Genomic DNA, 72,089 nt, shown 5'->3' on the forward strand with positions numbered 1-72,089 from the left:
GGGATATCTCTTTAAAAATATTATTGAGTCTACTTTCCAACACAACTTTAATTTTTCAATTTGGAGTTCATTTTCCCTGTCAAATGTCAAATCGCCCAAGACTGGTCAAAATGTGCAAAATGAGGCTGCCTAAAGGCAAAGTGCTGTTGCAGTCAACTTTTTAAGGTCTTTGTCAACCCCAAATTGAGCTCATGATAGCGTATTGGAAAGATATTTGTGTCTAGTTAGCATTTTACTCATCATGCAAGTCATTTTTCGAACCAAGCTAGGCGAAATCTTGATTTTCCAGAGGTGCATCAATTCTCCTGGGGCAACTGTATTTTTGACATTTCTCTAAAACCATGATACTTGTGTAAAAGGTGAAGAAGGTTTTTCTTCCTTGGTCTATTGTGGACAAAAACCTCTCTCATGTTTCCCAAATTCATCTTTTCTTGCTTAGAAACATCATTGGAGTAATACCTATCTCGATGTGTGGAACAGGGGATTTGTCGAAATGAAATGAAATGAAGGGGATAAGGGGATTCTAAATTCTTGAGAAAATTTTAGGAAGTAGGGAGGGATGTTAGGAAGCAAGGGATAGTGGAATTTCAAATATTGAGTGAGGGGAAGGGGTCCAAAAGGGCAAAACACAGGCCTAGCCTAGAAAATTGTGAAATTATAGCAAGAAATTAGCGTTTGTGCGAAAATGAGGAATTTAAGGGATATCAGTGATGGGAAGTGTTTAATAAAGTACATTAAGGATAGGGAAAGGTGTATGAACATCAAGATACAAGTTTTGCTGATGATTGACCATCCAAGAGAAATTACCTTCAAAACCCTAGGAGAGAGAAATGAACCTTACCTAGGCACAACTGAAGCATGAAAAAGGTGTAAAATGACCCATTGGAACCTGACATGATGATGAAAACCATATGAATGATGGTACACTCAGATGAATGGTGACATGGAATGACATTTGGACAACTTTGACAGGAGTAAAAGCAAACCCTAGACCTAATACCTAGTTGTTATAGACATTTTTGTGCCTTACAGCTATAAGCATGAAATGTCCATAATCCAAGGGATCCAAAGTCCCTAAACATGCTGTTCCTACCCCTAGAGGAACAAGGCCAGCAAACCACAACAATTCACAGAAGTTCTCCACCAGAAACTGCTCAAAAACAGGTCAAATCAGGATCATTTCAGTGGCTACACTGGCCACCTGCGTTGCAAAGCACCCCAGTACACTAGCTAGGTGCATTGCAACGCACCCAAATGCACTACTAGGGTGCGTTGAGCGGGAAATGACAAATGGCAGGGTCCTTTGTGCGAGGTGTAAAGACTGTGGAAGCTTCCAGAATCTTCCTCCATGACATTTGCCTTGCTGAGTTCGACTAAGTGATGAGTAAGAGGCTCTTAGTCTCCAAGTGGAAGCAAGAACTGACAGAGAGAGAGGACACTAGTCAGATCTCAAGCTGACTCATCCTCTCTCCAAACATCTATATATGGATCTCTCCTCCATGAGATCTAGAGGCTGGAATTTAGATATTGCAAAGAATTGCTGTTGGTTTGAGATTGGAATCATTGGGTGCTTTATGCTTTGAAGGGAGGTGAAGAAAGGATTTCATTCACTGGGAGGTAGATGCTGGATTAGAACTCTCTTGGTTGTATCTCCTCCTGAACCTTGTTATTTCATCAATAAAGCTATTTGAGTTTCTCCTACATGCTGATGTGTCTTTGATGTATGATTGCATTAGTATGTTTAGTTTATTTCTAATCCTGAACTAGTTATGAATATGAATCTATGTCTTTGTGTAGTGTTCCCTTCTTGTGATCTTGCAGGAACTTGGTGAAGCTGGGTGAGCGAGAAGGCAAGTAGCTGGGAGCTCTCAAAGAGAAGAGAAACCGGATCGAGGGACAAACGGAAGACACCGGTTAGTCCATCCATCTCTCTTCATTCTTAATTCATAAAGGAAGAATACTAGAATAGTTGTTTCTGTTTGTTGCTAAGGCACTGTCACACCTTAGGTGGATAGGATCGTCCTGCATAGGCATTTTTCCCCACAACAAATTGGCGACTCCACTGGGGAGATCTGTTTAGTCATTTTATTTGTGTTTCTATCATTGTTTGTTTCATAGACTCAAGAGCAGCAATCGAACTGCATCTGCTATTTTCAGATGCAAAGTAGACAGCTGCTGCTTTGATCCAATCACTGGATTTGTCTATGATCTGAACAATGGACTCACAAATGATTTGATGATCCTTTGTGATAGATCTTAGCCCTCCTTCAAATCATCCCTTTGATTGTACCTTGCTTGTTGCTTTTATTTGGCCTGAAACTGTAGATTAAATTGCAAACCGTGACCCAGAACCCGGAGAGAACTCTCGTTTCTACTCCAGCGCAGGCTCTGTGAAGAGACTCTGCATTTCAACGCAGGTCCCGAGAGGGCTACCTGCGCTGCAATTCAGTTTCTCTGTTATACAGGTGCGCTGATCCAGCTTATGCCTTGTGCAGCTGGGGTTCTTTGCTCTGTTTTGCCTTGTTTTGATCTCTGATTTTTGCAGCCTGTAACCAGCATAGGTACCTGTCTGATAACCCCTTTTCTCTGCCTCAATTCCGCACCCTTTGTACAAAAAGACTGTGAGTGTTTTTATGTGTTTGTGGCGTCATTTACAGTTTTCCATTGCATGAGTGAAATAGTCATACTGTAGCCTTTGATTCAGATCTGTTGATTGTGGTCTTAGGAGAGAGTTCATTGGCTGTTTACAGTTGGTTATACATTTACTTTTGCTTTTGGTTTGAGTTTGTCTCTTTTAAGTGTCGAAACAAGTGTTTATTTCGAAAATCGTAAAGTTTTGTAATCTCTTCTACCCTTTGTGATTTCGAAAAAGTAAACTTGTTTGTAGTTGTAATTTAAAAGCAAATTCAAAGTTGTGCAAAAACTTTCTTTTTAGGCATCAATATTAAGAAAGCGGAAAATAAACACTTGCATTGTGCATTTGCATGTTGATAGTTTGTATGCTTGATTTAGGAAAAGTGCATTTAGAGTGTGCTGATTTCTCTTTGAGAAAAGATGGTGTCTTTCTTTTCCCTTTGTAGCTAGGATTTTCATTGTTGAAAAAGAGATAAAGATTTGCTTATCATCTTTTAGATTGCATTTAGGAGTTGTATCTACATCTCGTGGTGAACCTCAAAAGGCAAACTTCTAAAAAGATCAACTTAAAATAAACTGAATGAACTTAATAACGCTTTGTAACATAACGCACAACATAGAGGTCTAGGCTAGAGACGTGTTCCGGCGTCGTAAAACCTGGTATCTGTTGGCCTCGCTGATGGTTGGGTGATTCCTCCTGAGGGACCAAAAGTGCCAGTACGGATTGTGCTCCCACGTACCGTCGCGTATATATTGGGAGACCCCTATAGGCTTAAAACCTTTATCCTTAGGAAGCCGTGTCGACTGCCCTACTGATCGCAATGCACTGAACACAACATTCAGGAAGATTGACTGCCGTACCGTAAAACGTATTCTGCAGTTTTGTGATTGGTTTGGCACACCCTCTACCTAGATCTCTAGAGCAGTTCCTTTTGGCATTTTTCAGACTCTATAACGGAAAAAGTCCATCTGAGCATTTGTCACTTCGGGCTCGTTAAAACATCGAAGGTGACTAGAGTCATCTTTTGTTTTTTCTCGACTCTTTAAAATTGAAAAAACAAGTTGTGTCTAAAAGCGTCTAAAATTCATTCAAATCGGAAACATACTTCCCCTTTTTATTTTAGTTGATCGAGTAATCCGCAATCATGGAAGAAAGTCAATTGAAACCCCGTCATTCACGGAGGCTTACGAGTCAACCGTCTTTGTCTCCGGAATCGAAACCAGTACGGAAAAAGCGAACTCGTTTAACCGGTTCCAAATCTCCTCTTAAAGTTAAAACAAGTGTTCCGACGACATCGGAGGTTCCGGTTACTCCAAACATTTCTGGAATCCCTACCTCTTCAGAAGAAATTCAACAGCCACAGAGGGACAGTGATACTGATCCTAGTTTGAGAGTAAACACTTGCATTACCGAACCAGTTCCATTAGTAACCGGTCTGGAGAGTCGTGCTCTTCAAACATCTGTCGCTGTCGATTCCACCCCTTCTTCGGCACCAGAAATATTTTACGGACCTGACGGTCTTCCTATTCCACCTGGTCTGATTGCAATTGAAGAAATTGTAGAAGACCCTCCAACAAGTACTCCAACTCACTTTGGAGTCGGGGTCACTCTATATCCTTCTTCAGAAGTTAGTCTATCACCAGCGGAAGTTCCTGTAGAATCGCTAGGGAATCTCTTGGATAGACTAAAAATGTCTGAACAACCGTCAACATCTAGGACTGTGGCACCTGACACAGCGACAGCAAAACTCCCTACCGTCACTCCGACAATGTTCGTCGGCATACCATCTGTCCCGACTAGCTCTCAATCGCTAGAAGGAGCCCACTCGGGGGCTATTACGACAGTATGGTCTGTTCCTGTTTGTTCCTCCTGAATAATACTCGGCAACTCTTATGTTGAGAATCAACAAATTGATCCATTTGGAGGTCAATTTGGGCAATCCGGTCCCCAAGGGCAAATAATCCCCTTCAGTTCCGGATCACCACCGTATGGGGGGCAGTATGCCCTTTCATTACCCCCTCCGGAAGGTTATCCATACGGGAGTTTACAACAAAGTTCAGGTTACACTGGAATTACTTCAAGTGGTTGGGTACCTATGCTACCTCAAGAACCAAGGGTTGTGTCTTCAATGCAACAGTGTGTACCTATGTCGAACATCCCAACTACACCGGCCATTGTGACGGTGTCGCAAGTTCAAACGCTGCCTGTTGTATGCCAACCTCAGATTTCTCAGGTTGTAATGCAACAGCCCCTTGACCCTGCGACTCAACCACAATCGCCAACTAGTGGGGCGACACAGGTCCAAACGGGTACAATTACCCCACACCTTGGTCCAACGGTTAGTATAGCGCAACAACACATGGCTTCTCAACCATGGCTGGTGCAATACCAACAACCACAATTCCAACAAGTATACCAAGGTTCTGAGCAGCAGATCTTTGCAAACAGTGGACAACCGTACATTCAAAACGGTCAAAATCAACCATTTTACAATGGTCTTGTCCACCAACCTTACCAGTCATACCAGCATCAAATGCATTATGCTGGCATGCAAAGACCAACTGCTCAGGCGATTCCATCATATCCTGGGTATGCTTCACCTAACCTGAATCAACAGTTACCATTCGTGGCAACTCTAGAGTTACCTGATTTACACCAGTTAACAAACGATCCAATTGTTTACGCCCCTTGGTGGCCAGCCATTCCACACAAACTTCCATCAGATATTCCTAAGTTTAATGGAAATCCGGGTGAAGATCCATCGAATCACGTGATGAAATTTCATCTATGGTGTTCGTCAAACACCTTAAATGATAATTCGATAATGCTTCACCTCTTTCTGAGGACGTTAACGGGTCCAGCGGCTAAATGGTATATTGAATTACCTAGAGCTTCGTTCGACAACTTCAGTACCTTAGCCACAACCTTTTTAACCCATTTTCAATTACCAATAAGGTATGAAACGGGAATGGAAATCCTTACCAACTTCAAACAGACAACGGCCACTCACATATCTGATCATATACATGAGTGGCGACGTTGTTGTAGGATGGTAAAAACATGCGTCCCCGATCAGCTATTAGCTGAATGGTTTATCAAGTCATTACTTCCAGCCATCACGGAAGATGTGGCCAAAGGGGGAGTCATAACAGAAGAGCAAGTTATCGCTCGTGCGCAATATCTGGACTTAGTCTAATCTCAGTCTGGCACGCTCTACGACAAAATACCTGACGCCCCTAGACCAGAATTCTCAATTCCTCCTCCTCCTAAATCAAACAATGACTCTCACGCCGACGATGGCGTGATTGGCACGACAAATGCGAAATCGACAAAGGCTACATCCAAGAAGGCCCGTAAGATTTCAGATCAAAATGCAAAAGAAGAAATTCTTGCTTCGGAAGTAAATGCCGTATCGACAGATAAGGGCAAAGAATCCAAACAACCAGGAAGCAAGAAGAAACAAAACAAAGGGAAGAAGAAGAAACAGGATGAGTCATCACCTAAAAAACCTTCTTCAAACCCTCCTGGAAATAGGAAAAAAAGATATCCATGTCAGATATGTGATGAGGATCATCAGACAACAGATTGTCCATTCAAAGCTGAGCTTAAGAAATTCTTTAAGAGTTCGAAAACCTCAGCAGTGTTAACTGATCCGTTTCCAAATCCAGGAACAAATCTGGTTGATAGTGGAGATGCTTCCCCGTCTCAAGTGCTAATGTTTTCGGTTTCAAAACAGCAGAATGATGCTTTGATCTCGACAAGGAACAAAGATTACGGGAATCCGCAGCTGTCGAACAACAAGGACAAAGATCAATCGAGTAGTTCGACAACAACTTCGACAGAAGTTGTAACACCACCAATAATACCTGAATTAACAATAAAACTGCCAAAGGGAGTAGTACACAAGTCGACATTTAATCCTCGCGCTAGAGCAGTGCAGCATTATAACATAGTGGAAGATTTGGCCCAATCGACATCCGCTATGTCGACTCTTGAAGTACTACAGAATTGCCCATCCCAAAGGCAGGTTTTGTTATCAGCTATCGGTGGAGTTGACCCAAAGGATTCCAATCTTGTATCCTTCGATCATAAAGGATACAATCCTCAGTTACCAGCTCAATTAGCTTTCCTTATTCAAGTGAAAGCCCTCAACAAAACCGTTCATCGAATGATTATTGATGAGGGGGCATCCACATGTATTATGTCGATGAGTTGCTGGAAAACTTTAGGATCTCCAACCTTGTCGCGATCTTCGACAACATTAAAAGCATTTGATGGCCGATCGTATACCCCATATGGTATCCTAAATAACTTGAAAGTTGAACTAGGAGGGAAAACGGTAGAAATAGATGTCAAAGTCATTGATGGGAACCTTGACTACAACATCCTACTAGGAAGACCATGGATCTATGCCATGGCAGCTGTCGTGTCGACCTATTTTAGAAAGATTGCATTCCCTTTCCAAGGAGGGATTACAATCGTCGACCAGCAGAACTTCCTCCCTAACGGTTCTCAAGTTACGGGAAGCATTCCAATGATCCATGAAAGCACCCATTCGCTTCAAAATATCGGAGTAGGCCTACTGAAAGACCCCACATTAATGGGAACTTTCGCACTTCCACCTCCAATTTATATAAGAGAAGTAGCGTTGGTAGGAACCTGCAACATGATATCTTCAGCGCAAAAGATTTCAGAAGACGATATTGACATGGATCATGCAATGGTTTTGCCCCTAGGCCCAACGGAAATATTGTAGCAATCAATGTTCCTAGCTTGGGAGGCAAACCCAAATCAACGGTCATCGTGCGTTTGGGTAGATAGGTCTAGAGAATATGGTACCCCATTAGATCCTTGGTCGCTAGTGCATGAAACCGACGAAGGAATCATACAATCAATGTTGATTGAGGGGGCACCATGGAATGATAGCCACCATCGTTCCCTTCTTCCGGATTGTGAAGAAGATACTCAAGATGACCTCTATCATCCTGCAGTCTTTGAATTCCTATCAAATACTGTAAATACGGTGGATTCCGAGCGAAACCTATCCAATATTGAAGAGACTATAGCCATAAATATCTCGACCATAACAGATGTTGTAGAGAATATTTATGTTGGCAAATGTTGTTCTCCTTCAGAACTGGAAATATATAACGCTCTTTTTCGCGAATTTAGAGATGTCTTTGCTTGGTCATATGATGAAATTCCAGGCATCGACTCGAGTATCGTTGAACACGAAATTAAGATGTATCCTGATGTCAAACCGGTAAGACAACGGCTACGCCAGGTGCACCCCAAGAAAGTCGCTGCCATTAAGGCGGAAGTCGAAAAACTTCTCCATGCTGGTTTCATCTACCCGGTTCCTCTAACCGATTGGGTATCGAATATTGTCCCTGTTATGAAAAAGCAAGGAACAATTAGAGTGTGCGTTGATTATGAGGATGTAAATAAAGCTTGTCCAAAGGACAACTACCCTACGCCCTTTATCGACCAGATAATTGATGAATGCGCCGAATGTGAAATCTTTTCATTTATGGATGGATTCTCCGGGTATAATCAAATAAATATCTGCCCACAAGACCAGTCAAAGACTGCATTCATTTGTCCGTGGGGCACATTTGCATATCGAAAATTACCCTTTGGTTTAAAGAACGTTGGGGCAACGTTTCAAAGGGCAATGAATTATGCCTTCCATGACATCAAGAACATCGTTCAACCATACCTTGACGACCTTCCGGCTCATTCGCGAAAGCGGACTGATCATCCGCAGCATTTGAGAGCGATATTTCTACGTTGCCGACACTACAAGATACGACTCAATCCACACAAATGTGTATTTTGCGTAAGTTCTGGTCGTTTACTTGGCTTTGTAGTCTCCAAGGACGGGATTCGTCTCGGCCCTTGTAAGGTTCAGGCAATCATAAATTTGCCTCCACCTTCAAATTTGCTTCAGATTCAGAAACTCCAAGGGAAAGCAAACTTTCTGAGGAGGTTCATTCCAAATTACGCAGAACTTGCTAAAGGTTATACCCATCTTTTGAAAAAGTACCTTTCGTCTGGGATCAGGTTGTGCAAGCTTCCTTTGATGCTTTGAAAGATTCCCTAGTAAAAGCATCATTAATGTATGCCCCTGACTATCAAAGAGACTTTAACCTGTATCTGGCTGCAGCGGATACGACCATTGCAATGGTTTTAGTTCAAGAAGTCGATGGAATAGAACATCCTATATATTATTTAAGTAAAAACTTAAATGATACAGAAAGAAAATATTCTTACGTTGAAAAGCTAGCACTCGCTGTTGTTCAAGCGATACAGAGATTTCGACATTATGTCCTCTTTCGGAAAACTACCATTCTATCAGATTGCAATCCCATGACTTATATATTGTCGCGACAGTTGCTGGGGGACAAATATTCAAAATGGATAGCAATCCTTCAAGAGTTTGATCTGGAATTTGTAAAATCCAAATCGAAGAAAGCTCTAGTTTTTGCAGAATTATTATGCGATCTCCCATCGTCGTTCAACGATGAAACATCCCAAGAATCAATTGAGGACGAAAGTTTGTTTCTGATATCCACAAGCGATGAGTGGTATGGAGATATAATTGTTTATCTCCAAACCCAAAGATTTCGGCCAAACACCTCCCACTCAGAACAAAAACGTATTCGATACCAAGCAAAAGACTACATGATCGTCGGTGATACACTTTACCGTCGTGGTGTCAATACGGTTCTGAGAAGGTGCCTCACCCATGAGGAAGCCGAAAAATCCCTGAATGAGTGTCATTCAGGCGCCTGTGGGGGGCACCAATTTGGATATGCTACAGCACAAAAAATCTTATGAGCAGGATACTTCTGGCCAACCATGTTCAAAGATTGCATAACCACAGTCAAAAGTTTCCATGCTTGTCAAATTTTTGATAGCAAAACCAGAAGACCACCCGCTCCGCTACAGCCAATAGTAGCTGTGGGGCCTTTCGCCAAATGGGGCATCGATTTCATGACATGTAACCCCACCTCGACCGGGGGGCATGGGTATATCATAGTCGCGGTTGACTATTTTACCAGATGGGCCGAGGCGATGCCTACATTAGATAATACTGGTGAAACAGCTACCCTATTCGTTTTCAATCATGTAGTCGCCAGATTTGGCATACCATAGGCCGTAGTCACAGATCATGGATCGCATTTTCGCAATCACATGATGTTCGAATTAGCTGCCAAACTAGGGTTGTCTCACGACAGCTCTACCCCATATATCCGCAAGCCAACGGACAGGTTGAAGCAATCAACAAAGTCCTGAAGCGCATGCTGCAAAGGATGATTGGGGTTCACAAAAGAAGATGGCACCTAATCCTGTACTCAGCTTTGTGGGCCTACCAAACATCGGTAAGGAATGCGACTGGATTCACACCTTTCCAACTGGTGTATGGCCTGGAAGCAGTCCTACCAATCCAGTGTGAAATCTCGTCTCTTAAAATCACAATTGATCTCCTCCCTGGAACTTGAGAAGAAGAGGCTCATTTCTTGGAGTTAATCCAATTGGATGAAACCCATCATGATGCCGCTTTGGCTAACGAAGCCCATAAGAAACGAGTCAAGGCGTAGTTCGACAAAAATGTCAAACCCCGTGTCTTCTCAGAAGGTGACTTGGTCCTGCTTTACGACCAAGAATCCGATAAATTGGGAGCTGGTAAATTTAAGTCTTTATGGATGGGCCCCTATATTGTTAAAAGGGTATTAGCAAAAGGAGCCTACGATTTAATGGATTATGACGGAATTCCACTGGCGCAACCTCGTAACGGGTTGTCCCTCAAGCATTACTATGCCTAATAGTAACCTGTATGCTTTTGTTATATTTTTTGTTTTCGCTAAAGTGTTTATTTTGGTTAAGTAATCCACTTTTTACATTTATTGCAGATGTCAAATCCATTGGAACCGTGTGTTGGATATGCCGAAGGAGCGAGTCGTAGTTCGCGGAACCTATCCTCCACGGCCTGGGCCATTTTTGATCCAAGTGGCAAGTTAGTAAGTTTCAGAGGTGTATGTATTGGTCAATCAACGAATAACATCGCTGAGTATAGTGCGTTGATAGAACTACTCTCTGATGCCATCACCCATGGTATACGTCGACTAATCGTCAGGCTAGACTCACAACTCGTAATACTGCAACTCACTGGTATCTACTCTGTCCGAAATCCAGCTATTTATCGCATGTTCCTAAGGGTTAAGATTTTGGAAAGACAATTTGATCTTATTCAATATCAACACATTTCCAGAAACTTAAACACATTAACCGACTCATTAGCAAACTATGTGTTAGATAGACATTTGCAAAATTTATAAAAAAAAAAATCATTATCAATGTTTCACATGTGGATCACATAAACCAAAATAAAACTCCGAAAATCAAAATGTATATAGTTGTTTATAGTTTACATATAATGTTCTGTAACCAAGACAAAATTGGTCATATGACCCAAAAACTCAAAATGCTAGGGGGCACCCTAGTCTAATGATGCTCGTGATAGCAAGTCACGGCCTGTGCGATCATGCGTAAGAGACGAGTCCATCGTCTGGGCACACCAGTAGTATGCCGCTGTAGCTGCAACGGCAACTCGTCAATCCTCACATCTGGAATATCGAGAGTTAGGCTCTCAACCTGCTCCTGCACAGCTGAAAGAGTCTCAGCCACATCGAGATCGTGAAGAATAACTCTCCCGGTAGCCTCTCCTGCTGGGGCGACAGCTAGCGCTCTCGAACGGGCTACTGGGCCAACAGGACCAACATCTGCATGTACACATGAGTTTGATTAAAGTCTTGATAGAATAAAGCACAAGAACATTATAAGCAAAAACAATAAACAGTGATATGGTCAGAGATTTTACCAATAGCACCCCACTGCTCGCCAGCCGGCAGTACTAAATCTGGGTCACCCCGGAAATCCATGCCAGCATATGGATACTCAGCATAAGCCATCTCCTGATGATCGAACCACCTGAAGAAGGTAACAGAAAACGAAATCTGAGACTCGCTGGCATGCCTAGACATGTGGTCAACCCATCTCTGCATACGGGGTTCAGTAGGAGAAGGCAAGTCAAGTGCAATGTACTGAGGCTGCATCAGTGGTATCTTCTCCAAGGCAAAAGCGGTCAAAATAGAACCAAACCCAAAGTTCTTCAATCTTTCGGTCTTTACCTTGGTCAACTGTTCTTTCATCACCAGAAGTACTGCATCACACCAGTTGAACAATTTCGGTTGGAGGCATTCCAAGGCATGCTGCATATAGGACCTGTTGGCTACATGAAGGGACGCGCTACCGGCCATCCTACCAAAAGTAAACAAGATATCCCTGAGGGGCCTGTCGGTGACATCGCGGATGATGATCTTGCCGTCTTTACTCGGCTGAGATCCTTCCCTACAATACTTGCGGACATAATCTCTCACAGAATCGCTCCCCCGGACCGAACCTGACAAAGAGATGGGGGCACCTCGCCTCGACAAACCAATCAAGAAATAGATGTCCACTGCTGTCAAGGGGATAGATTTGCCCCTAATCTGGAAAACTTGGTGGTCGGAATCCCAAGCATCGAGCAAATATTGCAGTAGGTTGATCTGCTGTCTCATGTTAGAGATGCGGAAGAACTTCAGCAACCCACAGTTCCTCAACACGTTCATTGTAACTGGATCATGTAGGGCAATCATGTCCTCTTCTTCATGCTCTCGTTCTCACCATGTAAGGGTCATTTTGCTCAAAGATCCCTGCAAAACAAACAAGAGAAGGAGTAAGATCCTGATTTTGATGAAAAACAGGCAAAATTTTCATCAAAAACTGTGCAACAAGTTCCTCTTTTTCACCCAACGCACCTGCAGGAGTGCTCCACCTGCATTGAATGCCAAACTGCCTTCATAATGGCATACATTCAGCGCAGGTTTCGATAGCCACAGGGTGCGTTGATGGAAGAACGAGCCCATCAAACCCCAGGGGCTCAGAAAAACAGGAAAAAAGGCACAGAATGCAAAAAGGAAACCATGAAATGAAAGAGCTCGGGTTTAGCTCCTACTTGGTCCAGACGGCGCCGAGAATCGTCCACAAAATCTCCCGAAATCAGCTGATGAAAATCAAAGGGAAAGAGGCACCTCCAAAGCTCCAACAAACCAAGTGCAAATGAAATGGTAAAATGAGAGGTAAAAACATTTTTTGAATGCTTTTCACGTAGTTCAAAGTAAAATATTAGTGTTTTAATCTCATTTTCAAGCAAATATTGTTTATTTCTAACTTGTTTGATGAAGCAGTCAAAGATACAGTACTATCTTTTGAAAGAACAAAGCTATCTATGGTGAAAATCAAAACGAGACCATCTATCGAGCAATTTTAGCACACAATTCATGCTCGTTAAAAAATAAACGCAAGATCCGAGCAGTTTTAGCACATAGTTCATGCTCATTAAAAAATAAACATAAGATCGAGCAAATGTTTCCACCCGCGTCTAAGCTCGTTAGAAAATGAACTATTCCGGTAAATAACCACCGTGAATGTAGCATCATCAGCCATTAAAGCCTTGGTCGTGTTTTCCCATCACCTCCACTTTTCCATTGGCTGATCATTCACCTCCATATGATTGTTTACCCATTTTGAGGAATAGCTGCGAAGAGTGATTTCACTAGCCATCCTTGTGACACTGCCATGATTTGGAAATTCCAATCCTTCCCTGGAATCAACTGCTACCCATTTTATCACTCGTTCCTCAAAAGACGAGTCTTCTTTAAGCTCTTTTCATCTGACTCGTAAAATATGAAAAGATTGCTGAGTTTTGGCCTTCCAGCTCGTTAAAGTGACCGAAAGAGCTATCCCTCCTCTAGATTTTAATCTTTTTGGACCTGAGGGATTATTGCACAAAAAGATCGAGCGCTTGTTTTATTCGGCTCGTTAAAGATATCGAAAATTCATCCCTGCTGTATTGTTTTATACTTTTTCGGACTTAAGGGATTAGATGATGAAAAAGGAATTTTGGAGTTAACTTTATGTACCTTTTCAGACTCTCTAAAAATGAAAAGGACCGAGTTATCCTTGTCGTTAGACTCGTTAAATGCATGAAATAGCGACAAACTTGTCTTTAGACGAGAACGAGTTTCACTATCGCTAGGCTCGTTAAAACATAGCGATGGGTTTGCCCGAAGGGCAAATCATAGAACAAGCATATGTTATCCTCCTCAAGCTTGACAAAAATAAAGAGGTACTGGTCAGCAATGACTGGGAAAAATTGGGAGAAACTCAAAGAAACTTTGATGGTAGCAAGTCGCTCTTGAACATGACACTTTTCCTCCATACCACAATCGGGTTGGGTTGTTCCATTCACTGGTCACATCACCATGGTCTCGCCATACCATCTATATATGGGGTAAATGCTACCAATCCATCGCATAAGTGTCGCCATATGTTTAAGAGAAGTCGTTCAGAGAAGTCACCTGTGTCCCATCCACTACCATACATTATACTCTTTCATGACCGCCACCCTGAATCATATGTCATCAGATCATTTTCACCTCCATCAAAATCATTAGCTCCATTCCATGTCATTGATGTGGGATTCATCAAGGCCCTCCTTTGACGGATCGCTTCTTGTCGACATCAGCTCATTATCCAAGAAGTTGATCTAGGAACAACCCCTTCAGTACTTTGAAGCTTGCATGCCTCAATGGCAAGTTTCTCACTTCCGGCGACAGGTATACATCAATGACCTTCGACCGAAAGATTTTGCGTGGTGTTCGACGCCAAGTCCTCTATTCACACCACGTGAATTGTACTGTAGTACCTTGAGGGTCATCATCATTATCGGTGATTCCTCTCGCGCTTGTTAACAGTTTACATCATTGACTGGTAATCAAGCGATGTCTTTCCATGTTCGACTTCAGAGCAATTCTCACATGGATCGACTTGTACTTAGAGTGAAGATCGAACGAGATTGAAGACCTCGGATCTAGTTTCATCCATCCGGGCTGCGATATATATTCAGAAAATAAAGACATGGAAATGTACAGCTTTGCAGCACAGATAATCATCCTACCAAAAGGATGATGGCTCTATCAGAATCATCAGTCTATCATCAGACGATTGTCTATCCTATGTACATGAAAATGAATTTATAAAGCTGAGCATGGGAATGCCCGCCTCAGCTAGATCATGAAAACAATATGAAAATAATGTATTGTATTGTATTGTATTACAGGTCTCCTCCCAGCATTGAAAGAACTTCGGATCCTCCTAATAAAGCATTTCACCCGATAAATGGCCTCATACTTTAGGGGGCAACTGTTATAGACATTTTTGTGCCTTATAGCTATAAGCATGAAATGTCCATAATCCAAGGGATCCAAAGTCCCTAAACATGTTGTTCCTACCCCTAGAGGAACAAGGCCAGCAAACCACAGCAATTCACAGAAGTTCTCCACCAGAAACTGCTCAAAAACAGGTCAAATCAGGATCATTTCAGTGGCTACACTGGCCACCTGCGTTTCAAAGCACCCCAGTACACTATCTAGGTGCGTTGCGACGCACCCAAATGCACTACCAGGTTGCGTTGAGCGGGAAATGACAAATGGCAGGGTCCTTTGTGCGAGGTGTAAAGACTGTGGAAGCTTCCAGAATCTTCCTCCATGACACTTGCCTTGCTGAGTTCGACTAAGTGATGAGTAAGAGGCTCTTAGTCTCCAAGTGGAAGAAAGAACTGACAGAGAGAGAGGACACTAGTCAGATCTCAAGCTGACTCATCCTCTCTCCAAACATCTATATATGGATCTCTCCTCCATGAGATCTAGAGGCTGGAATTTAGATATTGCAAAGAATTATTGTTGGTTTGAGATTGGAATCATTGGGTGCTTTATGCTTTGAAGGGAGGTGAAGAAAGGATTTCATTCGTTGGGAGGTAGATGCTGGATTGGAACTCTCTTGGTTGTATCTCCTCCTGAACCTTGTTATTTCATCAATAAAGCTATTTGAGTTTCTCCTACATGTTGATGTGTCTTTGATGTATGATTGCATTAGTATGTTTAGTTTATTTCTAATCCTGAACTAGTTATGAATATGAATCTATGTCTTTGTGTAGTGTTCCCTTCTTGTGATCTTGCAGGAACTTGGTGAAGCTGGGCGAGCGAGAAGGCAAGTAGCTGGGAGCTCTCAAAGAGAAGAGAAACCGGATCGAGGGACAAACGGAAGACACCGGTTAGTCCATCCATCTCTCTTCATTCTTAATTCATAAAGGAAGAATACTAGAATAGTTGTTTCTATTTGTTGCTAAGGCACTGTCACACCTTAGGTGGATAGGATCGTCCTGCATAGGCATTTTTCCCCACAACACTAGTGACAAAAATTTACTTGAAGACTCATTGAAATGACAAAATTTGACCTTCACACCTTAAAATCACTTTGTAAGAGCATGTTTGATCACTTGAGGAAGGCTGCAAACACTGAAACTAACATTGGCTCCAATGGGGATGGTAGCTCCTTGGAGGTGCCAAGAACGACAGATCTTTGGGAGAGCAGACCAGTGCCTTATCCATTGGGCAATGGAGTCAAAAACTCAAGCTGAAATGCATGACTGAAAATTGACGACTTGGGGACACAAAATGACTCTCACTCAACTAAAAACTGACTTGATACTTAAACACAACTAACAAACTAGAAATGGTGCTCAAAGTAGAGCTTATTCATCAAAACCTACTCTAATAGTTTCATTCATCACCTGATCAAGTGAAATGAAACAACCAATGCAACCAAGTAAGTATTCCGGCTACTGTTTGAATTCTCCGCAAGTGCTTTCTTATGAACAACAAGAGAGAACTACTGAAAGGCAACTCCCATGAAAACTTGTGAACAGATTTGTTGAATACTATGGATTCTCTATCTGCCTCCAGAAACACCGCATAAGGATCTCGAAATTCATGCACACTGGGACGTAGCTCATCCACTGGATTAGTTCTCTTCTCTTCATACCATGAATGTAAACTTTGATCTGAGCTTTGTGACGAGACTCCTACTGAAACTGACAAAGAAATTGGCTATCAGATCAAGTTTGTATCGGCTTAGCTTGATTTGCCTTAGTTTGTATGATTTGCCAAGTTCCTGCAAGATCACAAGAAGATTTGCCTTAGCTTCACCAAGTTCCTGCAACTAAGGCAAATCATCAGTATAAAACACATCATCAAGCATACATGTCATATCAACAGATCTCTCTCCTCCAAGATGATCTATAAAACAATCATTATTAGATCTATGAAAACTGGGATAAGAAAGAATAGTTTTTGGATCAGCAACTTGTTCTTCTTCAATCAGTGAGCGATGGGCTTGAACACTATACTCATTCCTTGTGGTGATCCTTTGCATCATCTCTTCCACTGCACTTGCCAAAATGTCAAGCTTTACCTCTAGAGATGTCGATTCCTCCGAATCTATGCTTTTCATCTCTTCTTCCTTCAACTTTGCCCTTCAGATTAGCAAATGAGCCTCTACATCTACTGCACTGTACTGCATATCTTCATGTGTTGCAAGATTCCTTTCTCTTAGCTAAAACTCCATTTCTGGATCAAAGGCACCCAGGCAGTCCAAGAGAGCGGATCCAAGAGGAGGTATTATATTAACTAGCATCGAAAAATAGACTTGGTTAAACCTGTCAGAAAACTATTGTATTGTCTCCCCTGGAAATCTTTTCAACTGGTTATACTCTTCTATAATCAAGAAAGGGTTTTGTTTGATCATCCACCTATCGAGAAAAACTTTGACGAACTGCTAGAAATCTGAGATGCTCACATCAGGCAAGGTTTTGAACCAACTCTTGACTTTGCCTTGCAAAGAAAGAGAAAAAAGCCTAATACTGACATCTTCTTCATCAACTTCAAAAAGGTCAAGAAAGGACTCAAAATTCAATACATGTCTTAGTAGTGATGTTGTCGTGTTCACCATCAAATCTTAGTAGATATAGGTCATGATTTTTAGGGAAAGCATGGGATATAGGAGGTAAAATCAGAGGCTTGTATCGATCTGGAATTTTACAAGGTGTAGGAGAAAATACAAAAGCTGTAGAATCAATCTTAGTCTCTTGAGGTTCACCAGTTTGAATACAGTCATCACAAGATTCAGAAAAAGGGACATGATCAAGCTCAAAGGCATGCAAATCTTTGGTATTCACAATCTTCAAAGGGAAGGAATCAAATGCAGGTCGAGGATCTTTTCTCAAATACGATATACTTTGCAAAGCCTTCTTGACATTCTCAGGAAAAGAGAAGCAATAATTTAGAACAAAGAACAAAATTTCTTGGATGAAATTCCAACTTGAATACCTGATCTTTCCATATTGTCCTTTCATGTTTCTGTTGGTCAGGTTCACCCTCCAGTGGAGTCCTTGGATCTGATCTCGAAACTAATTTAGAGTTTCCAGGTGAATGATTTCAGCCTTCTGGTGTCTGATCGTTGTCCACCATCAACAATCAAATCTGAACTTGATTACATTTTGCTGAGGAAACCAGATGTTTAGTTCATAAACTAAACTGAATATTGACTGAAGCAGCATTCATCTAATATGCACTTGCAGAGCAAGAGCAGTTGGAAGGCTACCTGGATAACTTCAGGCTCCATTTGTAGTTTATAAAGCAAATAACAGACTTTTTGTCTCCCCAGTATGGTTGCCACTATGTTATGGCCTAAATCTACCTCAGGTTGAGAAAGGCAGGATCTAGGGTAACATCAAACCACGCTTAACTTGGTAGCTAGCCCTACCAGGTCAGGAGAGGGCTATCTCCTTGTCAATCTCAGAAAATATGGCTAATGAAGCTTGAGATGACTGATGTAATGACTAATTTTAGGCTAGGTATGTGTACAGAGGTGTTTGATTGAATTTAAGATGGGTTTGCTGGCTCAATTGTGAAAGGCGGATTTGGGTGTGGGGAATGGACACAATCTTGCAGAGATCTCTATGGGGCGAGGCAGGAAAATGGTTTAGCACTTCAAATTGAATGAGATGGAGAGCTTTTAGACTGGTGAGGAGTTGGAGAGGGCATGAAAGACTCATGGATCCACTTCAAACATTTGAAAACATAAATAAATAAACCCTAGGAGAGCAATGAAACATCAATGAATTCTACCTTTATCCTTGATTCATTTAGTTAAGTTGAACAGAAAGAGATGATGGCATACATAAACACATGTAAACTTGCATTACAGAAGTAAAAACAATACCAAATCAAGTTGCCACAAGAATCCCACAAAGTGCTGCAAACCTTGGTCTATTCCTTTGCCAAACTACAGAGATGAATGTACAATAATGCTCAAAGCATTCACAAGAGTCCAACCTTCTCAAATGATTGAAAAACTACTAGATATATTCATCAAACAACTCATGCTAGGCTTTATGGGTTGAATTCATGAATTTAGGAGCTATTTCAACAAGATCTAAACTAAGAACTGAAAAGTAGGCAGTGGAACAGCATGCCTCTAAAACCTAGGAAACTGATTCATTCAGTTGCAAACTACTTTTCCATGATGAATCTACCTCTATGAGTGAAAATTTAGCATAATTACATCAAAATCCATCAATTCACATTAAATTACATCACGATTTTTACTATTAGAAAGAGAAAAGTCAAACTGTGAAGAAATTAGGCGAAAAACAAAGTTTTTTGGCCAAAATGAGCAAATTTCATCCTATGCGCCACGCTGATTTTCCTATGCATAGTGCCTTTTTGTAGCTGATTTTGGAGGCCGTCCTGTGCACCACATTTGATCCAAGTGGTATTTTTGGAAATTTCTATATATCTACTTTCTAGAACAAGTGGAATTTATGAATTTTGTCTTCATTTTCCCCTCCAAAATTGTGTTCTCCCAACACTGCTTCCTATGTGTTCAAAAAGGGGCAGAAACGTCATTTTTGAGGTGTTTTTGACCTTTTTGGAAGCTCAAAACTTGTCAAAATTTATTGGCCATGTGAGGGAATTCATACTTTTCCATGAAAAATCCAAAAATGCTGAGTTTTCCTCAAAAGGAGGTCTCTAGCAAAAGCGCACGCCAAGTGGCACAGCGCATCAGGTAGAAAAACCTGTTTTTTAGGCCAAAAATTTCAAAATTGCAAAAATTTTCCCAAATTTCTTGAAATTTGGGCTGAGAATTCCTCATCGAGTGCTGTGTTGGGCTAAGGAATCCTCAACCAAGATCTAGATTCTATTTTTCTCTTTTCTCTTCCTCATGGCTTTCTTCAATTTGGCTTTCAAATTCCTAATTCTTGCTTTGCACACCATATTTATTGACAAGTAGTGGTATGCCATGTTCCTCAACATGTTTTTATCATTTTTTTCCTTATCTAGGATCCTCTCCAAGTGTATGTTTGTCATCTCGAGCCAAGATTCACGATCAGCTTGAATTTCTTGTTCAACTATAGTCAATTTGGTTTTCCTCCTCTTCGCAGCTTGCCGGTTTTTCTTTATGTTTTTGAGCTCCATGGATGAGTGGGACTGATGAGGGGAGGATTTGATGCTAATTATAGAGTTTTGGGGAATGAAAGGGTTTATGTAATAACATTTATGGATTAGGGATATTTGATTAGGGTTTGGGATAGTGGGATTAGGGATTTAGGGTTGGTAGTTTAGGGATATGGGGAATATGGAAGGGTAAATATAAATGAAAATGGAGGGAGAAAATGAAGTGAGGGGGTGAGGGAATGAGTGAGTGAGAATGATGGGAGTGGGATTTAGCAGCAAAAAATTCAATTTATGAACCCTATGCAATGGCTTTTCATCAAACTGCAACGAACTAGGGTTTCAATATTTCCCTATTAAATCACCAAGAGGACTGAGACAAACTCATGCATTGAGCATATTGGAGTGTGAACTTACTTGGGAAATGAGGAATTTACAATTTTGGGAGCTTTGGAGGAATATTTGAATGATTTCAGGCCTTGAAGTCCTGTGCGCCGCGCTGCCTCAATGTGTCGCGCCCGTTATAAAAATACACTGTAAATCACTGCCCAATGCGTCGCGCTGGCTCAATGTGTCATGCCTTTTGCAGGAGACTTTTGGAGGCCTTCCCAGTGTCTAAATTGGGTGTGGGATAGCTTTTTTGAAATATTATTGAGTCTAATTTCCAGAAAAACTTGAATTTTTCAATTTGGAGTTCATTTGCCCTGTCAAAAGTCAAATCTCCCAAGACTGGTCAAAATGCGCAAAATGAGGCTTCCTAAAGGCAGAGTGCTATTGTAGTCAACTTGTGAAGGTCTTCCTCAACCCCAAATTGAGCTCATGATAGCTCATTGGAAATATCTTTGTGTCTAGTTATCATTTGACTCATCAAGCAAGTCATTTGGCCAACCAACCTAGGAGAAAGCTTAACATTCCCAAGGTCACTTCAGAGGTGCATCAATTCTCCCGAGGCAACTGTATTTTTGACATTTCTCTAAAACCTTGACACCTGTGTAAAAAGTAAAGGTCGTTTTTCTTCCTTGCCCTATTTTGGAAAAAAAACTCTCTCATTTTTCCCAAATACATCTTTTCTTGCTCAGAAACATCGTTGGAGTAAAACCTATCCCGATGTGTGGAACAAGGGATTTGTCGAAATGAAGTGAAATGAAGGGGATAAGGGGCTTCTAATTTTTTGAGAAAATTTTGAGAAGTAGGGAGGGATGTTAGGAAGCAAGGGAAAGTTTAATTTCAAAGATTGAGTGAGGGGAAGGGGTCCAAAAGGGAAAAACACGGGCCTAGCCTAGAAAATTGTCAAATTGTAGCAAGAAACTAGGGTTTGTGCGAAAATGAGGAATTTGAGGGATATCAGTGATGGGAAGTGTTTAATAAGGTAAATTAAGGATAGGGGAAGGTGTATGAACATCAGGATACAAGTTTTGCTAATTATTTGACCATCCAAGAGAAATTACCTTCAAAACCCTAGGAGAGATAAATGAACCTTACCTAGGCACAATTGAAGCATGAACAAGGTGTAAAATGACCCATTGGAACTTGACATGATGATGAAAACCCTCTGAATGATGGTACACTCATATGAATGGTGACATGGACTGGCATTTAGACAACTTTGACAGGAGTAAAAGAAAACCCTAGACCTAATACCTAGTGACCAAATTTTACTTGAAGACTCACTGAAATGATGAAATTTGACCTTGACACCTTAAAATCACTTTGTAAGAGCATGTTTGATCACTGGAGGAAGGCTGCAAAGACTGACACTAACATATCCAATCAGAAATCCATCTTTTCATAGGTCATGAGACCTTCCAAACAGCCATTATGAATTTCACGATCCAATCACTCAATGGTTGGAACAATCTTACTTTTCGAGCCATGTTGCAGGAAACAAGCTTCAATCCTTCCTCACACTGTCTAAGAAGCTCGTTGCATATGCACACACACTCGCAAGAGGCTTTTGAGGTTTGTTGAATAACAATATCCATCGAAAAGGTAAGCATGTGTATTAGGTGGTTGTGACATATTTTTCTACCCACAGGACGAACCTTCCTTTCCGTGTGCAATATTTTCAAGATTTTGTATTTTATGTTGCATACTATTTGTTATATGTTTTAAGCACTTGTATCTTTGTGGTTGTTGGTCAGGAACGACTATGGTGGCTTCACTAGAAATTTCATGTCATGTAATCCCGATTGTCTAGCTATTAGGATAGGGGTAGGATTAGTTGCATCTTAGTTTTCCTTCCTTGCATTCGTCTTTCACTCATAGTCCCTCATGGTTTTCTTATTTTCATTATCTTTTCTTTAGCCATTTTTATGTCATGTCTTTTGGTTTTGTTTACTTGTTGTGTACTCATTTTCTTGTCTTGTGTTGGGATGGGGTCCCCAAGGGCAGAATGAAATTAATTAGTCATTTTTTGTAGCAAATTTTTTAAAAGATGTAAAAACTCCACAATTTGTGGATGCAGAGCGTGTTGATAAATAAGAGTTGAATGGGGCTTAGCCCCTTGTTTTAAGTAAATTTTTCAGTTAGTTTTGAGATTCACCCATGGTTTGCAGACCATGGAATTGTATGGAAAAGTGTATAAATACTCGAGTCTTAGTAAAATAAAGAGGTAACTTAGATAGAGAATTGGGTTCATTGAAGACTCTTGAGCAGGAGCTAAGGCATGAAGGCTCTGCTTCTTGCGCTTAGGTAGAGAAGGGAAGGCTTTGCAGCTGAGTGCGTGGAGGCCAAGGTAGAGTCCGCAACTGAGTGCACGGACCCCTGCAGCTATGTGTGTAGGGTAGTTTTGAGTCTGTAATCAGTGAATTGAAGATCAATAAAGACAGTTTTCTGAAGAGTTACTAAGTATTTCTGTTTATATCTGTTAATGTTATATGCGGCTAATGAATGTCATGTTTTATGAATTACTTATTGAATGCTACGCAATTATCTTGAATCTATCTTAATAATGTATGCAATGAATGTGTAGCCCCTTCTGTGAAGTTTCTAGTGATTTATCTTATATTTTCTGATGAATTAAGTAGATCCATGCGACTTCCAGTTTAGAATTGCTTTCTAATGCATGCAAGTGGGTAAATCAACTGTTAAAGGTACGCAAGGACTAATTGTGGGCCTTCATGAAGGTTTGAAGGCTACTTTAAGTGAATTGCAGTAATGAGCTCTAGAAGTTTATCAATCTACACAGAGGTAGATCCAAGGTGCTGGAAGACATCAAACTAGTCCCTAGATGTAGAAACTTGGTTCTTGCATCTCCCCATACTGCTTCGAGTGAGACTGCAGCCTACGCTACACGGGTTGTTTCTGAAAGGGCCAGTAGTGTAGGGTTTTGTTGGTTGGCATAACTAACTCTAAACCTGGGTCAAGACCCCCTAAGCCAATAAATGGTTTCGCTTCCAGGACCCGGATCTCCTTAAAGAGGTGTGATGCTGCATACCCGACCAAGAAAGAAATTGAAAAGTGGTTGGATTTTCATGAGTTCGTGGCTCAGGAGAATAGTAATTTGTGCTTGTAAAAGGAAGATTGGTTGAATATATATTTGTCTACAAAGATACACGAGATCTTCTTCTGCAACTTCCCAATTGAGCTATACGAGTGGTTAGCTAAGTTGATAGATAGTCAAGGAAGGTGGAGGCTCGATAGTCTTATAGGGTGGACTCCAAAATTAGTGCGATCACTAGAAGCCTCTGAAAACAAGATTGTGCAAGCTCTCGATCATTGGCTTGATCGAATTCTCAAAGTATTTGTTACAAAATTTACAGTTGATACCTAAGTCATCTATAGCAAAGTAGAGTGATTATTCTTCAAAGGACTGCGAGGTAAGTATTTAATATCATTGGATACTTGGATTAAAATGCTATTATGTGAAAAATGGGTAATGCCATTACCTTGATGTTTGGAACTACACAAACTAGAAGACTCTTTAGAGATCATGAGAAATTAGGTCCTGAATATAACCCATTGATTGGACCTCTTTCAAGTGATGATGAAGGGGCGGTGCAGATTTTTCTGCGAAGTGTTGTTCAGTTGATAACGCAGGGTTTTCCTCGAACACATCATCCATCCACTCCACCTCCACCTCCACCTCCACCGCATACACCTTTTCCCACACCTCCACCTCCACCTCCACCATTCAACATGGAAAAAGTAATGAAGGTGTTGATCTTCAAAGGAATTGAAAGTGAAGATCGAGAGAAATTCTAGTTTGTTATGAACGCTGTATGGAAAGCAAAATGGATTACTGATGACAATATAAAGAAGGAAAAGTTGGTTAATTCCTTGCATGACCATGCACTAACCTGGTATATTAAGTATTTTTCTGATAATACTCAGGCATCGCTAGCACAGACTCAAGTACCCTTGAACAAAGAATTTAGTAAGCCCAAATATGAGGTGCAGTCGGTGATTGAATGTAAGGGGATCTTAACGAGAGTTGATAAGACATCGTGGGAATTTGATTAGAGGTTGAAGTGCTAGATCAAGTAGGGTAACATGAAAATCTTAGATGCTTAGCATCGCGATTGGTTTATTGCCTCGTTATTGTCACACTTAAGAATACCTTTGTTCATGCAAAAGATAGAAACACAAGAAGAGGCCTTGGAAATCATGATGACGCTACACGTATCACCTATTCAGGACACAAACTTAGGGGTGCAGTAGATCCACTCACAATTAGCAAGCCTACACCTAGAATTATAGAGTTTTAAGAAAGACAAGGAGACTAAGCTTGACATGAACACAGAATTTTGGTGTTTGAAGTGCAAGGGCCACAGACAAGATAAGGATCATTGTCCCATGTTCACAAATTATCTTACAGGGGGAGGCAATCCCCCTGAGGCCAAAAGCCCCAGCAGGGACAAGCAGGGGTGTTACAGGGAAAAGTGTCTACACAGAACTGCTTATCCCACTAAGGTGTGATAGCTACCTTAGAAACAAATGAAGTAAAGCTACTTTCATTTTCCTTTATGAAGTATAGATGAGAGAAGGACAAAGAAGACCAACCTTTGTCTTGTGCTAATCTCCTAGTTCGATTCCTCTCTCTCTTGATAGTCTTTCGCTACTTGTTCCCTTTCACGCCCAGCTTCACAAAGTACCTGTAAGATCACAGTAGCATAGCACTATACAAGAACATGGATCTATAATCATAAACAATCTAGGATCAGATGTAAATTGACCATACAAATGCAGCAAACATGAATGACACAAGAGTATGGAGGAAAAATTGAATAGCTTTTATTGATAAACAAGAAATAGCCAAGGGGAGTTACAACCAGTTGTTCTAACCCAGCATCATCCTCTCAACAAGGAAGCCCCTCTTCACCTCATACAAAGCTTAGATCACCCAACAATCTGATGTTGTCTCAAGAAACCAACAGCAATTCCTTACAATATGCAAAATTCCAGCCTCTGGATCTCTGGGATGAGGGATCCATATATAGATATCTGTAAGGGAGATGAGTTAGTTTGTGATTTGATTAGTGTCTTCCCTCTTTTAGTTCTTTCTTCCACTTGGAGATTGATGATCTCTTACTCATCCTTGGTCAAATTCAGAGAGGCAAGTGTCACAGGAGAAGTTTCTGGAAGTTTCCATGCCTCTCCACCTTGCGGAATGACACTGCCATTTGTCACTTCTCACCCATCGCACCCCATAGTAGGGCTTTTTGAAATGCAACGCACCCACACAGTGTGTTTAGGTGAGATGCAATGCACTTTGCCTATGGAGCAGCTAAAATGATCCTGTTTTAACCAGTTCTGAGCAGTTTTTCATGGAGAACTTCTGGGAGAAGCTGTAATCAGTTGACCTTGTTCCTTTAGGGGTTAGAACAACACTTTTAGGGACTTAGGAGCCCTTGGTTTATGGACATTTCATGCTTGGGGTTGTAGTGCCCAAAAATGTCTATAACAGTTGCCCCCTAAAGCATTAGGTCGTTAATCTTTTGATGTCGGGTGAAATGATTTATTATGAGGATCCGAAGTTCTTTCAAGCTGGGAGGAGACCTGTAATAAGATACAATACAATACATTATCTTCATAATATTTTCATGATCTAGCTGAGGTGGGCATTCCCATGCTTAGCTTTATAGATTCATTTTCATGTACATAGGACAGACAATCATCTGAGTGTAGACTGATGATTCTGGTAGAGCCATCATCCCTTTGATTGGATGATTATCTGTGCAACAATGATGTACATTTGATGTCTTTATTTCCCTGAATATATATCGCAGCCCGGATGGATGAAACTAGATCCAGGGTCTTCATTCTCATTCGATCTTCACTCGAACTACAAGTCTATCCATATGAGAGATGTTCTGGAGTCGAACATGGAAAGACATCGCCTGATTACCAGCCAATGATGTAAGCTGTTAACAGGCACAAGAGGAATCACCGATAATGATAATGACCCTCAAGGTACTGCAGTACAATTCACATGGTGTGAATAAAGGACTTGGCGTCGAACACCATGCAAAATCTTTCGGTCGAAGGCCATTGATGTAAACCTGTCGGCGGAAGTGAGAAACTTGCCATTCAGCCATGCAAGCTTCAAAGTACTGAACGGGGTGTTCCTAGATCGACTTCTTGGATAATGAGCTGATGTCGACAAGAACCGATCCATCATAGGAGGGCCTTAATGAATCCCACATCAATGACATGGAATGGAGCAAATGATTTTAATGGAGGTGAAAATGATCTGATGACATATGGTTCAGGGTGGCGGTCATGAAAGAATGGAGTATGAATGTATTGTAGCGGGTGAGACACAGGTAAATTCTCTGAATGACTTCTCTTGAACATATCGGTGACACTGACATGATGGATTGGTAGCATTACCCCAAATGTGGATGGTGTGATGGGACCATGGCGATGTGACCAGTGAATGAAACAACCCAACCCGACTTGGATGTGGAGTGAAAGTGTCATGTTCAAGAGCGACTTGCTACCAACAAAGTTTCTTCAAGTTTTCTTCCCAATTTTCCCGAGTCATTGCTGACTAGTACCTCTTTAATTTTGTCAAGCTTGAGGAGGATAACATATGCTTGTTCTATAATTTTCCCTTCGGGCAAACCCATCGCTATGTTTTAACGAGCCTAGCGATAGTGAAACTCGTTCTTGTCTGCTATGGACAAGTTTGTCGCTATTAAGTTTTAACGAGTTTAACGACAAAGATAACTCGGTCCTTTTCAATTTTAGAGAGTCTAAAAAGGAACGTAAAGGAAACTCCAAAATTCCTTTTTCATCATCTAATCCCTTAAGTCCGAAAAGGTATAAAACAATACAGAAGGGATGAATTTTCGATACTTTTAACGAACCGAACAAAACAAGCGCTCGATCCTTTTGTGTAATAATCGCTCAGGTCCAAAAAGATTAAAATCTGAAGGAGGGATAGCACCTCTGGTCCCTTTAACGAGCTAGAGAGGCCAATGGCTCAGCAATCTTTTCATATTTTATGAGTCAGTTGAAAAGAGCTTAAAGGAGACTCGTCTTTTGAGGAACGAGTGATAAAATTGGGTAGCAGCTGATTCCAGGTAAGGTTTGGAATGTTCCAATCACGGCAGTGTTACAAGGATGGCTAGTGAGATCACTCTTCGCAGCTGTTCCTCAAAAGGGGCAAACAATCAAATGGAGGTGAATGATCGACCAATACAGAGTGGAGGTGATGATGAGAACACAACCAAGGCTTTTAAAGGCTGAAGTACTACATTCACGATGGTTACTTACTAGGAAATAGTTCATTTTTTAATGAGCTTAAACGCGGGGGGAAACATTTGCTCATGGCTTATGTTTATTTTTTAACGAGGTTGAACTATGCACTAAAACTGCTCGATACAACGGTCACTTCTTGACTTTACCATAAATAGCTTTGTTCTTTCAAAGATTGTACTGCGTTTTCAATTGCTTCATCAAACTAGTCAGAAATGAACAATATATGTTTGAAAAATGAGTTAGAACACTAATATTTTACTTCGAACTACGTAAAAAGTAATGTACAAGTGCTTTTACCTCTCATTTTACCATTTCGTTTGAATTTTGGTTTGTTGGAGCTTTGGAGGTGCTTTCCCCCTTTGATTTTCATCAGCTAATTTCGAGAGATTATGTGGACGATTCTCGGCGCCGTCTGGACCAGGTAGGAGCTAAACTTGAGCTCTTTCATTTCATGATTTCCATTTTGCATTCTGAGCTTGATTCCTGGTTTTTCTGAGCCTCTGGGGTTTGAAAAACTCGCCCTGTCTTTAGCGCACCCTTTGTGTATCGAAAGGTGCATTGGATGTTGGCCTGTCTACTGGCCATATGACATGCAACGCACCCAGAGCACTACTGTAGGTGCGATGGGTGCAAAGAAGGAATTTTATGCATAGTTTTTGATGGAAATTTTCCCTGTTTCTTACCAAAATCTGGATCTAACTCTTCTCTTGTTTGTTTTCAGAGATATTTGGAGCAAGATGACTATTACATGGCGAGAAAGTGAGCATGAAGAAGAGGAAATGCTTGCTTTAGATGATCTGGTTACAGTAAAGGCACTGCGGAACTGTGGCTTGCTGAAGTTTTTCCGCATTTCTAGCATGAGGCAACAGATCAACTTGCTGCAGTATTTGCTCGATGCTTGGGATCCTACCAACCAGGTGTTCCAGATTAGAAGCAAATCCATCCCCTTGACTGTAGTGGACATCTATTTCTTGACTGGCTTGTCGAGGCGGGGTGCCCCCATCTCTTTATCAGGTTCGGCCCGAGGAGGTGAATCTGTGAGAGATTATGTTCGCCGGTATTGCAGAGAGGGATCTTAGCCGAGTAAAGACAGCAAGATCATCATCCGTGATGTCACTGAAAGGTCCCTTATGACTATTCTGTTCACTTTTGGTAGGATGGCTAGTGGTGCGGCTCTTCATGTAGCCAACTGATCTTATATGCAGTATGCCTTGGAATGTCTCCAACCAAAAGTGTTCAACTGGTGCGACGCACTACTTCTTGTGATGAAAGAATAGTTGACCAAGGTGAAGAGTGGGAGGTTGAAGAACTTTGGGTATGGTTCTATTTTGACCGCCTTTTCCTTGGAAAAGATACCACTGATGCAGCCACAGTATATTGCACTCGATTTACCTTCACTGACTGAACCACGTATGCAGAGATGGGTCGACCATATGTCTAGGCATGCTGGTCAGTCTCAGATTTCCTTTTCTGATACCTTCTTCAGGTGGTTTGACCGTCAGGAGATGGTTTATTCCGAGTACCCATATGCTGGTATGGAGTTCTGGGCTGACCTAGATTTAGTACTACCGGCTGGCGAACAGTCGGGTGCTATTGGTAAATTCTTTGACCATATTCTTGTTTATCGTTTTTCTTTTATAATCTCCTTGTGCTTTATTCTATCAAGACTTAATCAAACTCATGTGTTCATGCAGATGTTGGTCCCGTTCAGCCAGTAGTACGCCTGAGAGTGCCAGTTGCCGCCCCAGTAGGAGAGGCTGTTGGAAGGGCTATCCTTCGCAACCTCGATGTGGCCGAGACTCTCATAGCATTACAGGAACAGGTTGAAGGCCTCACTCTTGGTATTCAAGATGTGAGGACTGACGAGCTGCCCTTGAGGCTGTAGTGGCATACTACTGGTGTGCCAAGACGATGGAATCGGCTCTTACGCATGATCGCACAGGCTGTGACTTGCTATCACGAGCATCATTAGACTAGGGTGCCCCCTAGTGTTTTGAGTTTTTGGTCATTTGACCAATTTTGTCTTGGTTACAGAACATTATGTGTAAACCATAAACAGTTGTATATATATTTTTGATTTTCGAAGCTTTATTTTGGTTAAGTTACATGATCCAAATGAAAATATTGATGGTATGCTTCTTTTTATAAATGCTACAAATGTCTATCTAACACATAATTTTCCAATGAGTCAGTCAATGTGTTTAAGGTTCTGGAAATATGTTGATATTGAATAAAATCAAATTGTCTTTCCAAAATCTTAACCTTTAGGAACATGCAATAAATAGCTGGATTTCAGACAGAGTAGATACCAGTGAGTTGTAGTATGACGAGTTGTGAGTCTAGCATGACAATCAGTCGGCGTATACCATGTGTGATGGCATCAGAGAGAATTTCTATCAATGCGCTATATTCATCGATGTTATTCATTGATCGACCAATACATACCCCTCTGAAACTTACTAACTCGTCGCTTGGATCAAAAATGGCCCAGGCCGTGGAAGATAGGTTCCGTGAACTACGACTCGCTCCGTCGGCATATCCAACACATGACTCCAATAGGTTTGACATCTGCAATAAATGTAAAAAGTGGATTACTTGACCAAAACAAACACTTTAGCGAAAACAAAAGCATATAGGTTACTATACTGAATCACGCATAGTAACGCTTGAGGTACAACTCATTACGAGGTTGTGCCAGTGGAATTCCGTCATAATCCATTAACTCGTAGGATCCTTTTGCTAACACTCGCTTAACAATATAGGGGCCCATCCATAAAGACTTGAATTTACCTGCCCCCAATTTATCGGATTCTTGGTCATAAAGCAAGACCAAGTCACCTTCTGAGAAGACACGGGGTTTGACATTCTTGTCGAACTGCGCTTTGACTCGTTTCTTATGGGCTTCGTTAGCCAAAGCGGCATCACGAAGGGTTTCATCCAATTGGATTAGTTCTAAAAAACGAGCCTCCTCTTCTGAAGTTCCGGGGATAAGGTCAATTTCGAGTTTGAGGGATGAGATTTCACACTGGATTGGTAAGACTGCTTCCAGGCCATATACCAGTTGGAACGGTGTAAACCCGGTCGCATTCCTTACCGATGTTCGGTAAGCCCACAAGGCTGAGTACAGGATTAGGTGCCAACTTCTTTTGTGAACTCCAATCATCCTTTGCAGCATGTGCTTCAGGACCTTGTTGATTGCTTCAACTTGTCCATTGGCTTGCGGGTAATATGGAGTAGAGCTGTCGTGAGACAACCCTAGTTTGGCAGCTAATTCGGCCATCCTGTGATTGTGAAAATGTGATCCATGATCTGTGACTATAGCTTGTGGGACGACGAATCTAGCGACTACATGATTGGAAAAGAAGAGGGCAGCTGTTTCACCAGTATTATCTAATGTAGGCATTGCCTCGGCCCATTTGGTAAAATAGTCAACTGCGACTATGATATACCCATGCCCCCTGGTCGAGGTGGGGTTACATGTCATGAAATCGATGCCCCATTTGGTGAATGGCCCGACAGCAACTATTGGCTGCAGAGGTGCGGGTGGTCTTCTAGTTTTTCTATCAAAAATTTGACAAGCATGGCAACTTCTGACTGTGGTTATGCAATCTTTGAACATTGTTGGCCAGAAGTATCCTGCTCGTAAAATTTTTTGCGTCGTAGCATAACCGGATTGATGCCCCCCACACGCGCCTGAATGGCAATCATTCAGGACTTTTTCAGCCTCCTCATGGGTGAGGCACCTTCTCAGAACCGTATCGATACCACGACAGTAAAGTGTGTCACCGACGATCATGTAGTCTTTTGCTTGGTATAGAATACGTTTTTGTTCGGAGCGAGAGGTATTTGGCCTATATTTTTGGGTTTGGAGATAAATGATTATATCCCCATACCACAGATTTCTTGAAGATATCAGAAACAAATTTTCGTCCACGATTGTTTCTTCGGATGTTTCATCGTTGGACGATGATGGGAGATCGCATAATAATTCCGCGAAAACCAGAGCTTTCTTTGACTCGGATTTTACAAATTCCAGATCAAACTCTTGTAGAATTTCTATCCATTTTGAATATTTGCCCCCCAGCAACTGTCGCGACAATATATAAGTCATGGTGTTGCAATCTGACAGAATGGTAGTTTTTCGAAAGAGGACATAGTGTCGAAATCTTTGTATCGCTTGAACAGCTGCGAGCGCTAGCTTTTCAACATAAGAATATCTGCTTTCTGTATCATTTAAGTTCTTACTTAAATAATATATAGGATGTTCAATTCCGTTGTCTTATTAAACTAAAACCATTGCGATGGTTGTATCCGCTGCAGCCAGATACAGGTTAAAGTCTTTTTGATAATCAGGAGCGTACATTAATGATGCTTTCATTAGGGATTATTTTAAAGCATCAAAGGAAGCTTGTGCAACCTGATCCCAGACAAAGGGTACTTCCTTTTTCAAAAGACGCATATAACCTTTAGCAAGTTAGGCGTAATTTGGAATGAACCTCCTCAGAAAGTTTGCTTTCCCTTGAAGTTTCTGAATCTAAAACAAATTTGAAGGTGGAGGCAAATTTATGATTGCCTGAACCTTACATGGGTCGAGACGAATCCCATCTTTCGAGACTACAAAGCCAAATAAACGACCAGAACTGACACAAAATACACATTTGTGTGGATTGAGTTGTATTTTGTAGTGTCAGCAACGTAGAAATATCGCTCTTAAATGTTGCGGATGATCAGTCCGCTTTCACGAATGAGCCGGAAGGTCGTCGAGGTATGGTTGAACGATGTTTTTGATGTCATGGAAGGCATAATTCATTGCCCTCTGAAAATTTTGTTGAAAATAATACTGAGAGGGGGGGGTGAATCAGTATTATCAATTTCTTTTAACAAATCTTCCTTATTTACACTTTGAATTATTTTTGCATATCAGTACCATAAAATAATGAGCATGAACAAGAAAAACAGATAGTCACACCAAAGAACACCAGATATAAGGTGGAAACCCAATGTGGGTGAAAACCACCTGCTGTGATATGTCTCTATCTTCTTTCAAATTAGAAACTCCTGTTACAATGATTTTGTACTGGTGCAGTCCTTTACCAGTACGCAGGCTGCAACCTGCAGAGAGCTACAACTCTCTCTCGTTTTCCAGTCTCTCCTGGAAGGGAGCTACAACCCCCTACTTTTTTTCTTTCAAGGACTACTTTTCAAACTGGATCCAACAACAACATTGAAGCTCATAATCAAACAACCTTCTGAATCACCCAATCATCAGATCCATAATGATATTATGAGAGTTATCAACCAGATCTAGTACATAAAGATAAGTCATTAATCATGCTGTTATCTAAACTCAATACCAATAACCAAACATCAGTTATGCACCCAAAACCCTCCGCACCTACGCCTTCTGTGGTGCCGCAACCACCGCACCTGCGCCTTCTGTGGCACCTTCGCACTGCGCCTTCTGTGGCGCCTCTACATTGCGCCTTCTGTGGCACCTCCGCACTGCGCCTTCTATGGTGCCTCCGCACTGCGCCTTGAGTGGCGCCTCTGTGGTGTCTCCGCACTGCGCCTTCTGTGGCGCCTCCGCACTGCGCCTTCAGTGGCGCCTCTGTGGCGTCTTCGCACTGCTTCTTCTGTGGTGCCTCCACACTGCGCCTTCTGTGGCGCCTCTGTGGCGTCTCAACACTGCGCCTTCTATGGTACCTCCGCACTGTGCCTTCTGTGGCGCCTCCGCACTGCGCCTTCTGTGGCGCCTCTGTGGCGTCTCCGAACTGCGCCTTCTGTGGCGCCTTTATGGCGTCTCCGCACTGCGCCTTCTGTGGCGCCTCCGCACTGCGTCTTCTGTGGTGCCTCCGCACTGCGCCTTCTGTGGCGTCTCCGCACTGCGCCTTCTGTGGCGCCTCCGCACTGCGCCTTCTGTGGCGCCTCCGCACTTCCACAGCTGCAGCACTCGAGAGATCACCCTTCACAGATTCGCTTTCAACTTCACTTTCATAGATCAAACTTTTAAAACAATAACCCAATATTTCAGATCTTAAGATATTCGATTTGCAAGGATGATTTAGCCAAGTGATCTCCTTTGCTTTATATAGCAAGCTTCTTCCTAAAATCATGGATCAATACCATAGATATCCAATACAAGGGCCCCAAAAACATGGGGCTCAATAATACCAAGGACTAACCACCATGGACCAAAGGTAAGTTCTCCAACATATACACACTTTTGACGAGGTACCATGGTCCAAAACCATAGGTTCAAATACCAAGGACTAACTACCATGGACCAAAGGTAAGTTCTCCAACATGAAAGTGCGTGAACTTTTTCTCTACATGAAATAAACTTTTCTCTACATGAAATAAACTTTTCTCTGCATAAAAGTGCGTGAACTTTTCTCTACATGAAATAAACTTTTCTCTGCATATAAGTGCATGAACTTTTCTCTACATGAGATGAGTGGGTTGCCATCAAGTACAACATATGTATCATAAAGCCATACCAGAATCATAATCCAACAATCTCCCCCTTTGGACTTGATGGCAACCTCAAAATCTTCAGCATCATTCTCCCCCTTTGACATCAAGGGCAAAGGGTTATGCTCCCCCTAAGAACATGCTCCCCCTAAATATGAACCAGATCTGCAAAGAAGAACCATAATCCACTAAACACCATAAATGACCATGAAAGAGATAGAGACATATTGCAGCTATATTCAAACCAGCATCCATGAACTCCTTATGTACATCCTCCATAATGCCAACAATGCATTATATGCTCCCCCTGAACCTGTGCCATTCAATCTTCAACCAATCCGCAACCCAGCACATGTACGCATATACCCCAGATGAACCATACGTACAACCATCAATCAGAAGAGTTTCAACAATAAGATGATGCATCAACTACCCCCAGCTTTTGCCTGAGGTATTCAAAAGTCTCCCTGGGCAATGGTTTGGTGAGAATATCAACAACTTGTTCCTTAGAAGGAACATACTCCAACTTGACCTTCTGTTCAAGCACTTGTTCCCGGAGAAAATGATACTTGATTGGTATGTGCTTGGTTTTTGAATGCATGACTGGCTTCTTTGAGATGCTTATTGCACTTGTGTTATCACTTAGGATGGGAATAGGTGGAGTACAAGTGATTTGAAAATCCTGCAAGGTATACATCATCCAAAGGAGTTGAGTGCAGCAAGATGCAGCAGCAACATATTCCGCTTCAGCTGTAGACAAGGAAATCGAACTCTGTTTCTTGCTGAACCAAGATACTAGTCTGGAACCCATAAAGAATGCACCACCACTTGTGTTCTTCCTGTCATCCACGCTTCCGGCCCAATCTGCATCTGTATAAGCATGAAGTGTGAGATCTGTATCTCTAGGATACCATAAGCCATAATTTTGAGTCCCTTGAAGATATTTGAAAATTCTCTTCACTGCCTGAAGATGAGTCTCCTTCGAATTTGCCTGAAATCTTCCAACTATTCCAACTGCATGCATGATATCCTGTCGGGTACCTGTCAAATAAAGTAAACTTCCAATCATAGATCTGTAGGTTGGTTGATGCACTGCTGCAGATTCATCATTTGCACTGAGGCTACATCCTGTGACCATAGGTGTACATACTGGTTTTGCATCTTCCATGCCATATTTCTTCAAAATCTGTTTGAGATACTTGGTTTGAGACAAAAAGATCCCTCCTTCTTTTTGTTGGATTTGCAAACCAAGAAAATATGTCAATTCTCCCAGCAAGGACATTTTGAATTCTTTCTGCATCACCAAGGCAAAGCTTTGACTCATAGCTTCTTCATTGCTACCAAAGATAATGTCATCTACATACACAACAAGTATTAGCAATTTGTTATTTTCAACTTTTATATAAAGATTGCTATCTGCTGATCCTTTTAAAAAACCTTGTTGATGAAGATATTTGTCCAAACGATAGTACCAAGCCCTTGGAGCTTGTTTGAGACCATAGAGAGCCTTTTTCAATCTGCATACAAGATTTGGATCATTTCCAAGAATGAACCCATCTGGCTGCTCGATGTATACTTCTTCTTCCAAGTCTCCATTCAGAAACGCTGATTTCACGTCCATTTGAAATACTTTGAAGTTTTGAAAGCTTGAGAGAGCAAGGAACATTCAGATGGCCTCAAGTCTTGCAACCGGAGCAAAGGCTTCTTCAAAGTCTATTCCTTCTTGCTGCGCATACCCTTTACAAACAAGTTTGGCCTTGTTTCTAATTACTTCTCCATTTTCATTCAATTTATTTTTGAAGACCCATTTTGTTCCGATAACATTCTTATCCTTTGGTCTAGGAACCAGCTCCCAAGTGTTGTTCTTTTCGATCTGCTCAAGTTCTTCATCCATTGCTTTCACCCAACATTCATCTTTGCATGCCTCTTTCACATTTTGTGGTTCAGTGGAGGAGAGTAATGCCAAATAGCTTGAAGCTTCTGCAACTGTTCTTCTTGTTTGTACACCTGCTTCTTTCTGTCCCACAATCTGAGATTCTGGATGATTCTTCTGAACATATCTGGATGGAGTCTTTTCTTCTATTCTTGTCTGCTCCTCTGGTTCTTCTTGAGGTTCTTCTTCTTCATCATTCTGTCTTTGAGGGTAGCCTTCATCTTCTTCGATGTCTTCATGATGTACTTGCCTAGGAATGTATCCCTTCTCATCAACCACTACATCAATGCTGTCAACAATTCTGCCAAGTCTTTTATTGTAGCACTTGTATGCTTTGCTATGTGGAGAGTAACCAAGAAGAATGCCTTCATCTGCTCTAGGTTCAAGTTTGCCAAGTTGCTCATCAGTGTTCTTAATATAACATTTTCTCCCAAAGATTTTGAAGTGCTTTACTGAAGGAGTCTCACCACACCAGAGCTCATGAGGGGTTTGAGTGCTGTTCACCCGGACATTTGTTTTGTTGAGAATAACAACCGCAGCATGTGCAGCTTCACCCCAAAAAGTTGCGGGAGTTCCCGACTCATCAAGCATAGCACGAGCCATTTGTTGGACTGTTCTGTTCATTCTTTCCACAACTCCATTTTGCTGAGGAGTTCTAGCTGTAGAGAATTCTCTTCTTATCCCATGTTCTTCACAGAAATCGAAAAATTCATTTGAGGTAAACTCCCCACCTATGTCGGATCTGAGGCACTTAATTTTGTATCCTGATTCATTTTCAACCAAGGCTTTGAAGGATTTGAGTTTTTCGAATGCTTCATCTTTGTGCTTCATAAGTCCTAACCAGACAAACCTGGAGAAATCGTCAATGAATAATATCAAGTATTCTTCTCCTCGAGGTGTCCTTTTCCTGAATGGACCACATGTATCTGTATGTACTAGCTCAAGAGGCATGCTAGCTGATCCTTCCTTCTCTGGAAAGTTAGTTCTGGTTTGCTTTCCAAACTGACATGATTTGCATATGGTGTTGTCTGGAATTTTGATATCTGGAAGATCGCGAACTGCTTGATATTTGCATGCTTTCCTTATTTGTGAAAAGCTTAGATGCCCCAACCTCCGATGCCATAACTAGTGTTCATCATCCTTACTTAGATAACATTGTTGTTGTCCTTCTTCAAATATGTATAGATTATTTGGAGTTCTTCTACCTTTGATCACTGTTTCACCTGTATCAAGATCACGAACACGACATCCGTTTGATCTAAATATCACCTCGGTTCCTTGATCACACATCTGGCTGACACTTAGAAGATTATGTTTCAATCCATCAACATACAAAACATTTCCAGCCTTGACCTTTTCTTTTAACTGAGCAATGCCTTTTCCTTTTATAGTTGCAGGAGTATCATTTCCAAAAGAAACTTTCTTTCCTTTTTCAAGAGCAGAAAATGACTCAAGTTTTTCTTTATCACCTGTCATATGCTTCGAACATCCACTGTCAATGTACCATAGATTTTCCTGTCCCTCTACATAAAATGCTATCCCACATCTGTCTGTTTGTGGTTCCTTTATTCTCCATGTTTTGGTGCTTGATGCTTGTTCCTTTGTCTGCTGAAACCTGCTCCTGCATTCAGAATCTTCATGACCAAAATTATTGCAAATAGAACATTCAACTTCATTTTCAAGAACCGAAAAGTTGTTATAGGTCCTTTTTGTAATCCCGATCATACTTCTTTGTTTTTGAGCTTCTCTAGTCATGATTGTTTTATATGCAACACATTGAGCTGCCTTGTGACCAAAGTTATGGCAAGAAAAGCATTGTCCATTGAAGAAACTTCCGCGGTTATCAAATCTTCCGGCCAAATGATTGTAATTTCTATTGTCATCCATTCTTGAACCAAATTGAGAAGATTTTACCTGTGGCTGGTTGTAGCTTTTGTTCATCCTTAAGATGGATTGCCCCTGATAGTCTCTGTTTGCAATTCATCCCTACTTTACCTGATGGTCTTCATTGTGCTTTTGCTCATTCCTTCTTGCTGCATCAAGATAACTTTTTGAGGTGGATGCTTGAGAAGTTCCTCCATTATAGCCCAGACCTGTCTTGTTTAGTGGAGAACGCTGTACATTGATAATCTCATCCAAAGTTTCAGATCCTTTGACAAACTTAAGATTAATAGCTTTTGTTTTCTCAATTTCTTTTCTAAGACCAACAATTTCACCTTCTAATTTTTCAAGATGTTTTTCCTTTTCATCAATTTGAAATTGTAGAGTATCAATGATCATATTCTTTTCTTATACACATCTCTTGAGTCCAGTAATTTCTTCATAAAGGCTATCCACATCTATAACATCCATATAATCATCATCTTCAAATGCCATTAACAGTTTATAGTCATTACCTCGTTCATCTTCATCACTATTTGATAGACCATCACTATCTTCATGAGTGTAGTAACTTTTCTTATTTTCCCTTTGTTTCTTGTTCCATCTAGCAGGTTCCTTTCCTTTATCCTTATAAGGACATTTTGCAGCATAATGACCTACTCTTCCACAAGTAAAGCATTTAAAAGGTAACTTATCTCTGAATCTTCCAGAACCCCTTTGAAGATTTCTGACAAAATTTGATTCTTCTTCTTCTTCTTCTGGCACGTGACTTGCTTCATAATAATCTTCTTTGCCTGACGCCTTGAAAGCAGCTTCTCTTCTGTCTGATGGACCTCCCTTTCTCATTTCATAAGCAGTTAGTATTCCATGTAGCTGAGACATAGTAAGAATTCATAGATTTTCTTTTTCTTCTATTGCAGACACTTTAGATTCAAATTTGGGGGACAATGATCTTAGAACCTTTTCAACCACAATAGCCTCTTTTATTTCTTCACCCAAGTTTTTCATGCAATTAACAATCTCATCTACCCGAAGAAAATAGTTAGCCACACTTTCATCATTATACATCCTGAGATTCTCATACTGAATCCTGAGAGTTTGAAGTTTAGCACGCTTTTCCTGTTCATCTCCTTCATAGCTCAAGACAATCTTGTCCCATATTTCTTTTGCGGATTTATATTGCATAACCTTTACAAATTCTGTTTGAGATAAGCATCCCAGCAAAGTATTGACTGCTTTAGCATTTGTTTCATATTTCTTCTTTTCGGCCGTATCTGTAGGAGTAGCTGAAGGAAAAGTATAACCTGTTTCTATGATATCCCAAACTTCTGTACCAAGAGATTGAAGATAGGCAGTAACCCTTACCTTCCAATAATTGAAGTTTGTCCCATCAAAAATTGGTGGCCTGATTGATGCTTCCCTCTCATAGTTGCTCATGATGAATGATCTTCCTTCAAGAGATCAAGCTTCTCTGAAGGACCTGCTCTGATACCAATTGTTGAAAATAATATTGAGAGGGGGGGGTGAATTAGTATTATCAAGTTCTTTTAACAAATCTTCCTTATTTACACTTTGAATTATTTTTGCATATCAGTACCATAAAATTATGAGCATGAACAATAAAAACAGATAGTCACACCAAAGAACACCAGATATAAGGTGGAAACCCAATGTGGGTGAAAACCACCTACTGCAATATGTCTCTATCTTCTTTCAAATTAGAAACTCCTGTTACAATGATTTTGTACTGGTGCAGTCCTTTACCAGTACGCAGGCTGCAACCTGCAGAGAGCTACAACTCTCTCTCGTTTTCCAGTCTCTCCTGGAAGGGAGCTACAACCCCCTACTTTTTTTCTTTCAAGGACTACTTTTCAAACTGGATCTAGCAACAACATTGAAGCTCATAATCAAACAACCTTCTGAATCACCCAATCATCATATCCATAATGATATTATGAGAGTTATCAACCAGATCTAGTACATAAAGATAAGTCATTAATCATGCTGTTATCTGAACTCAATACCAATAACCAAACATCAGTTATGCACCCAAAACCCTCCGCACCTGCGCCTTCTGTGGCGCCGTGACCACCGCACCTGCGCCTTCTGTGGCGCCTTCGCACTGCGCCTTCTATGGCACCTCTGCACTGTGCCTTCTGTGGCACCTCCACACTGCGCCATCTATGGTGCCTCCGCACTGCGCCTTCAGTGGTGCCTCTGTGGCGTCTCCGCACTGCGCCTTCTGTGGCGCCTCCACACTGCGCGTTCTGTGGCGCCTCCGTGGCGTCTCCGCACTGCGTCTTCTGTGGCGACTCCGCACTGTGCCTTCTGTGGCGCCTCTGTGGCGTCTCCGCACTGCCCCTTCTGTGGTGCCTCCGCACTGCGCCTTCTGTGGCGCCTCCACACTGCGCCTTCTGTGGCGCCTCTGTGGCGTCGCCGCACTGCGCCTTCTGTGGCGTCTCCGCACTGCGCCTTCTGTGGCACCTCCGCACTGCGTCTTCTGTGGCGCCTTCGCACTGCGCCTTCTGTGGCACCTCTGTGGCGTCTCCGCACTGCGCCTTCTGTGGCACCTCCGCACTGCGCCTTCTGTGGCGCCTCCGCACTTCCGCAGCTGCAGCGCTCGAGAGATCACCCTTCACAGATTCGCTTTCAACTTCACTTTCATAGATCAAACTTTTAAAACAATAACCCAATATTTCAGATCTTAAGATATTCGATTTGCAAGGATGATTTAGCCAAGTGATCTCCTTTGCTTTATATAGGCAAGCTTCTTCCTAAAATCATGGATCAATACCATAGATAACCAATACAAGGGGCCCAAAAACATGGGGCTCAATAATACCAAGGACTAACCACCATGGACCAAAGGTAAGTTCTCCAACATATACACACTTTTGACGAGGTACCATGGTCCAAAACCATAGGTTCAAATACCAAGGACTAACTACCATGGACCAAAGGTAAGTTCTCCAACATGAAAGTGCGTGAACTTTTTCTCTACATGAAATAAACTTTTCTCTACATGAAATAAACTTTTCTCTGCATAAAAGTGCGTGAACTTTTCTCTACATGAAATAAAATTTTCTCTGCATATAAGTGCGTGAACTTTTCTCTACATGAGATGAGTGGGTTGCCATCAAGTACAACATATGTATCATAAAGCCATACCAGAATCATAATGCCAACAAAGTTGCCCCTGCGTTCTTTAAACCAAAGGGTAATTTTCGATATGCGAATGTGCCCCACGAACAAATAAATGCAGTCTTTGACTGGTCCTGTGGGAGGATATTTATTTGATTATACCCAGAGAATCCATCCATGAATGAAAATATTTCGCATCCGGTGCATTCATCAATTATCTGGTCGATGAAGGGTGTAGGGTAGTTGTCTTTTGGACAAGCTTGATTTACATCCCTATAATCGACGCACACTCTAATTGTTCCTTGTTTTTTCATAACAGGGACAATATTCGATACCCAATCGGTTAGAGGAACCGGGTAAATGAAACCAGCATGGAGAAGTTTTTCAACTTCTTCCTTAATGGCAGCGACTTTCTTGGGGTGCACCTGCCGTAGCCGTTGTCGTACTGGTTTGACATCTGGATACATCTTGATTTCATGTTCAACGATACTCGAGTCAATGCCTGGCATTTCACTATATGACCAAGCAAAGACATCTCTAAATTCGCGAAAAAGAGCATTATATATTTCCAGTTCTGAAGGAGAACAGCATTTGCCAACATAAATATTCTCTACAACAGCTATTTTGGTCGAGATATTTATGGAAATAGGCTCTTCAATGTTGGACAATTTTCGCTCGGAATCCACCGTGTTTATAGTATTTGATAGGAAATTAAAAACTAAAGGATGATAAAGGTCATCAGGAGTCTTTTCTTCACAATCCGGAAGAAGGGAACGATGGTGGTAATCATCCCATGGTGCCCCTTCAACTACCATTGATTGAACAATTCCTTCGTCGGTGACATGCACTCGCGACCAAGGATCTGAAGGGGTACCATATTCCTCAGACCTATCTATCCAAACGCTTGATGAGCGTTGATTTGGGTTTGCCTCCCATGATAGGAACATTGGTTGCTACAATATTTCTGTTGGGCTTGGAGGCAAAACCTGCGTATGATCCATGTCGATATCGTTTTCTGAGATCCTTTTAGAAGATATCATATTGCAGGTTCCTACCGACGCTACTTCCGCCAAATTGATTGGAGGTGGAAGGGCGAAAGTTCCCATTAATATAGGATCTTTTAGTAGGCCTACTCCGATATTTTGAAGCGAATGGGGGCTTCCATGGATCATTGGAATGCTTCCCGTAACTTGAGAACCATTGGGGAGGAAGTTTTGTTGATCGATGATCGTAATCCCTCCTTGAAAGGGAAATGCAATCTTCCTAAAATAGGTCGACACAACAGCAGCCATGGCATATATCCATGGTCTTCCCAGTAGGATGTTGTAATCGAGATTTGTGTCGATTACCTCAACATCTATTTCTACTGTTTTCCCTCCTAGTTCAACCTTCAAGTTACTTAGAATACCATATGGGGTATATGTTCATCCGTCAAATTCTTTTAATGTCGTCGAAGATCACGACAAGGTTGGAGATCCTAAAGTTTTCCAGAAAATCATCGACATAATACATGTAGATGCCCCCTCATCAATAATTGTTCGATGAACAGTTTTGTTGAGGGCTTTCACTTGAACGAGGAAAGCTAGTTGAGTTGGTAACTGAGGATCGTATCCTTTATGATCGAAGGATACGAGATTGGAATCCTTTGGGTCTATCCCACCAATGGCTGATAATAAAGCCTGCTTTTGGGATGGGAAATTTTGTAGTACCTCAAGAGTCGACATAGCGGATGGCGATTGGGCCAAATATTCCACTATATTATAATGTTGTGCCGCTCTAGCGTGGGGATTAAATGTCGACTTGTGTACTATTCCCTTTGGCAGTTTTATTGTCAACTCGGGAATGATGGGTGGCGCAACTTCTGTCGAAGTTGTTGTCGAACTACTAGGTTGATCTTTATCCTCGTTGTTCGACAGCTTTGGATTCCCATAATCTTTGTTTCTTGTTGATATCAAAGCATCATTTTGCTATTTGGAAATTGACAACATTAGAACTTGACACCGAGAAGCATCTTCACTGTCAACCAGATTTGTTCCTGGATTTGGAAATGGATCAGTTAATACTGCTGAGGTCTTTGTATTCTGGAAGAATTTTTTAAGCTCATCTCTGTGTGGACAATCTGTGGTCCAATGATCCTCGTCGCATATAAAGCATGGATTTTTTGGTTTCCTATTTCCAGGAGGGTTTGCAGAAGATTTTTCAGGTGATGATTCTTCTTGTTTCTTCTTCTTCCCTTTGCCTTTCTTCTTGCCCCCTGGTTGCTTGGTTTCTTTGCCCTTATCTATCAATACGGAATTTACTTCCGAGGCAAGAAGTTCCTCATTTGCATTTTGACCGGAAATCTTACGGGGCTTTTTAGATGTAGCCTTTGTCGATTTCGTGTCTGTTGCGCCAATCACGCCATTGCTAGCATGAGAGTCATTGTTTGATTTAGGAGGAGGAGGAACTAAGAATTCTGATCTAGGAGCGTCAGGTATTTTATCGTAGAGCGTTCCGGACTGAGTGTAAATCAAGTCCAAATATTGCGCACGAGCGATAACGTGCTCTTCGGTGACGACCCCCCCTTTTGCCACATCTTCCGTGATGGAAGGCAGTAATGACTTGATAAACCATTCAGCTAAGAGCTAATCGGGAACATAGGTTTTCACCATTCTATGATGACGTCGCCACTCATGTATATGATCAGATATGTGAGTGGCCGTCATTTGTTTGAAGTTGGTAAGAAGTTCCGTTCCCATTTCGTACCTTATCGGTAACTGAAAATGGGTTAAAAAGGTTGTGGCTAGGGTACTGAAGTTGTCGAATGAAGCTCTAGGAAATTCGATATACCATTTTGCTGCCGGACCAGTTAATGTCCTCTGAAAAAGGCGAAGCCTAATCGAATCATCGTTTAAAGTGTTTGATGAACACCACAGATGAAAGGTCATCACATGATTCGACGGGTCTTCACCCGAATTTCCATTAAATTTAGGAATATCTGATGGAAGTTTATCTAGAATCGCTGGCCACCAAGGGGCGTAAGCGATTTGATCGTTTGTTAACCGATTTAAATCAGGTAACTCTAAAGTTGCCACGAAGGGTAACATTGATTCAGGTTAGGTGAAGCATACCCAGGATAAGATGGGATTGCCTGAGCAGTTGGTCTTTTCATACCAGCATAACGCGTTTGATGCTGGTAACTTTGGTAAGGTTGGTGGGCATGACCATTGTAAAATGGTTGATTTTGACCGTTTTGAATATACGGTTGCCCACTATTCGCAAAGATTTGTTGCTCAGAACCTTGGTATACTTGTTGGAACTACGGTTGTTGGTATTGCACTAGCCATGGTTGTGAAGCCATGTGCTGTTGCCCGATACTAACTGTTGTACCAAGATGAGGGGTGATTGTACCAGTTTGAACCTGTGTCATTCCACCAGTCGGCGATTGTGGTTGAGTTGCAGGGTCAAGGGGTTGTTGCATTACAACCCGAGAAACCTGAGGTTGGCATACAACAGGCAGCGCTTGAACTTGCAACACCGTCACAATAGCTGGCGTAGTTGGTATACTTGACATAGGTAAGCATTGTTGCATCGAATATACAACTCTTGGTTGTTGAGGTAGTATCGATACCCAACCACTTGATGTAATTCCAGCATAACCTGAATTTTGTTGTGAACTCCTGTATGACTGTCCTCCCGGAGGGGATAATGAAAGGGCATACTACCCCCCATACGGTGGTAATCTGGTACTTAATCCACTTATCTCCAAATGGATCAATTTGTTGAGACTCAACATAAGAGTTTCCGGATATTATTCCGGATGAACAAACAGGAACAGACCATACTGTCGAAATGACCCCTAAGTGGGCTCCTTCTAGCAATTGAGAGCTAGTTGGGATAGATGGTATACCGGCAAACATTGTTGGAGTGATAGCAGGGAGTTCTATCGTCGCTGTGTCAGATGACACAGTCCTAGATGTTGACGGTTGTTCAGAAATTTCTAGTCTATCCAAAAGATTACCTAGCGTTTCTACAGGAGCTTCCGCTGGTGGTAGAATAACTTCTGATGAAGAAGGATACAGATTGATCCCGACTCCAAATTGCGATGGAGTACTAGATGGAGGATCTTCTACAATCTCTTCTATAGCAATCAGACCAGGTGGAAGGGGAAGACCATCAGGTCAGTAGAATATTTCTGGTGCCGAACAAGGTATGGAATCTGCAGCGACAGATGTTTGGGGAGCAACGCTCTCCGAACCGGTTGTAGATGGAACTGGTTCAGTGACACAAGTGTTTACCCTTAGACTAGGATCAGTACCACTGTCCTTCTGTGGCTGCTAAACTTCTTTTGTAAAGGCAGGGATATCAGAAATGTTTGGAGTAATCGGAATCTCTGATGTTGTTGGAACACTTGTTCTAACTTTAACAGGAGATTTGGAACTGGTTAAACGAGTTCGCCTTGTCTGTACTAGCTTCGATTCTGGAGACAAAGACAGTTGACTCATAAGCCTCTGCGAACGACGGGGTTTCAATTGACTTTCTTCCATGGTTGCGGATTACTCGATCAACTAAAAATAAAGGGGAAGTATGTTTCCTAATTAGATGAATTTTAGACGCTTTGACACAACTTGTTTTTTCAATTTTTAAGAGTCGAGAAAAAACAAAAGATGACTCTAGTCGCCTTCGATTTTTAATGAGCCTGAAGTGACAAGTGCTCAGATGGACGTTTTCCATTAAGGAGTCTGAAAAAGGGACTAATCTGGAAGTCTAGGTAGAGGGATTACCAAACCAATCGCAAAACTGCAGAATACTTTTTACGGTACGACAGTCAATCTTCCCGAATGCTGTGTTTAGTGCATTGCAATCGATAGGGCGGCAGACACGGCTTCCTATGGATAAAGGATTAAGCCTATTGTGGTCTCCCAAAATATACTCGACGGTACGTGGGAGCACAAGTCCGTACTGGCACTTATCGTCTCAAAGTGGAGGAATCACCCAACCATTAGTGAGAACAACAGTTACCAGGCTTTACGACGTCGGAATACGTCTCTAGCCTAGACTTCTAAATGTTGTGCGTTAGGTTCCAAAGCATTGTTATATTCATTGAATTTATTTTATAGTTGATCTTGTTTATGAAGTTTTCCTTTCAGGTTCACCGCGAGATGTAGATGTGTAATTCCTAAAATGCAGTCTAAGATGATAAACAGTCTTTTATCTTCTTTGTGCAATGAAAATCCTAACTACTAAGGAAAGAGAGACAATATTCTTTCACAAAGAGCAAAGAGCACACTCTAAATGCACTTTCCTAAATCAAACCAATCAAACAGTCTAAATGCAAATGCACATGAATGTATTTGTTTTCGGCTTTCTTAGTGTGTGAATGGAGAAAAGAAAGCTAATGCACAAATCTAAATTACTTTTCAAGCGACAATTATCAACAAGTTTCTTTTCGAAATAAAAAATGGAGGAAATCACAACATTTTACAATTTAGAAATGAATACTTGCTTTCGACACTAGAAAAATTACAAATTCAGACCAAATACAATAGTAACAGGATAATCGACTATCTACAGCAAGCAAACTCTTTCCTATGACTGAAAATGACACTTGCGACGCTTTCAAATCAAAGGACGACAGTACGATTACGTTACTTTTGCAAAGGAGAACTAAAAATGACTCAACAAATACACAAAAACATTTACAGTTCTTTCGTACAAAGGAGGCGGAATAACAACAAGGAAAAGGGGTTTCAAACAGAGATATACTGATCACAGGCAGCCAAATTCATGAATATAACTGGAAAGAATGAATCACAGGAACCAAAACTGGACAATGCCTAGTCTGATCAGCGCACTTGTAACACAGGGAATTTGAAATGCAGCGCACCTACTACACTCGGGAAGTGCGCTGAATTTCAGATTCACTGAACAGTACCTACGCTGGGCCAGAGACGAGACTTGGCTTGGGTTCCGGGTCACAGTTTGCAGTTCAGTTCATGGGTTTTGGCCAAGCAAATGGTAATCATTTATGCAACAATCAGGGGTAGATCTAAAGAGGATCTAAGAGCTATCACAAGGGCAATTAGAGAGTTTGTAAATCAGTTGTTTAATTTATAAACAAATCCTGGAGATTGACTGAAGCGGCATTTATCATGAAAATGCAGTTCGAAAGCTACCTGGCTCGACTTCAGGCTCCGTCTGTAAGTTTATAAAATAGACAACAAGGAAGATAAACAAACAAACTAATTCGTCCCCAGCGGAGTCGCCATTTTGTTACAGGGAAAAGTGTCTACACAGAACTGCTTATCCCACTAAGGCGTGATAGCTACCTTAGAAACAAACAAAGTAAAGCTACTTTCATTTTTCCTTTATGAAGTATAGATGACAGAAGGACAAAGAAGACCAACCTCTGTCTTGCGCTAATCTCCTAGTTCAATTCCTCTCTCTTGATAGTCTTTCGCTACTTGTTCCCTTGCACGCCCAGCTTCACAAAGTACCTGTAAGATCATAGTAGCATAGCACTATACAAGAACATGGATCTATAATCATAAACAATCTAGGATCAGATGTAAATTGACCATACAAATGCAGCAAACATGAATGACACAAGAGTATGGAGGAAAACTTGAATAGCTTTTATTGATAAACAAGAAATAGCCAAGGGGAGTTACAACCAGTTGTTCTGACCCAGCATCATCCTCTCAGCAAGGAAGCCCCTCTTCACCTCATACAAAGCTTAGATCACCCAAAAATTTGATGTTGTCTCAAGAAACACCCAACAATTCCTTACAATATGCAAAATTCCAGCCTCTGGATCTCTGAGATGAGGGATCCATATATAGATATCTGTAAGGGAGATGAGTCATATTGTGATTTGATTAGTGTCTTCCATCTTATAGTTCTTGCTTCCACTTGGAGATTGATGATCTCTTACTCATCCTTGGTCGAATTCAGAGAGGCAAGTGTCACAGGAGAAGTTTCTGGAAGTTTCCATGCCTCTCCACCTTGCGGAATGACACTACCATTTGTCACTTCTCGCCCATCGCACCCCATAGAAGGGCTTTTTGAAATGCAACGCACCCACACAGTGAGTTTAGGTGAGATGCAATGCACTTTGCCTATGGAGCAGCTGAAATGATCCTGTTTTGACCAGTTCAGAGAAGTTTTTCATGGAGAACTTCTGGGAGAAGCTGTAATCAGTTGACCTTGTTCCTTTAGGGGTTAGAACAACACTTTCAGGGACTTAGGAGCCCTTGGTTTATGGACATTTCATGCTTGGGGTTGTAGTTCCCAAAAATGTCTATAATAAGGGGGTCTCTCTATGGTGTGCCATTTGTCAAGTTACTAGGAAGCATGTGACAGATAATTGCCATTTACTTCAAAAGTTCGTTTAGACACCCCAGCAGCTGTTTTGTAATTTTTTCAAATCTATGGGCCACGATGATAGCCATTGTCGAAGCTATGACGGGATGATGGAAAGAACCCTGACTTACCGTATGCAAGAAGAAACTCGGCCTCCAAATCAAGGCGCAGGAGGGGCACGTGGAGGTTTCTAAGGTCGATAATGGGGCTGAGGAGGAGGACCTTGTAGAGGTCATGGTTAGATTATCTACTACAACTATGGATAGTCAGGGCACTATGCACGAGAATGCTAGAATCCCACACACTCCTCATCTCAATATTGTAGATGGTTTGACCATACCATAGGAGAATGCCCAGTGTTAATAGCTAAGATGCAAGAGAAGAAAACACAGCCTCAGTAGCCTACATGGAATTTACAGATGATAAGGGTTGTTCCCCATGAAGAATATCAAAACATTAATATTGTGTTGAGAAGCGGAGTGGCGACTAGCGCAGATAAAGGTAAATAACTTGAAGAACATGGATGGGTATGACAAGCTCCTGAGAAAGAAGAAACCTTTGATCTTGAGCCCGCTAAGGAAACATTTATGGAAGAAAAGAAGAACTTCATTGAGGCTTCTGCCTTAGGAAGCCAGGGAAAGATGCTAGAGACTAGTACTACACAAGAAGTTGACCATTCTATGCTTACTACATTTTTGGAGACTTGCATGAAGTTTCTACGTGATAGTAAGGCTGTAGAGGGACTGCAGGAATTAATAAATAAATGCACCAGTAAAGAAAAGGCCCCTGATAACCACCATGTGGTCAGAACAATTGGTAAGCATAAGGCCCAAACAGGGAAAGAGATGTGACTAACATGGAAGATAGGTGATTATGAAATGGACTAGGTCATTCTGGATTTAGGGTCTGATGTAAATGTTTTACCAAAATAGAAATTGGAAAGGATGGAGAGACCTGCACTACATTGGTCTCCGATTAAGTTCAGGATGGTGAACCAACATAAAATCATCCCCATGTGACAATTATATGGGTTAACGGTGTATATGAAGGTGCGAGTGCAGTAGCAGACTTTGAAGTTATAGAAATTTTCAATGACAATAATCCCTACCTCGTACTCCTGGGGTTTGATTGGGCTATTGATATGAATGGGGTCATTAATTTGAAGGAAAGAACAATGCCATTTGAAACAAAATCGCTTCAGGTTATAGTGCCACTGGATCTTGCAGAAGGGGTGCACTATACCCAAATAGTCTGTGATTATGAAGAAAGTGCTGATGAGCTAGATCAAATTTACAAGATAACAACGCGAGATCGGGACTAGATCAATCCAACAATAGATGGATGGATCTCATGGGACTAGAAGAGTTCCTGCACCTCTGATTCAGATGCGGAATTAGAGCATTGGCAGAATCGCTTACATGAATTTTCTACGTTGCGATGCAGTATAATCACCAAGTCACTACATTGTGTTTCATTGGAGGTAAGAAAATTACCTTATTATGATGGTTTAACAGACGTAGATCTATTTTTGGATGAATTTGAGTGTGAAGTACCTTAGGACCACCACTTTCAAGCATTAGGGTTGGCATTGCATGCTATGCCCGTACGATGGTGGGGTACACACAAGGATAGTTTTGCAGGATGGAGGGATTATAGGCACATGATGAAGCTACAATTTGGGCATCCTAATACAAGAATGTCTGAGAATTATAGTGGGAAGGATGATCCACGTGATCACCTGGCAAAGTGGACTAAGGTATGGGGGACAAAATTGCAGCCTGAATGGGTGCATACCTTTTTTCATACCTTGGATACAATACCCATGAATTAGTACCTTGAAATAGAGCTCCACCACAATACTGTAGAATGGGATGTATTGAAGGAAGGTTTCTTATTGACTTACAGCTTTGAAGACAGATTCATAAGCATCGATGAAACACTGCAAGAGATTAAGGTGGTTATCTTCATAACATCGAAGGAACCTATGGAATAGACCCAACCAGACTGGAGCACCCAGCTGCACCACACATTGGAATGTTGTAATGTGACTGCACAATGAAGAAGACCCAGAAGACCCAAGGAACATCAATATTCCATAGATGGAAAGGCACTGCGAAGTTGAAGCCCCTAAAATAGAGAACCTAGACATCTCCACACCTTTGAAAATGAAGAAAATAAATATTGGCACTGAAGAGGAATCGAAGTTCATGAAAATTTGAGGTTATTGGGATGAAGTTATAGTAGATAGAGTTGTTGAATTACTTCACAAATACCAAGATCTCTTCCCCACTAAGTTTTCAGATTTAAAGGGCATAATCAACGATTTGGGCATTATGAAGATCACATTGAAGTCGGATGCGAAGGCTGTTAAACAAATGCCTTATTGACTTAATCTTAAGTATAAGGAAGAGGTTAACCAAGAGCTAGACAAGATGCTGGAGGGAAGCATCATAGAACCTGCTAAAGAATCTGATTGGGTGAGCCCAATGGTGGTCCAATAGAAGAAACAAAAGGGCGAAATAATGATTTGTAGATCTGTGGAAGCTTAATGCTACATGTGTTCATGATTCATTGCCAACACCATTTACAGATGAAGTGTTAGAAAATGTTGGGGGAGAGGAGGCCTATTGTTTTACTGAGGGGTTTCAAGGTACCATCAAATCAAAATCGCACCAAAGGATAGGAGAAAAGCAACTTTCGCGATGGAGTGGGGTTATTTTTAGTACACAGTTATGCCATTTGGACTAAATAATGTGCTTGCAATATTTTTCCGCATAGTCATAGTGGCATTCAAGGAGTTCATTCATAAGTTTTTGGAGGTATACTTTGATGATTGGATGGTGTTTGGACTAGTGAAGCATCATGTAGCGAGTCTGCGCCTGATGCTGGATACGTGTCAAAGATACCATATCGCGCTGAATTTGAAAAAATTCATACTCTGTGTTCCTTTTGGGATCTTACTGGGTCATGTTGTGTGTAAGCAAGGATTAATAGTGGACCATGCAAAGATCATGGTGATTGTGAACTCGGAGGCCCCTAGGAATGTCAAGCAACTACGTTCGATGCTAGGACATATGGGATACTATAGAAAAATTATCAAAGCTTATGCTCAAATTACTATGCCCATGGAAAAAATGCTAAGGAAGGATGCAACATTCTGTTGGGATGAAGAATGTCAGCATTGTTTAGATGTGTTAAAATAAATATGGTAACTGTGCCAATCTTGGTATTTCTCGATTGGAAAAACGAGTTTCATGTACACATAGATGCCTCTTGCATTGCCTGGGTGCAGTGCTAACATAGGCCGGTGAAGGAGAAATGGACCATCCTATAGCCTTCACAAGTAGGAAGTTATCAAAGGCCGAGAAAAATTATTCAACGGTTGAGCGCGAAGGGTTGGCCGTGGTCTAAGCACTACAAAACTTCAGGCATTATCTATTAGGAGGGAATTTCAAGATGTATACAGATCATTCTCCCTTAAAATACCTGGTCAACATGCCTGTGCTTGGGGGGGGAATTTTCTGATGGTTGTTATTATTTCTGGAGTATGACTTTGAAGTCATTGTGAAGCCAGGAAGGTTAAATGCGGGACCTGACCATCTATCACGAATCGAAACAAGGGAAGAACCTAGTAATTTGGAGGAAGGGTTGCCAGATGTGCAACTCTTTGTGGTGCACGTAGTGGATGACCATTTTGCAGACATTATTCACTTCTTAACTATAGCAATCGCGCCAGAAGGATATATAAGTCATCAAAAAAAGGAATTAGTAGTGCGCGCAGCTGATTTTTTAGTCATTGCGAGACATTTGTACTAGATGGGGTGGATGAAATACTGCGAAGATATGTGTTGGATTCCAAGCATGGTAGTATTATGGCTGAAGTTCATAGGGGAATTGCGGGAGGCCTTTATGCTAGAAAAGAGACCGCGCAAAAAATTTTGCGTGCAAGACTGTGGTGGCCAACATTGCACAAAGACTCAAAAACATATTGTACAATGTGTGATGCATGTCAAAGAACTGCCAGACCGTCATGAAGGGATGAGTTAACTCTACATCCTCATGTATCTTTTTAGGCATTTGAGAAGTGGGCAATTGATTTTATTGGGCCAATTCAGCACCGTAGAAAGAAAACGAGCACACGCTACATTGTCACTGTGACAAAATATCTAACCGGAAATGCAGGAAGCCGAGCTACAAGCATTATCCAAGGCATTTAGTGAACTCCGCTAGAAAGGAGAACAACTACATGAGTGAATCGAGGGTGAGTCACGATCTTTGTGTTAGCGCCCTATTGGGATGGGGTCCCCAAGATCGTGTAGATAAATAAGATTCAAAGGGGCTTAGCCCATTGTTTTAAGTAATGTTTTGAGTCGGTTTTATGGAAAAGTCTATAAATAGTCGAGTCTTAGTGAAAGGAAGAGGTAACTTAGATAGAGAATTAGGTTCATTGAAGAGTCTTGAGCATGAGCTAAGGTAGGAAGGCTCTCCTTCTTGCTCTGAGGTAGAAAAGGGAAGGCTCCGCAGCTGAGTGTGTGGAGGCCTAGGTAGAGTCTGCAATTGAGTGCGTAGACCCCTGCAGCTCTATGTGTAGGGTAGTTTGAGTCTGTAATCAGTGAATTTTAAAGATCAATAAAGACAATTTATCGAAGAGTTATTGAGTATTTCTATTTATCTCTGTTAATGTTATATGCGGCTAATGAATGACATGTTTTATGAATTACTGATTGAATTTTAGGAATTTACAGGGTAAGTTCCTCAGACAGAACACCAAAGGACACCGCTCAAAACCAGATCGCAGATCAATACACCAGTATTTTTGACGTGGTTAAGACCCTCAAAGAGGGAAACAATCCACGACCTGAGCCAACGTGGCCACTTCAGGCAATTTATTAATAAAAGAATGAAAATTTACATATGCTTCTCTCATAGATGGATTACCCTACAAATGACCCTCCATGCGCTTTAAATAGAAATCATGGACCAATCGGGTGTCAAGCCACGGATCAAGTGTCGGTAATACCGACGAGAGAATGAACCGTCGGATCACTACATATCATGACTGTCGGATTGTAAGTTACAAAATGTACAAGGTAAAGAAACACACTTTACCTAACACTATACCTAACTCTATACTAGACCAAGTTGTACTTAACTATTTCCTATGTGTCAGAATATCCTAACATCCCCCCTTACAACTTGGGATAGGATTGAAGGATTTACAAATATGACACAATAGGAGAAGGAAGGAGGCACTAGAGCCTATCCCCCGTTAGGGACAACTTCCTGAACTCCAACCATAAATCGAAGTTTAGTGAACTTTGCCTCTGTGAGAGCCTTTGTAAAGATGTCTGCAACTTGTTCATCTGTTGAACAATATTGCACTTCAAGAACATGGTCATGAATGAGCTTTCTGATGAAGTGCATGTGCAGTTCAATGTGTTTGTTGCGCTGATGTTGGACTGGATCTTTGCATAGCTGAATGGCACTTTGATTATCACACCAAAGTGTAGTCGGATGCTGCTGCTGAAAGCCAAACTCTGACAGGATCTGACGAAGCCACAAGGCTTCCTTACTAGCTTCTACAGAACCACGATACTCTGCTTCTGCTGAAGAAAGAGAAATGGCACCTTGTTTCTTGCAAGCCCATGTAATAGGTCCTAAACCAAGAGTGAAGACATAACCTGCAGTAGACTTCCGATCATCGGGGTCACCAGCCCAATCGAAACCAGTGAAACCAACCAATAGAGGAGCTGCTTCGGCACTGTAATGGATCCCAAACTGAACTGTACCTCGAACATAACGAAGTATTCTTTTAGCTGCTTTCCAATAACTTTCACGTGGGTTTTGCATAAACCGAGCAACAAGGCCAACGGCAAAGGAAAGGTCAGGACGAGTATGGGTTAGATACAAAAGTTTTCCTACAAGTTGACGGTATAAGGTAGCATCAACTTCAAGAGAAGTATAAGTGACTGAAAGTTTGACTCCAGACTGAAAGGGAGAAAGGGCTGGCTTACAGTCTTCCATGTGAAAATGGCGTAGAATATCACAGGCATACTTGGATTGGGAAAGGGAAATACCTTCCTTGGATTGCAAGACTTGAAGACCGAGAAAATAATGTAAGTGTCCTAAGTCTGTCATTTCAAATTTATTTTTAAGGCTGGACTTCACATGGTTTATAAGGTTGGGATCACTACCGGTAAGGATAAGATCATCAACATAAAGAACAAGAATGATCAGAGACTTGCCCACTTTCTTGGTGTAGACAGTATTGTCAGAATGACACCTAGAAAATCCAGATTCTAAAAGAAAGCTATCCATTTTGGCATACCAAGCTCGAGGAGGTTGCTTGAGACCATAAATGGATTTCTTAAGCCGACATAAAAGGCTGGAGTCTATTTTTATGAAGCCAATGGGTTGTTCCATGTAGATTTATTCATGCAAGTCCCCATGCAAGAAGGCAGATTTAACATCCATCTGGTGGACTTCCCATTTGAATGAGGCAGCAAGGGAAAGAACAAGGCGGATAGAGTTCATTTTGGCAATAGGGGAGAAGGTTTTAGTGTAGTCAATGCCTTCAACCTGTGAAAACCCTTTAGCAACAAGACGAGCTTTATGTTTATCAACTTTCCCATTTGGTCCATACTTGGTTCTATAAACCCATTTGCATCTAACAAGTTTTCGTCCCTTTGGTAGAGGAACAAGATCCCATGTATCATTTGCCAATAATGAATGATATTATTCATTCATAGTTGCTTCCCAATCTGGATGGCCTGAAGCTTCTGCAAAGGTGTTAGGATCATAATTTACTGGAGCTTGACCCAGTAAAGAAGAGACTCTATCAAACTGAGAACGTGTGTGTCGCTGATCTGTAGGATCACCGGCAAGATCACTTGCTGCATCTCGAGTAGCACGAACCCATTTTGGAAGCTGAGGAGCTGAAGGAGGATCTTGAGATGGTGGGCGACATTTTTCATCCTCACCTTCATCATCTGAAGAAGAAATGTTTTCAAAAGTAGAAGAGATAAGGAGAGGTGGCACATCTGCTGGACTAGGCTCGCAGGCCGATATATTTTCATCAAATTTTAGATCTCTTCTAATGATAACATTTTTGGACTGAAATGGAATAAGTCTATAGCCTTTGACATCTTCAGAATATCCAACAAAAGTACATTTTTCACTCTTAGGTTCTAAAGCTTTATGCTTTTCATCTGGAATATGGGCCCACGCTTCACTTCCAAAAGCACGAAAGTGACTTACATCTGGTTTGATTGAGCTCCGTGCTTCTTCTGGAGTGATATTCTTTAAAGCCTTAGTAGGAGTGCGATTTATTATGTAATTTGCAGAGTTAATTGCTTCTACCCAAAAACTAAGACCAAGTCCTTTAGATTGTAGCATACAATTAGCCATTTCCTTTAAGGTGCGATTCTTCCTTTCAGCTACACCATTTTGTTGTGGAGTATATGGAACAGTATGTTGCATTTGAATTCCATTCTCAGTGCAAAAGTTGATGAATGTGTTTTTAACATATTCTCCGCCATTATCAGATCTTAGCTTAATAATTTGATGTCCAGATTGTTTTTCAACAAAGACCTTGAAGGCCAAAAATGTGTTAAATACTTCACTCTTGAGTTTTAAGAAGTATACCCAAGTGCGTCTGGAGAAATCATCAATGAAAGTTAAGAAATACTTGCAGCCAGAGAATGAAACAACTGGAAATGGACCACATAAATCACTATGCACAAGCTGTAAAGGGGCTGAGGCGTGCCAAGAGGCACGTTTTTCAAAACTGTCCCGATGATGTTTTCTGAGTACACATCCAGAACAAACACCATCTCTGAAAGATATCATAGGAAGACCTGTCACCATATTTTCTTTACATAGATGTTGAAGGGAGCGATAGTTTAAGTGACCAAATCACTCATGCCAAAGTTTGCTCACTTCATCATTATGAGCAACAAATACTGAGGGAAGATTTGATGACCCAAAGTTGTGAAACTTATACAACCTTGTAGAATCATCAACAATGCCAGTAGCTAAAATCTGTCTAGGATCTCTTAGGTCCTTAATTACAACATCGTGAGGTGAAAATTCAACGATTTTACCTTCACCTGAATGGGTTATCTGATATACAGATAGAAGGTTGCAGGATAAGGTTGGAACACATAATACATCATTAAACTAACCATTTTCTAGATGAACAGTTCAGTCCCTACAACACTAAGAGATCTATCATCACCAACATATATATTTTTGGTGTTACAATCATTTAAAGAAGAAAACATGGCTTTGTTTTTGGCCATGTGATAAGAAGCTCCAGAATCAATGAGCCACTCATGAGAATGAGAAGAAGAAGATACATTTAGTGCATAGCGAGACCGAGATGCTTGACAACCACATGCAGAAAGTGTCATTCCTGAAGATGAAGTTGAAGTTGAAGATTGCTCCAAATGGATGTTATGCTTCTTCATTACTGCTTCCAAGGCTTCCATCTTCTTAAAGCATTTGGATTCTAAGTGGCCATCTAGATTACAAAAGTTGCAATTTCTATCAGTCTTCTTCCCTTTGTTTTTATTTGTCTTATCATTTTGTTGAAAAGATTTTTCATTTTGAGGTTGAAATTGCTTAGAACCCTTGTTTGGTTTAGGACCATTCTTTTTGGGATACAATTTCTTAGGATTCTTTGGATTTGGTTGCTGTTGGGCGGCTAACGCTTTCTTAGAAGAGTTTCCAAGATGAAGAAGACCAAGGTGTAAGAGTTTTTCTTGTTCTCTTATTAAAGAATCATAAAAAGAAATCAAGGGAAGGGGACTTGTAGGTTTGTCCTTGAGAAATCAAGGCTTCTCTTGTAGAATGGAAGGTGGAAACAAACACAGAGTAGGATGGTCCCAGCTTAGTAAGAATGGAATAGATAAGGTTACTATCTTCTTTCTTAACCGTAACACCTTCCAAGAGATATCTAAGGGTCTTGAACTTGGACAAGAAATCTTCAATGCAAGAAAAATTATTAGGATCCAATGTAAGAAACTCATTTTCAAGTTGATGGGCTCTAAGTTCATTTTTAATCCCAAAAAGTTTATTGATTTGTTTCATTGCTTCATCAGGAGTATCAAGTTCTGCAATATGGAATCTAAGATCTGGAGAAATAGACATCCCTATCAATTCACGTGCTTGATCTTGCCTATTTTCCCTTTTAGCAGCCTTATCTTCATCCTTCGGTTTCTTTTCTTGGCATGAGGCTATTCTGTAGAGACCTTTACTTCTAAGTAAATCCTCAATGTAGGACAACCATTGGAAGTAGTTGGTGCTGTCAAGGGTAACTTGGTATTGGCTTTCCATTTCAATAGAAAATGAAACCAAATATGCTAAAACTAAGTGTTCCATTGGATAGATCTCGAAAAATTAGGCTGGTTTAAAAAAAATGGCTCTGAAAACGGCTTCCGGATGAAGAAGTTATGGCTTTTTGAAAAAAAATTGTTGAAGATGCCGACGAAGTGCGGCAATGTGCGGAAATGAAAAATCCGCCCTCACAAAAAGGAGATTTGAAACCAAGACCTCTACTCTCTTAAAATAGCTTTGAACCAATTGAGCTATACAAAAAATTTGAGAGAGAGAGAGAGAGGGGGGGGGTTGATGCTTTGGGTTGCATGCTTGCTTTCAAAAAGCTCTTTTTCCCTACAAAACAAAAAACACAAAACCCAACATGGACATACAAATAAAAAATAACCTTGTGGCTCGAAGTTAGCTTTAGCCGAAAAACTAAATATTTTCAAAAATGAACCTTGCGGCTCAAAGTTAGCTTTAGCCGGAAACTAAATATTTTCCTAAATGTTTCTGATTTTCCGAGATCACACTAAGGCGCACGGAAAAGAGCATACGCATGAGAAAAATCCTTCCTTTCTGTTTCTGATTTGCCCAGATCACACAGAGTCGCAGGGAAAAGAGCATACGCAAAAATGAAAGGTATAGATCCGGTAATAAAAAAAGCTAAATAAACTGAAACCGAAATAAACAGAGAGAAAATAACTGTAAACTGCAAATAAACACTGTATACCTCCAGATCTTAAAAATGATGCAGCTAAGGCTACCGGAAACCTTTTCGCGTGAAACGAAAGGGGTTCCTCACTGGAACAGATGCTCCCAACACAACATAGCAGTACTCTCGGCCCGAAAGTAGTCAGAAACAGTAGATCTAGGAAACGGCAGTCAGATGCAGTTCTACCGGCTTCAGATTTGGATCACCAACGGACGTGGCCCTTAAATAGCTCTGATACCATGTAGGAATTTACAAGGTAAGTTCCTCAGACAGAACACCAAGACGTGGTTAAAACCCTCAAAGAGGGAAACAATCCACGGCCTGAGCCAACGCGGCCACTTCAGGCAATTTATTAATAAAAGAATGAAAATTTACATATGCTTCTCTCATAGACGGATTACCCTACAAATGACCCTCCATGCGCTTTAAATAGAAATCATGGACCAATCGGGTGTCAAGCCACGGATCAAGTGTCGGTAGTACCGAGGAGAGAATGAACCGTCGGATCACTACATATCGTGACCATCGGATTGTAAGTTACAAAATGTACAAGGTAAAGAAACACACTTTACCTAACTCTATACCTAACTCTATACTAGACCAAGTTGTACTTAACTATTTCCTATGTGTCAGAATATCCTAACATGAATTCTACCCGATTATCTTGAGTCTATCTTAATAATGTATGCAATGAATGTTTAGCCCCTTCCACAAAGTTTCTAGTGATTTCTCTTATGTTTTCTGACAAATTAATTAGATCAATGTGAATTAAGGATTATACAGGGGATATGGCAGCAAAAGTTTTGTTTGAGTATGTCTTAACAAGATTTGGATGCCCGAAAGTGTTGATGAGCGATAGGGGTGGGTGATTTTTGAATGAAACGATCAATTCGTTGACTGATGAGTTCCAGGTCTACCATCAGAAGAGTACACCATATCACCCGCAGGCAAATGGAATTATCGAAGCTTTTAACAAGATTTTGGAGAATGCGTTGACAAAGGTTGTAACATGCATTAGAATGATTGGTATGTGCATGTACTTGCGGTGTTATGGGCCTATAGGAAAACATGCAAGAAGCTGATTGGACAAATGCCATTCCGATTAGTATATGGGGTCGAAATCATAATGCCTATGGAATATATTGTGCCTAGTCCTTGCATAGTAGCTTTGACAGATATGGCAGATCGTGAGCTCATGGAGGAATGGATTCCACAGCTAATGGAGCTCGAGGAAGATCGATTTATGGCAAGATTCCATCAGCAAGAACAAAAGGAACGAGAAAAAGCGTGGCTTGATCACCATATCAAGCTTTGTAATTTCAAGGTAAATGATCCTGTGTTGTTATATGATAGTAATTTCACTAAATTTCTGGGTAAATTTCAGATGCATTGGTTAGGACCACACATGGTCAAGGAAATTACAGAGGGTGGCACAGTTCAGCTTGCGAAGCTGAATGGTGAACCTTATCTGGGAAAAGTGAGTGGGAGTCAATTGAAACTGTATACGCATGATCCTGTGCAATGACTATATGGAAATGAGTGACGTGGATGCAACCAATGAAGCTATGCTCAATAAGTTGCACAATGGGGAAAGGTATTGCGCATCCCAATAGGAAAATGATCGTTAGAGTTACTATTCATGATTTGATGGATAGAAAGAGGTTAAGAGGAGTGGGGGGGCGGAAAGTAAGGAAAAAATATTTGAAGATCTACCACCAAAACAAAATTTATTAACATAATTTGGGGGGAACAGTCGGATTTGAATTCAAAACCCCTTATAAATTACGTGTGCCGGTTCAACAGAGAACACTTTGCACTCTAAGACTTGTTCGTGAATTGTGTTGTCTGTTGCATATGAGCCAAGTGTTCTCGGAAGAATTTCTGTCACTAGCAAACTGTTCTCCTGTAGCCCGAGAGTTATTTATGGAGAGAATGACTTCCACTAACCCCATCGAGCCCCTGAGTTTGGGATAATTTGTGTCCAACACGCCAGGACCGAAAGTATCTAGTGTAGAGGTTACCCCTGTGGTGCCGTGGCGTTGAGGTCACCTAGGCCAAAACAAACTATGGTGCAAGAAAAACAACCTTCTATGAAATAAAAGCAATTAGCCGTGAAGGAAAAATTGAAGAAGTCAATGCTAGTGCACACGTCAATGATGAAGGATATCAAAACACAGGCGAAGTGAAAAAAGGATAAGAAATAAAAAAAATAGTGGACCTAGAGGAGGAAGAATTCTAGGGAATTGATGATATTGATGTCGAAGGAGTGGAGCCTATGACGAGGCTGCCCGAGTACATCCCTCCATAGAAGGGAAAAGCTAAGGTCACAAAGGATCTTAATACGGGGAAATTTTCAATGTCAGCACCTTTTCGAGGGTCCTAGGCTGGTGCACATTCCATTGCTTAAAATGGAAGAGTGGGACCTCGCAGACCACACACACTTTCCTCACTTATCGACTCACAAGTACATGCAGAAAACCAACTATGATGACACGGGGGTTACAAGTTTGGATCCCATGTAATGGGTTCATGGTGTTGAGCAGTCAAGGTTTCTCACTCTGTTGTTAGTGCCGCATTATCATGACACCCCTGTTAATACAGTTTGTGTGTGCCATCTCGTCATGCTGGTGCATGATGGGTGCCGATGGCTAAGAGAGCCTATCCCTATCACTGACATGTTGATCCATAGGATCACTAAGCTACCTTACAAGGGCATGAAACCTGCAAAGGAATTTGGAGGCAAAACCAGAGAGAAATAATTGGAAGATAAGATAAAGAAAGAGTTTGGTTTGATAAAAAAATCACGAGGGTACTCTATCACATCCATATCAGACCTGGATTTATAGTTGTCTTCCTAGATCCTATCAGGCAAACAAATGAGAAAATGCCACGTGGATGAAGTTCTGGCGCCGATCATATTGCTCACATCTCAGTGCGCAAAGGAGGTTCAATACAACTGGGCCAAGTATTTATGTCAGGAGCTCCTCGCGAACTATCATGAGATCCAATATGAGAGTAGGCCATTTAATTATGCCTGGTTGTTGTTGTTGAGTATCTTGGTTGCTTAGAGGTTACTAGAGGATAGCCAGTTTCCTCTGCATAAAGAAGAATTGCTCGAGGCATCATAGTTTGGCTCATTGAGGGCCTTAAAAGATCCAAAGCGTGTTAACGAGACCAAGCTCTTTTGGATTTTGATGCACATGGCGGTTAAAAAGAGGCCAAGGTTTTCCCCCACCTTGTACTTGCAACTATCAGATTATGTAGAATGCAAAGCTAATTTTCATAGGGTCTCGATCAAAGCGGGCAAAGACCTTGAGAAAAAGTGGCATGCGTTGCCTTATATGTTGATAAATACAGATATCCAGGAGGTTGTGGGGCTTTGGCTACGGTACTGGTGCATGCCTACAGAGTTAGATACAGGAACAAGCATAGGCACAAAAATCTCTGCTGCGTAGAAGCGGAAGGATGTCACTCAGCAAGTTGTGGACACACTAGCTGAGAAAAAGAGGAAGGAGGTTGTTGCAGTAGCTGCATAGAAGGCCCGTATGTAGAAGGAGCATGCTGACAAAGCATAGGTAGGACATGATCAAAACGATGCAGAGCAAAGAGAGAAGTTTGCTTTCCACCACACTGATGAGCAAGAGCTATTAGGGCAAGGAGGAGGTGGCGGTGAGGATCAAAGCACACCTTTCATCCTAAAGAAGCATGCACAGGAGCACTAAGGTTGGCAACAAAAGAAACAAAATTCTGATAAGCAGATGCATGTTAATCCCATGGTTCTCACAAAGGGTAATATTGATGAGATCAGTGACAAAATTTGGAACACAACAAAAGAGGTTTTGAAACAATTCGAGTAGAAATACATGTAAACACTCGGTAACCACCAAAAGGCTCTGCGCGAGTTGCAAATCTAGGCAAACAAAATTTAGGTAGATGTAGGGAAGGGGAGCGGCATGCAAGAAAGCCTCACATAGGGAAGCAGTGAAGTATCAGAGGTTGACTAACATCAGTATGTCAGAGTTTTTGCTTTACCTGAAGGGCCAGTCTGTGCGGAGTCGGATGAGCATTGCGCAGTGATTCACACAGTGAAGGACATGGGGTTGAACCTTGCTATGTTTTCACTTGGGTCTCTCCATGCGCTACATTAGGGGCTCAATGGTGAGCTAAAGTTCAAAGAATAGTGTGCACTCACTTCTATTAGTGAGTTGAAATTAAAAAACTAGCAGCTTTTCACATAAAAGACTCAGGCCCTGAAGGAGCAAGAGGAGTTGCGGACACAATGTCAGAACCTGGTCATAGTGATTGAGCAGGCCTACAAATCTATTCCTGAGATGGGTATACCTGACGATGGAGAGGCCTCAGCCAAGGTAAGGAAATTGGCAGCTACAGTGTGTGCTTCGAAGGAGAAGGTCGACAAGGTGACTTTCAACCTCACGATGCAGATATTTGAGATGCAGTTGAAGTTGCAGCCGACCACACTGCCAGATGTGATGAGTGCTAGTATTGCAACAAGGATGTTGCAACTCCTGGGCTACCAGCTTTTCTTATCAACCTAGAATTTGTACAAAATTGGAGGTTACAGTGCTATATGCACAAGTAAAAGTGAAGGTCCTTCCTGTTGTCATTGTTCATCTAGCGAGAGACCCCAGGGGTTCCAAGCTAGACTTCTATAGAGTCAGAAGAAGCTTAATTCTTTGAGGAAGAAGAGAAAATCTATTCTAAGAGAGCTACTCTACTACAGTAATGAAGAAACAACATGTAATTCTAAATCACACCATATCCTAATTAACCATTTAAATAGCTATGCTAAGCAGAATTGCTAAATCAACACTAACCTAATGCTGCTATCTAAGTTACAAAAGTAAAGAGAATCAAACCATACTAATGTATAAGTAAGGAAACTAAACTAAATTTGTTTTCACTTTTTTTGTTCTTTTGGTAAAATCAAGCATGCAATTTAATTTTTCTTGTGGATGTGATAGGTGGATGGAAGGTGGTTGAGGATGGCTAGCAGATATATGGAGTGTTTGGGTGGTGTGGAAGGGTCCTAGGAGGCCTTTTGTGAAAGGAAAGGCCACTGATATAGAAGATCAGGCCGAGAACGAACTCATTGTGTAAATATTTATTTATTAATACAGAAGTGTGATCTCTGAGTTTGTGTGGTGTGCATTGAGTAATCGAATTATGAATTATGTGTAGATTAGAGTAATTTTGCATAACATAAGTGTGTAGGGAATTCAAAAAGAATCCTAGAGAGAGGACAGTGCTCAGAGGAGTATTGTGATGATCAGACCGTGTTGGAGTGTGATTGAATAACCAAATCAAAGCTCAGGAGTGGTAGCGTTTAAATAATACGTAAAGCAAAGTTTGGGAAGGAGTCAAGCGAAATAGAAATCGAAGATCAAAATTAGTGAAAGGAAGAAGTAATGGAGCAACAGTCAACAAGAATTATTTGATCAGTTGGATCAACGAACAGGATTAACGGAAGATGAGCGGCGAAGATCTTATTGCAAGAGATTAAGTTAATAAATGGATGGATCATATCAAGTCATGTGTCAACAATGTGCAGAATGATGGAGCAGTCTTCGTAGGTTGTAAGCAGTATCTCACGCACTCTAAGAGTTGTAAGTGGGATTCCTAAATTTCACGCGATTAGCCTAAGTGGGTGACACGTAGCATGGGAAAACCACTTTTCTCACACACTCTTGATCAGATATCAATCGTGCAAGAATTCACACGAGATTGCATGATAGTCGTTGGATCATGCGGGATTGATCAAAGGTGGAGATCGGCCAAGCTAGTTGGCGAGCGGGTGACATGATAATCATTGGATCAAGTGAGAAAAATCGACGGTGGAGATTGGCCAAGCTGGTTGGCAAGCGAGTGACGCGATAGCCATTGGATCAAGCGAGATAGATCAATGTTGGAGATTTGGAGCACCTAAAGTCAAAAGTTGAAATGAATACGTCAGATATGTGACACACGGTTGATGGTGATTGGTCAGGTTTGTCATGGATTAGACGGTAAGGAAATCCATGGGTATAATCTAATTAAGATGTGATTTATTAGCTTTCGCTTAAGCATTTCAATGTGTCTAGGGAAATTTCAATGAAAAAGGACAAAAAAACTAGTGAGGGTGAGGGTGGACCAAGATATGGTTGAGGTGGATGAGGTGAAAGATGGATGTTGGTGATGAAGTCTAGACCTCCTCTTGAAGTACCTGCAATGCTTAAAACATGTGTGTCTTCCAAGAATTATGCAACAAGATGCATTCTCATAAACTAGGAAAGCATGAATCAATTGCCCATATTATGCATGTAGAAAGTGCTGAAGGAAATGAGAATATGAGTGAGATTATATTACAGAAAGAGACTGATGGAAAAAGAAGACAATGAAATGAACCAAGTACTAAACCAAGACAACAAACTCTAAAGCTCATGCAAGAACTAGAAATATGTGTTTTAGGGGTTGTTGAAGGGTCTCTTCCTCAGGCCATGGTCCCAGAGGGAGGAGGTGAGGCCGAAAAACCTACTGAAAACCTTATGGTGATCTTTTTCTCCTTGCTAACCTTCTAATTGAAAGAAGGAACAAATGGAAGCAAACTAAAACACAACCAATCTACTCTACATTGTTGTAATGGAAATGCAACTATTTAAGTAAATGAACAATTAAACCATGAATCTATGCTAGCATACATGTACAATAAAGAGGATCCTTGGATGCTAGGGTTGGGCCCTAACCCAAGAGTTTCAACCCTCTGAGTTAACTCAGTGCTGGCTCAAAACAAAACTCATTCTTATTATCAAAATAATGGATTGCATAAAAAAATTGTCACAAGTCTTTGAACTAGAAAATAGAATAGAGTTTTACAATCAAAAATATAAATCCTACTGAGGTCCTAGGCCTCTCTACTTATACATATGAATTCTCCAACGACTTCCTTAAAATTAGGGAGGCTCGGCTCCCAAACTCAAGATAAACTGGTGCTTTGACTTTCACTTGCTTGGTTGCCTTCTAGTCCTCTTGATTTGGTCGTTTGCACTCGGAGCTAATGGAGGAATATTTGAATGGGGGGGTAGTAAATGAGGAGGATTTACCTCCTATAATTCCTCTCCCTTGTCCCATTTGAGTTTTGACCAAGGTCTTTGCCAAAATTCCTTGCTTTTATCCTTTAATTTTGCATTAAATGCACATTAGACAACAATGCAAAAATATCCAACTCTAACTGATCTCATAAAAAAAGTATAATCAAAAGTATGCAATAAGTTGTGAGAATAATTGGTTTTACTAGGCTAGGAGGTCAATTAAGGCCCATATAATTACCCAATGATGAAGCTCATCAAGAGGTTTGGGAACAAATGAATGTGGTGATTAAAGAATCCATGTCTCTGCTAGATGTCACATTTCAAGGGTGCGACAAGCTCTTCACTCAGGAAATAGGCCTCTAGGATACATTACAAGAGGATCCTATGCTGCAATAGTTAAGCACAGAACTTAGGGAAGTGCAACAATAGTACGATGAAATCAGAATGACAATGCAGACATTAGCACTGGTCCATTGTTTCACGTGCTTACAGTAAGGTAAAGAAAAATTGTTGCACATTCAAGAATTGTAGAAGAAGAAGTTTGTGCTCAGCACATGTCTTGAGCCCTCGACAGAGGAAGCCAGCTAGTTCTCATAGACCATTCTTAAGAAGCTAAAGACTATGCATCACACACAATAAACTATACAGCTGGTAGTAGAGGGGCCAACCATGGAGAAACTGGTCTAGAAGGTGCAACAAGTAGCATACCAAAGTCAAATGGAGCTACAAGCATTGGCCAAGGCATTCAATGAACTCCGCCCGAAAGTAGAACAACCAGCTGAGTGACTCAAGGGTGTGTCATGATCTTTGTGTTGGGGGCTTGTTAGGATGGGGTTTGCAGGGGAAAAATGAAATTAATCAGTGACTTTTTGTAGCAAATTTTGTAAAAGATGTAAGGTCTCTGTGATTTGTGGATGCAAAGCATGTAGATAAATAAGAGTCAAAGGGGCTTAGCCCCTTATTTTGATTAAAGTTTTGAGTGGGTTTTGAGATTCACCCATGGTCCACAGACCATGACATTGTATGGAAAATTCTATAAATAGTCGAGTCTTAGCAAAAGGAAGAGGTAACATAGATAGAAAATTGGGTTCATTGAAGAGTCTTGAGTAGCAGCTAAGGCAGGAAGGCTCTGCTTCCTACGCTTAGGTAGAGAAGGGAAGGCTCCACATTTCAGTGCACAGAAGCCTAGGTAGTGTCTGCAGCGAAGTGCATGGACCCCTACAACTGTGTGCGTAGGGTAGTTTGATTCTGTAATCTGTGAACTGAAGATCAATAAAGACATTTTTCTGAAGATTTATTGAGTATTTTTGTTTATATCTGTTAATGTTATATGCGGCTAATGAATGACATGTTTTATGAATTACTGATTGAATGCTACTTGATTATCTTAAATATATCTTAATAATGTACGTAATGAATTATGTTTAGCCCCTTCCACGAAGTTTCTTTCATGTTTTTTGAGGAATTAAGTAGATCCACACAACTTCCAATTTATAATTGCTTTCTGATGCACGTAAGTAGGTAAATCAACTATTAAAGGTTCACAAAGATTGATCGTGGGCCTTCGCAAAGGTCTGAAGGCCACTTTAACTTAATTGCAGCACCTTGGATATACCTCTACACAAATTGATAAAATGGGTTCTAGATGTAGAAACTTGGTTCTTGCATCCCCCCATACTGCTTCAGGTGAGACTGCAGCCTATGCTACGTGGGTTGTTGTTGAAAGGGACAGTAGTGTAGGATTTTTTTGGTTGGCGCAACTAAATCTGAACTTGGGTCAAGACCCCCTAAGCCAAAATCTTTTTTTTCCCTTTCATGTTGAGTTTTCCTTTTCCTTTCGCTATGCAAATAATTGTTGTCCAATAATATGTTCTGGATTTTGAATAAGTATGTGGCTGAACTTAAAGAGTCTTGTGACATTATCGCACTTGGTCAATCCTATCTTTGTCTTCTTTGTGCTTGGTTGTAACTTTTGGCCAATGAATCTTGGATAGAAAATACGAACCGTATGTGAGGTAAGCTGTGGTCAAACCATGAACCTGTATCTAAAATGGGAAACTTCATGCTTGTACTCAATCTTAGACTCTGTGTGGTCAAGCTTAATCCAGCTAGTAGAAACAGAGAAGGGGAAAAATCTAAAAAAGCAAACCTAAATCAGAGGTCTTACATGCTTCTCTGAAGGAACAACCTCTTCTGCTCTCAATAATTTGGAATCCCTCTTCCTCCCCAAAATAAATAAGTGCCTATTGACATTCCTCTTTTCAAAAAATACAATGGAGAAATAAGAGAAAGGATTCCTGACGGAGAGGTGAAGCAGGAAAATTCACCAAGGTGCTGGACAAGCTCACTGGAAATGGAGAAATTCTTGTGCTCGTGTGTGACTCCACCAGGGTACTGTCCAGGCCTGTTGGCAGTGAAGAAACACCAAAGATGAAAACTTATACTCTACAAATATTAAGCTTGCAAACCAAACTACCTTTCCTAATTTTGAAACACTGTGATCTAGTTGAAATTTTGTTGTGTTTGACTGAGTTGGTACAAGGTGAACCATGTTTGTCCATGGGGTAAGTGGGGAAGCCAAAGTAACCTACACAATGAATCAATACTTCCTGAAAGGCCAAGGCCCTATGCTACAAATGAACCAAAATAGAGAAGCTGGTATTCAACCAGTGTGTCGCCGAGTGTTGTAGTGGTTGCAATACCCTCCAAAATTTTGGCCTGTATCCAAATTTCGGAGCCTTCCTTAGCTTTTTTCCCCCTTGATGGTCACAAACACTTGGGCTCATCCCATCATCTCTTGTCGCGTTTTCACACCCTCTTCACTTGATCGACCACCGATCGTCTTTTGGCACGTTGATCACTATGTCGTGCTTGCGAGTTAGTTCTAGCAATTTTGAAGGTTTGTATTTGTGTGTATGAGTTGTTTTCACTCTGTCAACATCAGCCACACTCACATAAAAATTTGTAAACACTATCGTGCAAGTTTCTTCATGTTCGCTCGAAGACATATTTTAATTGTCGCATGTCTCACTCTCAACCTTCAAGTGAGTCTCACTAAGCACATGTTGCCTTGCTTATTTCAAGTGTCTTTCTGTCAAGTCGTGCTAAGCGTGTGATCACATTGTCATGTATGTACAAGTACACTTGCTTTCACACTTAGCCAATTTGCCTAAAAATATTTTGACTGGACAACCCTCTGTCAACCAAACCTGATCTCAGTGACCTTGCAATACTGTGCAGAGCTTAAGGCTATCCTTCAGGCATCCTATTTTGCATAATAATGGAAATGATCCAATTGACTGACTCCCAAAACTGCATAGAAGTTGTCTAAGAAACTGATCTAGTATCTGCTTCCTGCAATACCTCCCATCAAGCTCCCCTCTGGTCAACCGAAAGAAATGACTTGAGTTGTGACCCAGGGCTGCACTGATCTATAAAATTACGCGGAGTTGTCCTACCAGCCCTCCTTCCTTGCTCTGCAACCAGATTAGGAATTACGCATAGCTGTCCTACCCAACCCTTCTTCCCCACTCTACAACCATCTCAAAAAATGCACAGAACTTTCTGGGCCTGGACTATCTCTCAGGATTATGTATTTTTTACCAGCAGCTCCCGCAACCTGACTTTTTCCTCATCTGGAAAACTGCATATATGTTTATGCCAGTGCCTCTTCCTTCTCGCACTATCATCCAAAAATAAATTACACATATCCCAACTGGATGACTTCCCCTGTGCTCCCTTAGAAAATTGCGCATTTTTGGCCCAACAGCTCCCCAACACCCCCCTTGCTGCGTAGTTCTACTTCCCAGCTAGATTTTTCCCTGCATCTTTAACTACTATCTCAGATTGCAAAAGTCTATCTCCTAGTAACATCTACACATTTTTTCTAAATAGTGCTCCGGAGCCTTTCATCCCAGCATGTCTTGTGCTCTCACAATCTCAGTGCCCTATCCCTCTCCGAGTCACCTGTACTAAAATGGAAAAACTATGTATGATTTGTTTTTTCTTTGTCGACATTGGTCACATTCAAACACCAAGTTGTAAACATTGTCGCACAAGTGTCGTCATGGTTGTTCGAAGACATATTTCAATTGCCACACTTGTCGCTCTCAACCTTCAAGTTAGTCGCACTTAGCACATGTTGTCTTATTGGTTTCAAGTCTCTTGTCATTGATTCGTGCTAAGTGTGTGATCACATTGTCATGTATGCATGAGTACACTTGCTTTCACACTTAGTTAATTTTCCTAAAAATTTGTCGACTCGACAACCCTCTGTCGACCAGACCCGATCTTAGTGACGTTGTACTACTACCCAGAACTGCACAGAGATTAAGGTTGTCCTCCAGGAATCCTGCTCTATGTAATACTAGAAATGAGTCACCTTAATGACTCCTAGAACTATGCAGAAGTTGTCCCAAAAACTAATCCATTATGTGCTTCCCGCAAGATCTCCCATCAAGCTTCCCATTTTTCAACTGAAATAAATGACTAAAGTTGTAAACTAGGGTTGCACTGATCACCAAAATTGCACAGAGTTGTCCTACCCACCCTTCTTCCTCACTCTAGAACCATCTTAGGAATTGAGCAGAGCTGTCATTCCCAACGTTTATTCCCCACTCTACAACCAACTCAGAAACCACGTAGAAATGTTCAGGCCTGGACTGTCTCTTAGGACTGCGTAGTTTTGACTTGCAGCTCCCACAGCTTGACTTTTTTCTCCTTTGGAAAACTACACAAATTTTTCTGCTAGTGCCTCTTGCTACCCTCACTTTCATCCTAGAAGAAATTGCGCAGATCCCAGATGGATGACCTGCCCTATGCTCCTTTGGAAAATTATGTAGTTTTGGTCCAGAAGCTCCCTCACACCCCGCCTGGCCTTCATCCTGAAATCTACATAGTTATGCCTCCCAGCTAGGGTTTTCCTTGCATCTATCGCTACTGTCTCATATTGAAAAAATATATGTCCCAGTTTCATCTGTGCAATTTCTCTCGATAGTGCTTCAGAGCCTCGCATCTCGGCCTATGGTATGCTCCTGCAGTCTTACCACCTTATCCCTCTCCCAGTCACGAGTACCGAAATGGAAAACGTTATATCATGTTAAACTAGGAGGTTTTTGGATTTGATATCTTCTCGTCATGAGTGATTTCAGGAATAGGTACATTGATGAAACATGGCACGACGATGAATGAGATGGAAAAGAGGCGCATGCTAGAAGACTTTCTCATGGTCCAACGAACACATGAAGCACACCAAGCAAGCATGCGAAAGGGTACACATGCACATGCACCATAAATAAAATACCAAGACCATCAAATACCCCACACACTTTGCCATGCAGAGGTGAAGACATGTTACACCTAGAGCATATCATCACTTAGCAGCACAATAGCTGGATACGGACACCATAGTCAACCAGTACATGTCAATAGTGTCATGTCGAGTTGTATCATGAGTTGTCTCAACCACATCACTACTATGGGCCATACTTATTGTAATCAATGTAATGTAAAGTGGAAGTCTAAGAGACCCACATATGAAGTTGAAGAGTCATGTAAATTTGAAAAGCCATAGGAAGTCAAATAGTCATGAGGGAAGTCGAAGAGTCACAAGGGTCAGTTATACCCTCATGGCTATATATACCCTCTCATTGTATGAGCAAAGGACTCTTCACCTTGGCTCTCCCACATAGCCTTGAGAGTTTGCAATTTTTTCTTTGAGGAGTGAGGAGTGGCTCCAATTTCTCACTATTAGGGCTAGTGATGTATGGTGTACAGATGTGTCTTGTATCTTTTGCTTAATTCAGAAGGTTGTCTCAGGCCAACATGTTTTCATGCATGTTTTTTATCCATTTGTAGAACTACTCTTTAAACATTTAATGCATGTTTTCTTAACTTGTACTAAGATAGTTGAACTACTTTGGTTATTTTTAGTACTCATATTGTTGAATATGTGTTGTATTGTTTATCACTGTTGTCCCATCTAGGTCGACTACTCTGTCAGGCATTAGATAGACTATCTTTATGTTTTCTTGGTTTTAACGACCATCACCCCAGTGTGGACTACTCTACTAGATGATGTACGTGTTCTCCCTTGAAATTTGGTTTCCACAACTTCCACATCCGTTGTTGACTATTCTGCTAGATGCTAGAAATAGCCTTGTTGTTGTTCACGTGTGTTTCTTCCTAGGTTGGGACTATTCCCTCTCTTCAAGAGCCTCACCTTACCTCCCCCCATGGAAAGTAAGAGAACCTCAACATAGAGTTACATCAAGCACTCACCAGGCATACTCACCTCACTTTCTTAAATTTACAAGAATAACACTCTCATGTGCTAAATGACAAGAGCTAAGGAAAATCTCTAAGATAATGGCAACTCGGCCATCGTATCGGATGGGAATCCCACACC

The sequence above is a fragment of the Pinus tabuliformis genome, chromosome 4_1 (genome assembly GCF_031772625.1).
Source record: "Pinus tabuliformis cultivar Carrire ecotype Pingquan chromosome 4_1, CPIR1, whole genome shotgun sequence".
Lineage (NCBI taxonomy): Eukaryota > Viridiplantae > Streptophyta > Pinopsida > Pinales > Pinaceae > Pinus > Pinus tabuliformis.